This window comes from Diplotaxodon limnothrissa, linkage group LG20, assembly GCF_057381915.1.
Source record: "Diplotaxodon limnothrissa isolate DT_005_m linkage group LG20, D_limnothrissa_male_GT1.1, whole genome shotgun sequence".
NCBI classification, from domain to species: Eukaryota; Metazoa; Chordata; class Actinopteri; order Cichliformes; family Cichlidae; genus Diplotaxodon; species Diplotaxodon limnothrissa.
The window spans coordinates 29,087,618-29,158,501 of NC_140615.1; the positions used below are offsets into that span (position 1 = coordinate 29,087,618).

General features: G+C 43.9%; 5 protein-coding genes across 6 annotated transcripts; 2 read left to right on the forward strand and 3 right to left on the reverse strand.

The window, feature by feature from the left end:
- The first annotated feature begins 21,060 nt into the window (after positions 1-21,060).
- Positions 21,061-27,227, forward strand: haus7 (HAUS augmin-like complex, subunit 7). Its single transcript, XM_085345190.1, has 9 exons — positions 21,061-21,117; positions 21,806-21,921; positions 21,997-22,067; positions 22,144-22,205; positions 22,320-22,510; positions 24,135-24,246; positions 24,368-24,580; positions 26,977-27,088; positions 27,166-27,227. The coding sequence occupies exons 1-9, from the start codon at positions 21,061-21,063 to the stop codon at positions 27,225-27,227; spliced, it is 996 nt and encodes a 331-aa protein (XP_085201316.1).
- A 3,126-nt stretch (positions 27,228-30,353) lies between these two features.
- Positions 30,354-32,219, forward strand: LOC146611135 (ninjurin-1). The gene is made up of 2 exons (XM_085343874.1): positions 30,354-30,560; positions 31,986-32,219. Exons 1-2 carry the CDS (start codon positions 30,354-30,356, stop codon positions 32,217-32,219), a joined length of 441 nt encoding a protein of 146 aa, XP_085200000.1.
- A 3,721-nt stretch (positions 32,220-35,940) lies between these two features.
- On the reverse strand, positions 35,941-37,941 carry LOC146611136 (ribosomal biogenesis protein LAS1L-like). Its single transcript, XM_085345041.1, has one exon. It carries the CDS (start codon positions 37,815-37,817, stop codon positions 36,084-36,086), a length of 1,734 nt encoding a protein of 577 aa, XP_085201167.1. The 5' UTR covers positions 37,818-37,941; the 3' UTR covers positions 35,941-36,083.
- A 2,320-nt stretch (positions 37,942-40,261) lies between these two features.
- Positions 40,262-44,427, reverse strand: emd (emerin). Of its 2 annotated transcripts, XM_085345282.1 has the most exons (7): positions 44,309-44,427; positions 43,940-44,018; positions 43,486-43,581; positions 43,090-43,124; positions 42,963-42,988; positions 41,158-41,211; positions 40,262-41,070 (listed from the first exon to the last, which is right to left on the reverse strand). In XM_085345282.1, exons 2-7 carry the CDS (start codon positions 44,016-44,018, stop codon positions 40,905-40,907), a joined length of 456 nt encoding a protein of 151 aa, XP_085201408.1. In that variant the 5' UTR covers positions 44,309-44,427; the 3' UTR covers positions 40,262-40,904. The 2 variants fall into 2 exon arrangements, with proteins under 2 accessions (XP_085201408.1, XP_085201407.1); XM_085345281.1 differs by lacking the exon at positions 44,309-44,427 and having other exon boundaries at positions 43,940-44,042.
- Positions 44,428-45,003: 576 nt separating this feature from the next.
- On the reverse strand, positions 45,004-55,592 carry nlrc3l (NLR family, CARD domain containing 3-like). Its single transcript, XM_085344422.1, has 12 exons — positions 55,443-55,592; positions 54,205-54,381; positions 53,577-53,672; positions 53,115-53,280; positions 52,287-52,434; positions 51,799-51,891; positions 50,591-50,940; positions 49,715-49,927; positions 48,684-48,859; positions 48,319-48,595; positions 47,599-47,814; positions 45,004-45,592 (listed from the first exon to the last, which is right to left on the reverse strand). The coding sequence occupies exons 1-12, from the start codon at positions 55,466-55,468 to the stop codon at positions 45,206-45,208; spliced, it is 2,325 nt and encodes a 774-aa protein (XP_085200548.1). The 5' UTR covers positions 55,469-55,592; the 3' UTR covers positions 45,004-45,205.
- Between the last annotated feature and the right edge of the window lie 15,292 nt (positions 55,593-70,884).

Consider the following 70,884-nt stretch of genomic DNA (forward strand, 5'->3'; position numbering starts at 1 on the left):
TGGTGGCTTGTGGGTAGAAACTGTCTCTGTGTCTGCTAGCGCTGGTCTGAATGCTCCTGAACCGCCTGCCGGACGGCAGGAGTGAGTAAAGTCTGTGGCTGGGATCGGAGAGGATGCGCATAGTCTTCCTCATGCAGCGCTGTCTGTAGAGATCCTGCATGGCTGTGCTGTCCTCACCACCCTCTGCAGAGCTTTGTGGTCCAGAGCATTACAGCTGCCGTACCAGGTGGTGATGCAGCCAGTCAAAATAGTATGAAGCATGAACTATGAAGCAAAGTTACAAACAATTTTTAGGAAAATGTGTCTTCTTTCTTAAACAAAAGTTTAATAAGACAGGGAAGGACTTGGAGATTTAGCCACTGAGATTAATACGTTATTGAGCAAAATTGTGATGGAGTAAATCATTTGTTACACTACTCGGTACATTACTTTTGCTCCATAAATTGACCTGAAACACATTCACATAATTACCAGTTCTGCTGTTCTACACACCAACATATATCCCTATCAAAGTCAGAACACACATGTGATCTTTCATATGTATGAACACAAATCCAACAACACAAAGCAAAGATGCTTTGGAGTGCATTACACACAACATTGAATATGATAGAGTTTAATTTGGGGCTTCATACTAAGTGATGCTGTTGAGCTGACCTCCTCTCCTTCTCTGCTGCTGCAGTGGGTATGTGGACATGTCCCACATGCGATAAGAAATATCTGACAGAGTACATGCTGCAGAAGCACGTCCACCTGACCCACGAAAAGGTAGAGGCCCAGTCGTGTCACCTCTGCGGGACAAAGGTGTCCACTCGCACTTCTATGAACCGACACCTGCGACGCAAACATCCCGAGGTGAGTGGGGTCAGACCTGAGAGGAAACAACCCATATTACAGCACCCTAAAGGCAGACTCGACCTGAAATGCTGTCCTTCTCTTATATGCCTACAGGTGGTGTCTGTGAGAATCGACGAGTTTGATGATCTTCAGGAAAATTTGTCAATGAATGATTCATCTATCAGCATTGTGCAGGTTAGAATAAAATTCTGGATTTCTGACACCACAGACCAAAAACGATTCATTGTATTTGGTCTAGACCAGGCCTCCATCCATTGTCTTCAGATGGTCCAAAATGCAGCTGCTCGCCTGCTAACTGGTATCAAACGGAGAGCGTATAACCCTAGTTTTAGCTTCTTTACACTGGCTTCCTGTCTCCTACAGGATCCAATTTAAACTTTTACTTTTTGTTTTTAAGTCGCTTAATGCCCGAGCGCCTTCTTACCTGCCTGAGCTCCTCTCTGTTTATGCTCCAGGAAAAACCATGAGGACTAGCTCAAAATGAATGCTGTCCATCCCACGGACTTGTCTCCAATCTCGTGGTGATAGATCCTTCTCTGTGACAGGTCCCAGACTCTGGAATAGTCTCCCCCTAAATATTAGATCTGCACAAACACTTGAGCAATTTAAATCACTACTTTTATGCCCTGGCTTTTAACACATATGACCCAAGCATTCTGGTCTTATTTTAAATAGTTTTAGTTATTGTCCTATTATTGTTTTATATTGTTATTATTGTATTACATTCATGCTTTTTAATGCCATTTTTATATTGTTAAGCACTTTGTGCAGCATCGGCTGTTTGAAATGTGCTGTATAAATAGATTTGACCTTGACCTTTGACCTTATTGACAAGCAAGGTGGTTTTAGGGAGGTGTAGCTATGGAAACACTGACAAACAACAAGAAACCATATTGGATTAAGTATGTCTGTGGTGTCAGCTGCCTTAAAATCTGCATTTTTCTGTACACTAAAGATGTTTCACTTCCTTCTGCAGCCCTCTCTGACCATGGAAAAAGACGGGATGTGTCAGGAGCAGCCCAGTCGACCTTCCCGACACCCCAAGAAGAAGCAGAGAAGCTCAGCTGAGCCGGAGCTCTCTGAGTCCGATGAATACGTTGATTTTGCTGAACCAAGGCATTGTCGGTGATGAGACTGAGATGAGCTCTGCTGTACAGAGCATCCAGCAGGTACAGTGGGGCAAAAAAGTATTTAGTCAGCCACCGATTGTGCAAGTTCCCCCACTTAAAATGATGACAGAGGTCAGTAATTTGCACCAGAGGTACACTTCAACTGTGAGAGACAGAATGTGAAAAAAAATATCCATGAATCCACATGGTAGGATTTGTAAAGAATTTATTCGTAAATCAGGGTGGAAAATAAGTATTTGGTCAATAACAAAAATACAACTCAATACTTTGTAACATAACCTTTGTTGGCAATAACAGAGGTCAAACGTTTACTATAGGTCTTTACCAGGTTTGCACACACAGTAGCTGGTATTTTGGCCCATTCCTCCATGCAGATCTTCTCGAGAGCAGTGATGTTTTGGGGCTGTCGCCGAGCAACACGGACTTTCAACTCCCGCCACAGATTTTCTATGGGGTTGAGGTCTGGAGACTGGCTAGGCCACTCCAGGACTTTCAAATGCTTCTTACGGAGCCGCTCCTTTGTTGCCCGGGCGATGTGTTTTGGATCATTGTCATGTTGGAAGACCCAGCCTCGTTTCATCTTCAAAGTTCTCACTGATGAGGAGACTTCACTCAGGCAAGTCTGCTGGACCAGACGGAGTGAGTCCCCTTGTCCTCAAGACCTGTGCCCCCCAGCTGTGTGGAGTCTTTCATAAACTGTTTATGCTGAGTCTGAGTCTGCAGAGGGTCCCGGTGATGTGGAAGACATCATGCCTCGTCCCTGTACCAAAGACGCCACGTCCCAGTGGCCCCCAGGATTACAGGCCCGTGGCACTGACCTCCCACATCATGAAGACCCTGGAAAGGCTCATCCTGGACCAGCTGCGACCCATAGTAAGACCACATCTGGATCCCCTTCAGTTCGCTTATCAGCCTCGTCTCGGAACAGAGGACGCCATCATCTACCTGCTCAATCGTGTCTACACCCATCTGGACCAGCCGGCGAGCACTGTGAGGGTCATGTTTTTTGACTTTTCCAGTGCTTTCAACACCATCAGGCCGACCCTCCTGGGTGATAAGTTAGCAGCGATGCAGGTGGATGCTTCTCTGGTGTCCTGGATTGTTGATTACCTGACAGGAAGACCACAATATGTACGTCTCCCACAGTGTGTGTCTGACAAGGTGATTAGCAACACAGGGGCACCACAGGGGACTGTCCTCTCCCCCTTCCTCTTCACCCTCTACACCACAGACTTCAGCCACTGCACAGAGACCTGCCATCTTCAGAAGTTTTCTGATGACTCTGCGGTGGTTGGATGCATCAGCAGGGATGATGAGACAGAGTACCGGGCTGTGGTCGACTCCTTTGTCACGTGGTGTGAGCAGAATCATCTGCAGCTCAACGTGGCAAAGACCAAGGAACTGATCGTGGACTTCAGGAAGACCAGGAAACACTTGACCCCTGTTTCAATCCAGGGGGTCAGTGTTGACATTGTGGAGGACTATAAATACCTTGGAGTACACATTGACAATAAACTGGACTGGGCTAAAAACACCACAGCACTTTACAGGAAGGGCCAGAGTCGTCTCTATTTTTTGAGGCGACTGAGGTCCTTCAACATCTGCCAGAAAATGCTGAGGATTTTCTATGAGTCTGTTGTGGCCAGTGCGATCCTCTATGCTGTTGCATGCTGGGGGAGCAGGCTGAGGGTCGCAGATGCCAACAGACTTAATAAACTGATCCGTAAGGCCAGCAATGTTGTGGGGATGGAGCTGGACTCCCTCAAGGTGGTGTCGGAGAGGCGGATGCTGTCCAAGATAAAGACAATGTTGGATAACACCTCCCACCCACTCCATGACATGTTGGTCAGTCACAGGAGCTCGTTCAGTGAGAGACTGAGATTACCGAAAAGCACCACTGAACGACACAGGAAATCATTCCTGCCTGTGGCCATCTCCCTGTACAACGCATCCACTTAACACACTGTTTGCTGCTACAACTACACATGTTTCTTTTCCAAATATTTATTTATAAGTGACTTACGTATGTACGTATGTATGTATGTATGTATGTATGTATGTATGTATGTATGTATGTATGTATGTACGTATGTATTGTACGTATGTATTGTACGTATGTATTGTACGTATTGTACGTATTGTACTATTCTTAGTTAGCGTATTGTCTGTCTTGTCTTAATGTTGGTTTAAAATGGAGCACTGTAACAAAAAATAATTTCCCCCAGGGATCAATAAAGTATTCTGATTCTGATGGAAGGAGGTTTTGGCTCAAAATCTCACGATACATGGCCCCATTCATTCTGTCCTTAACACGGATCAGTCATCCTGTCCCCTTGGCAGAAAAACAGCCCCATAGCATGATGTTTCCACCCCCATGCTTCACAGTAGGTATGGTGTTCTTGGGATGCAACTCAGTATTCTTCTTCCTCCAAACACGACGAGTTGAGTTTATACCAAAAAGTTCTACTTTGGTTTCATCTGACCACATGACATTCTCCCAATCCTCTGCTGTATCATCCATGTGCTCTCTGACAAACTTCAGACGGGCCTGGACATGCACTGGCTTCAGCAGCGGAACACGTCTGGCACTGCGGGATTTGATTCCCTGCCGTTGTAGTGTGTTACTGATGGTGACCTTTGTTACTTTGGTCCCAGCTCTCTGCAGGTCATTCACCAGGTCCCCCCGTGTGGTTCTGGGATCTTTGCTCACCGTTCTCATGATCATTTTGACCCCACAGGATGAGATCTTGCGTGGAGCCCCAGATCGAGGGAGATTATCAGTGGTCTTGTATGTCTTCCATTTTCTGATGATTGCTCCCACAGTTGATCTTTTCACACCAAGCTGCTTGCCTATTGTAGATTCACTCTTCCCAGTCTGGTGCAGGTCTACAATACTTTTCCTGGTGTCCTTCGAAAGCTCTTTGGTCTTGGCCATGGCGGAGTTTGGAGTCTGACTGTTTGAGGCTGTGGACAGGTGTCTTTTATACAGATGATGAGTTCAAACAGGTGCCATTCATACAGGTAACGAGTGGGGGACAGAAAAGCTTCTTACAGACGACGTTACAGGTCTGTGAGAGCCAGAGATTTTCCTTGTTTGAGGTGACCAAATACTTATTTTCCACCCTAATTTACGAATAAATTCTTTACAAATCCTACCATGTGAATTCATGGATATTTTTTTCACATTCTGTCTCTCACAGTTGAAGTGTACCTCTGGTGCAAATTACTGACCTCTGTCATCATTTTAAGTGGGGGAACTTGCACAATCGGTGGCTGACTCAATACTTTTTTGCCCCACTGTACATGTGCACATTTCCCCCAGAAGATTCTGCTTTGTTGCTACAATAACGTGTCCAACTTCTTTCCCCCCGAACACCACGATAAGTGGATAAAGGCAGGCGGCCTGATTAAAAAGGAAAACACAGACTGAAGTTTTTCTCCCCGAAGAGCCCTTAAGTCACCCACAGCGGCTGGCTCGACATTGCCGATGAAAGGCTGAATAAATCTGGATTTGCACTTGTTTTGTTGATTATTTGATATGAAGTCATCATTTAATAACTGTGGCAGTTGTCTAATAAAGTTTTTTTGAATGGGCTATAATGTTACATAACCTAATAAATTGCTGACTTTGGTAATTGTTGACCTAGTAGTTATGACTTCATTGGGAATTGTAGGATAAAATGTGGATCTGTTGAGTAAAGCAGGTGTAAAATACGGACCGTTTATTAAAGGAAAGTATCCTAAATTGACTTCAAATTCGGCGGACAGGCGAATTGACTTCAAATTCGGCGGACAGGCGGCGGTTTTTCGCTTCTTCACTTGTATTTCGAAATAATCGAAGGCGGGTATTTCGAAGTCGCAAAGGAATGACGTCACAAGAAGGTGATTGGTCACTTGCAATGTTGAACCTGGAACAACATTAATTATGATGATGTGGGAACAATGCTGACACGAGGAAATCAGATCGTCCGTAAAATACACACAGTCAAACCACAAAATGATTACATTTATAATATCAAATTGTTTTCCTACTGTTAAGACAGTGTTATGAAATTACACAAATGCAGTGCAACGCTTGAAGCCACAATTGACAGCTAAGGCTTTGTGATTACAGATGTGCTCAAACACATTAGACCTTTAACAATTTTAATAATATAACTATACAAAGTGGCATGATGCTTAAATAGTTTGATTTAAAAATGTGAAATAAGACATATTTTCTAATTGTATTTATTTTTCAGATGTGTTTACTACATTATTTCTGTCTGGGCCACTTGAGTCAATATAAGACTGTTTTTCCAGCTGCAGTAATTTATATTTGGCCTCTGTTCTGGAACTTTTCTAACATGTGCAGTATGGAAAGCCAAGAGGGCGGGAGAGCGGCAGCATCATTAACAACACTTTCCTTCCTGTTAAAAGGGAGTTTTTCCTTCCCGCTGTCACAGAGTGCTTGATCACTGGCTGGTGTCTAATTGTTGGGGTTTTCTCTGCATTATTGTAAAGTCTTTACAATATAAATCACCTTGAAGTGACCGTTGTCATTTGGTGCTATGTGAATGCAATAAAATTCAGTTCAGTTCAGTCAGCTGGTCTGCCAGGATCGCTGGCTGAGCTTGACTCACGGCCTCAGCCAGCTACTGTTCCTTACAAACTTAGATTATAACAACAGTGTTGTGCTTTGGCACCAGATGAGCTGCTTTCATCATCGAGTTGCAATTGATTTCATTGTTGCCGTTTCAGGTGGTGGTTCTGACCGACCCCAGTGCTCCATCAGCCTCCTCCCCCAATAGCTCAGTGGGACTGGCCAACATCACAGTCACGCCCATCACCAGCCACGCCCCTGCCCAGTTTACCAGCCTGCAGCCTGTCGCCGTGGGCCACCTGACAGCCAGCGACCGGCCCCTCACACTGGACAACTCCATCTTCACGGTCACCTTTGACACAGTCAGTGGCTCCGCTATGCTGCACAACCGGTCTGCAGAACTCATCCCAGAGACTGTAGGTTCTGCTGGAAGCAGGACACCCCAGTCCGTCGCCCATTTCATCAACTTCGCCACTCTGGTCAACCCCATGGGCCACCAGCTAGAGGCCCCGACTCTGGCATGGAGGCCTGTACCTGCAGCTGAGGGCAGCCAGGTCACTCCAGTGGTGGAGGGTGCACATGGGGAGAGTCAGGAGGCCCAGATCCAGGCCGGCCCAGCCAGAGCCAGCCAGCCACCCCTCAGCAGCAAAGCAGTTCTGCGCAACAGATACTCAGCTACTGAGCAGACACTAGGGGTGCAGGTCACCTCACACAGATACTGTTACATAGTAGAGTAGATTTTTAACAAACTGTACAAAGTTGTGATCACTGTCACCCAGATGCCTCTCCAGCCCAATGGAAGCAAATGGTATTGTAATATTTTTTAATAGTAAAACGGAAAACAAATTGACAGTTAGTGAATCTGTTTTTGAGAAAATAAAGAAAAAAAATGTGCATTTAGCCACAATCACTGACGTCTGAAACCAAAGCAACGGTTGAATATTCTAACGCCTTACCAGCCTTGGGGGGGAAAAATGCATGTTTTCAAGATAAGCCTGCTGCTTGAACAATGAGATGTGGAAATGCACCAACATGAAAAGCAGATGAACTTTGTGACAAATAAAGTGAAAATACGTTGACCACATTATAATAACACGTGGTATTTGGTGTATTCCCTAAAACAGCTGAGTGGTGAACATGATTTTTGAATGCTGTAAACTGTAATTATTGTCAAACTGTCTGAAATAAATATTGGCAGCCATTTTTAAAAATGATATTTTTAAAGAAAATTCATCAGGTCGTCGTCCTTTTTGTATGTTGTCAGTTGTGACTGCAGCTGCAGACAGCCTGATGGCTGGGCCTTTGCCCATGTGGCCTGGCCAAGTGCAGCCTAAAAAAAGCTATATGGGCACACCCTCCTGCAGGCCCATTTATTGTGGGCAGTCTAAGGCACACCTGTGCAATAGTCATGCTGTCTAATCAGCACCTTAATATGCCACACTTGTGAGGTGGGATGCAAAGGAGAAGTGCTCACTGACAGAGATTTAGACTGATTTGAGAGTAATGGGTGTTTTGTGCATGTAGAAAATGTTTCATATCTTTGAGTTCAGCTCATGAAAAATGGGAGCAAAAACCAAAGTGTTGCATTTATATTTTTGTTCAGTGTTTCTACACTTACACAACACATTTTGACACTCTGTTGAATGCTTTTATTTTCAAACTTGGCAATCCAGGAAGCCAAATGAAAAAGTTTAGATTTTATTTGAAGAACAGAGTCAGCGTCTAACGAATCAGAAGGTTTTTAGCCCATGAAGCAGTTCAGCAAACATGTAAAGCACCAAAAATGCACTTTAGGTAAATAACTAATTAATGATGAAAGACTCGCTCTAGTTTCCTTAATTTAATTTAATTTAATGTAATATAATTCAGCCAGAGAGGAAGCAGAAATCATGAGCCTGAATACTTTATGCAAAACACTCGTGGAGGGGTGTGAACAGAAACCAAACAGCCAACGGTATCAACTACGTGAAAATGGCGCCATCTCGTGGCCCCTTTTGTCACTATAATACCTTCAAAACTGTAAAAAAAAAAAATGCTTCACCTGTAAAAGTTTCAAAGTGACGTTTTTTCACCAGCAGAACTTGAGCAGCTTCAATCGATGACGTCACCGAAGAGTCAGAACGCAAAACTACAAAGTTAACGTGTGACGTCATTATATTTGAATAGTTGGTAGAGAAATATCAGTTAACAGTTGGCAGCGTTCCTCGCAGCATTCAGTGGCGATTAGTCTACATTTACTCCGCGTTTTTAAAGAGCTAAAAGATTTCACAGCATTTTAAGGACTGTGTCATAACTCTGGATAAGTTTGAATCCGTAAAGTTTGAGAGCTGTACTGCTTTAGTTTCCTCCAGATTGTGTATCATCCCAGAAGAATGGACAGAGGAGACGGACTAAACATCCCGATTCAAAGTAAGTGCGTGATAGGTTGGAAGACTTCTGTTATTCCCCATAGGCAGTATCAAAAAGCTATATAGCTGTTATTCATAGGGTTCACAACAAAGCAAAGGTGTACAGTTAATAATTAATTCATATTAGGTGCCATAAGCATAAAAACGATGTAAATACGATAAGAAAATTGTTATTATTTTTTTCATGTTGCATTAATGGTTGTCATTTTATTAGTCCATTACTAATCGCCTTTCTGGGATCAAGACCATCACAGACTACAGGACCACCAAACCCTCCCCCGCATCCTCTGATGTCTCCTTCCTCAACGAGCTCAACAACTTTTATGCTCGTTTTGAGCGAGGGAACCCCACAACCACAACCAAAGCAGACATGACGCCAGACCACCAACCTATGACTCTCTCCCCCACCGATGTAGGAGCGGTGCTGAGCAGGATCAATGTCCACAAGGCTGCAGGCCCTGATGGCATCCCCGGGCGTGTTCTCAGAGCATGTTCTGGGGAGCTTGCAGGAGTGCTCACAGACATATTCAATCTGTCCTTGGCCCACGCTGTGGTACCGGCCTGCTTCAAATCCACCTCCATCGTCCCGATACCCAAAAACTCCAACCCATCTTGCCTCAATGATTACCGCCCAGTAGCACTCACCCCCATCATCACTAAGTGCTTAGAGCGACTGGTCCTAGCACACTTCAAATCCTGTCTCCCCCCCACCCTGGACCCCCACCAATTCGCATACCGCCGGAACAGGAGCACAGAGGATGCAGTCTCCATCGCAATGCACTCTGTCCTCTCACACCTGGACAACAACAACACCTACGCCAGAATGCTGTTTATAGACTTCAGTTCAGCATTCAATACAATCCACCCCTCACAACTCTTCAGGAAACTGACAGACCTGGGTATCAGTTCCCTCATCTGCAAATGGTTACTGGACTTCCTGACCAACCGCCCCCAACATGTCCGGCTGGATAACCGCTGCTCATCTACAATCACAATGAACACCAGTGTACCACAAGGCTGTGTGATGAGCCCTTTCCTCTACTCCCTCTTCACCCACGACTGCAGACCTGCTGATGGTTCCAACACCATCATTAAGTTTGCAGATGACACCACGGTGATTGGCCTCATCAGGAATGCTGACCCACATCCACCCATCCACATTAAGGGGACGGCTGTGGAGCGTGTGAGCAGCTTCAAGTTCCTGGGAGTCCACATCTCCGAGGATCTCACCTGGACGACCAACTGCTCCAAGCTGGTCAAGAAGGCTCACCAGCGCCTCTTCTTCTTGAGGACTCTGAGGAAGAACCACCTGTCCTCAGACATCCTGGTGAACTTCTATCGCTGCACCATCGAGAGCATCCTGACCAACTGTATAACAGTCTGGTACGGGAACTGCTCTGCCTCGGACCGGAAGGCGTTGCAGAGGGTCGTGAAAACTGCCCAGCGCATCGCCGGAGCACCACTTCCTGCCATAAAAGACATCTACAGGAAGCGGTGTCTGAAAAGGGCTGGGAAAATCATCAAAGACCCCAGTCACCCATCACATGGACTCTTCACCCTCCTGCCCTCTGGGAGGCGCCACAGGAGCCTCCGGACTAAGACCACCAGGTACCGGAACAGCTTCTTCCCCACAGCTGTCAGACTCCTGAACTCTGCCTCCTGACATCTGACCCACGTTAAACTCATGGACTGAACATACACACACACACAATGGACAACTGTACCCTCAAACACACAATAATAACATGGACTGAACCACCACTCACAACCACTAGCACTTTATATAGCCTCTGTAGGAATTATATCTCACTTATCTTAACTGCACTACTGTATAGCTCTGTGTAAATAATCATTCTGTACATTCGATAATCTTTAATCCTACAACTGTTTACAACTTGCATAGTTCCCATTTCTGTATAGCTGTATATCCCAGATTCTGTAAAGTTATTTATTTCATATTCTGTATAGTTTTTCATATTTATATCCTGTTCATATCCTGTACATAGCTTGTACTCACTACAGCCTGTACATACTTATAGTTATAGAATATTCACAACATACTTCATACCGTGTACATTATAACATACCATAATAGACCCATTTCTGTAATATACTCACATATCTATATTATTGCTAATATATATTGTAATATATCTATATCACTAAAGCACTTCTGGATGGATGCAAACTGCATTTCGTTGCCCTGTACCTGTGCATGTGCAATGACAATAAAGTTGAATTCTATTCTATTCTATTCTAATTGTTAGTGACTCCATCCTCCACCGCGCGCTCTCATCCGGTCCGTGAGTCGTTTGGTACCGGGCCACGAGAGTTGAGGCTGTGAAATTTATGGTTTTCAGGGTTTTTATCGGTTTTCCTGGGTCTTTTCCCCTGGTGTAGTTGTTTTATTTTGAAATAACTATTTACGCGTTACCATAGCGACCAGAGAGCATTAAGGCGCAGAGAGGATCGGACGTTACTCTCAATGTTGTTGGTGCATTTCAGGAGGACGCTGCTAATAAAGTTATATATTATTATATATTATATTTACAAAATACCACAGTTTTTGTCTTGGTCGTATCATTTTTATTTTGTTGTATTTATCCGCCACACCTTAAAGGTGACAAACTGGTTTTAGGATGGGGACCGCTGCTGTACAGTACAGAATGCGTTTAGCTTGTCGAATTTACACACATCTTCAATCGCTAGCAGTGTGACTCTGTGCTGTACTGTATGTTGTAAGTTTTCTCCCCATCAAACACAACAATGCCGACGAAACGTTTTGCACGGTCAGAGGCTCCTGCGGCTGCCTTTGGTTTCATTCTATAATAGGGGAGACCGGGGATAGTTGTAACATTTTTCACATTTCTGTCTGTAAATTGGAGCTCTTTTAAGGTAGTGGATTCAAAATGTAATGCAAAGTATTTACATGTCTCGGCTATTAAATAGTGCAGCTATTTTCTCTGCAGCACAATTACCCATTGCATGGTATGGTCTCAAACACAAAGAGTGAAATGTTACAATTAACCCCATAGTCTGGGTTAGTTGTAACATATCCCGGGGTGAAATGTAACACAATGAAATAAGGGTACTAACAAAACATTAACATGTAATCTCTGTTTATTCAACACATGAATGCACTTAGAGCCATTTATGTAGCTGTGTGTGTGTGTGTGTGTGTGTGTGTGTGTGTGTGTGTGTGTGTGTGTGTGTGTGTGTGTGAGAGAGACAGAATGCAGAAATCTAGCTTTTGAACATATTCCAACCCCCCAAAAAAGACAAATTATAGAATTTTCTGCAACTGAATATTTCATTAATTTTGGTTGGTCTTCCTTGAGTTTGGCCTCATTGGCTCAGTGGGCATTATAACCTACAACTCTTGCACCAATTTTGAACATAACAATGAAGCTGAAAAAATGTAGTTGTTCACCAGCATCGCAATTCCATTACTTTTTTTCATGGCTTACCTTGGTGTGGTTTGCAAAGTGCTTCAGAAAGATGAGGAAATCTGTTTCTTGCACCCATCCTGATTTATTTCCACTACCAGTACTTCCTACTGGTCCATCTCTGACACAGTGGTCTGCATAATGTGTGTGTGGGAACACAAACAGTGGAGGAATTGTGTTGCCAATGGCATTAACCGCATATACAAATGTGACCAGTGAACCTCTCTCTGCTGATGTCGTTGCCCCAACTTGTTTAATATAAGTTAAAGTAATAGTGTGGTAAGTTGTAACATCTGCGTTATTGTTACAAATAACCCAGACTCCTATAGCCATGAACTAGCTAACATTACAGCCAACGGCTAAAACATTAGCACTAAAGACCTACACAGAATATATCCCCATAGACATACAAATAACATAATTTAAGTTTGATGAGTTTAACTGCAAAGCAGATAATGCTATTAGAAATTGAAATAAAGTAGAAAAACTTACTTTTTGGCATACAAATTACTTTTTTTCGTGTTAAATTGTCTGTGTTTGACAAAATGTGCTGATTTTTCACATGTGATAGCAGAACTGAATTGGGCATGCACAGGATGAATCACATCATTTGAAACTTAGCCCTGATTGGAGAAATTGGAAGTGTTACAACTGACCCACGTTATAACTATCCCCGGTCTCCCCTACTGGACTTATGTTTCTACAAAGGTTTGAAAATGTTCGTGCCTGTCTGAGAAAAGTGTATAAAGTGTGTAGTGAGAGGTTTTCCAGCCTTAAAACATCTATAATAATTGTAAAAAACTAAAGCTGGCTACTTCTGATTTCACCTGTCGCGGGTTATTTTTAGAACATAACTCCCGCGATAAACGAGGGACCGCTGTAAACTACTGCATGAGAGACAACGAAATATCACTTTCGTGATTCTTTCCCCCGTGTTTTCAGGGGTGTGACAAGAGTGTGGTCTCTCTTTGCAGTTTTTCTCGTGGATTATCTGACAGTTTGTTACTACACATGAAAGTTTCTGAAGTTTTAAGGCCTCAGTCACACAAAGCCCAGAGGCTGCTCTGAGCCCTGAAAACATCTGTGTGGTACTGTGTATTTCCTGGTGCACTGGGAATACACATGTCTCTTTATAAAAATGATTTAGACTTTGCACTTAATTATAACAAAATCCTAATTGAATTTAATAGTGCATTACAACTGTGAGTGAGGGCTGAGGAAAACTGACATGAGGACATTTACACGTTGCTGCTCATCGACTGAAGCCTTTTTTACTTGAAGGAACAATCACACTGTAATAAGTTTAGTGGGCGTATATTTGTATGTTCCCTAAGTAGTTATTTTGCATAAATTGGAATTTGTGGACAGTTTTCTCATCATATGAATGATAACAATAATATATTTCCCTGTTTGTTGTTGTAGGGGTACCCGTCGATGAACTGATTTTGGAACTGCAACAGCGTCCGGATTTTGAAGCGATTCGGCCGATGGTCCGCTGGCTTGAGTACGGTGTGTTGAGCGGCCTCTTAACTGAGCAAAACCTCCGTGTTCTGGGCCAAGTTATTCATCAAGTGCAACGAAATGATGAGGAGGAGGACAGAGTTCAGGACAATGATCAAGAGGCTGATAACGAAGAGGAGGAACAGGCTGATGTTCCAGTAGCGGGGATAGAAATAAATCCACCTCAAGTAGAAGGACCCTGGGTCCATAACAGAGAAGAAATCCCAGCAGGAGAAATTGAAATACACCCGGCCCAGCAAGCAGAAGATCCCATTGCTGAAGAAATGGAGAACTGGTTCTGGGATGATGAGGAGGATGAGAGCGACAACGAAAGTGACCCTGAGAGTGGTCCTGACAGTGACAGCGACCACAGTGACACTGATAGCAACAACAATGATGGGAATGACGATGATGATGGCGGAGACAATGTTCAGGATGCCCCTGTGCCACTGCCCCCCAGCCCAGTACCGGGAGGTTCAAGGAGGAGACCAAGGGAGGAGGATGATGATGAAGAAGAAGATGGGGCACCTAGAAAACAACTAAAACTCTGAATTTTGCTCCTGGACATCTAGCAAACCCTTCAGAGGATTCAAAGATGTACATTTCAGTGGCAGCTAAATCTGTGAGTCGTCTGCATAACAATGAAATGAGATGCCATATTTTTTTAAAAAAAAACTGAACCCATAGGGAGCATATAAATTGAAAAGAGAACTGGGCCAAGAATGGACCCCTAGGGGACCCCACAAGCGAGTGAGGTTTTTGAGGATTATACAGGGAGTGCAGAATTATTAGGCAAGTTGTATTTTTGAGGAATAATGTTATTATTGAACAACAACCATGTTCTCAATGAACCCAAAAAACTCATTAATATCAAAGCTGAATGTTTTTGGAAGTAGTTTTTAGTTTTAGCTATTTTAGGGGGATATCTGTGTGTGCAGGTGACTATTACTGTGCATAATTATTAGGCAACTTAACAAAAAACAAATATATACCCATTTCAATTATTTATTTTTACCAGTGAAACCAATATAACATCTCCACATTCACAAATATACATTTCTGACATTCAAAAACAAAACAAAAACAAATCAGCGACCAATATAGCCACCTTTCTTTGCAAGGACACTCAAAAGCCTGCCATCCATGGATTCTGTCAGTGTTTTGATCTGTTCACCATCAACATTGCGTGCAGCAGCAACCACAGCCTCCCAGACACTGTTCAGAGAGGTGTACTGTTTTCCCTCCTTGTAAATCTCACATTTGATGATGGACCACAGGTTCTCAATGGGGTTCAGATCAGGTGAACAAGGAGGCCATGTCATTAGTTTTTCTTCTTTTATACCCTTTCTTGCCAGCCACGCTGTGGAGTACTTGGACGCGTGTGATGGAGCATTGTCCTGCATGAAAATCATGTTTTTCTTGAAGGATGCAGACTTCTTCCTGTACCACTGCTTGAAGAAGGTGTCTTCCAGAAACTGGCAGTAGGACTGGGAGTTGAGCTTGACTCCATCCTCAACCCGAAAAGGCCCCACAAGCTCATCTTTGATGATACCAGCCCAAACCAGTACTCCACCTCCACCTTGCTGGCGTCTGAGTCAGACTGGAGCTCTCTGCCATTTACCAATCCAGCCACGGGCCCATCCATCTGGCCCATCAAGACTCACTCTCATTTCATCAGTCCATAAAACCTTAGAAAAATCAGTCTTGAGATATTTCTTGGCCCAGTCTTGACGTTTCAGCTTGTGTGTCTTGTTCAGTGGTGGTCGTCTTTCAGCCTTTCTTACCTTGGCCATGTCTCTGAGTATTGCACACCTTGTGCTTTTGGGCACTCCAGTGATGTTGCAGCTCTGAAATATGGCCAAACTGGTGGCAAGTGGCATCTTGGCAGCTGCACGCTTGACTTTTCTCAGTTCATGGGCAGTTATTTTGCGCCTTGGTTTTTCCACACGCTTCTTGCGACCCTGTTGACTATTTTGAATGAAACGCTTGATTGTTCGATGATCACGTTTCAGAAGCTTTGCAGTTTTGAGACTGCTGCATCCCTCTGCAAGATATCTCACTATTTTTGACTTTTCTGAGCCTGTCAAGTCCTTCTTTTGACCCATTTTGCCAAAGGAAAGGACGTTGCCTAATAATTATGCACACCTGATATAGGGTGTTGATGTCATTAGACCACACCCCTTCTCATTACAGAGATGCACATCACCTAAAATGCTAAATTGGTAGTAGGCTTTCGAGCCTAATAATTCTGCACTCCCTGTATATCGCCCAGTCTAACAGAAAAGCTTTGGTTGGACAGATAAGATTTAAACCACTCCAATGCAGTCGCTTTGACTCCGACAGTGTTCAAGCCGAGAGATAAGAATCCTATGATCTACGGTATCAAAGGCAGCACTGAGGTCTAATAGTATTAAAATGGCAGAATCTCCCAAGTCAGCAAAAGTGAAAAGGTCATTAAAACCTTTTAAAAAAGCAGTTTCAGTGCTGTGGTGGGCTTTAAAACATGACTGAAATACTTCACTAATGCCATTTTTATCTAGAAAGGTCTGGAGCTGTAGAATAGGTTCCACCACAGCATGTTTAAAGTCAGCAGGGACACACCCAGACTGAAGACTGCTATGGACAATAGACAGCAAACTCATACCCACAGTGTCATAACATCTTTTAGTAAATGACATGGAGCAATATCCAGAGTACAAGTACAGTGAAAATTTTGAAGCAATTCACCCGATGGTCCACTGGCTTCAAATTGGTCTGCTGCGCGGCCTCTTGACTTAAGAAATTCTCCGTGTTCTCCACCTCAAGTAGAACGACCCTGGGTCAATAACAGAGCAGAGATCCCAGCAGGAGAAATGGAAATAAACCCGGCCCAGCAAGCAGAAGATCCCATAGCTGAAGAAATGAGGTGGTTCTGGGATGATGAGGAGGCTGCGGGGAAGAGCGCTCTATGACCGTCCTCGCGAGTAAAAGACAACTGCAGTGTTGCGCCAGAGGGAGTGTTAATAGGCCTCTCTGCATTGAATCGTACTTGTTATGAATCTCTGTCTCTCTTCCACAGCATGTCTTTATCCTGTCTTCCTTCTCTCACCCCAACCAGTCGCAGCAGATGGCCGCCCCTCCCTGAGCCTGGTTCTGCCGGAGGTTTCTTCCTGTTAAAAGGGAGTTTTTCCTTCCCACTGTCGCCAAAGTGCTTGCTCATAGGGGGTCATATGACTGTTGGGTTTTTCTCTGTATCTATTATTGTACGATCTACTGTACAATATAAAGCACCTTGAGGTGACTGTTTTTGTGATTTGGAGCTATATAAATAAAGATTTTTTTTTAGTTGCCACTTTCTGTGTGTGCTTACCAACGGTGTATTATTCCTGACCTTGTATTGCTTACAATACAAAGGTCACTGTGAGAGCAAAAAGGTAATGTTTCCATTTGTCCCAAATCACAACAAATGTGTCATATTGAAATCTGTTAGAGAATGTAATTTTTTCCATTTTAAACAACCATAGACAACCTCATACCAGTCATTTAGTGACAGAATTTTTACACTTAGCCATTTCTTAGTGATAGTCTTTCGGGCAGCCACACTCAAAATGCCATATAATAGCTTGATCACTTTATCCACAATACTGAGTATAAACATCCAAACAAGAGTTCATCCCAGTTAAAGGGAAGCTGCATACTAAGAATAGTCTGTAACTCAGAATGAATCGAAACCCAAAAAGTGTTTATCAATGGACAGGACCAAAACAAGTGGAGGTGCTTTACTCCTTGGGCCCCACAGTTTCTCCAGCTGCTGGAGGAGTTGGAATAATGTTTACTTTGTGCAGGTTTAATAAAAAATTGGCAAAGACTCTTCCAGCCAAAACATCTCCATATATTAGAGCTAGAGATTCTTTCCCATTTTTGTTTGATGTAAATTGTATTCAAATTCCTAACCTCCTGTAAACCCTTGTACAGTCTAGAAATCACTTTGAGACCAGGATCCACATGGTATGCCTCAACAAATCTATTCAGAACAGGAAGAAAGAAAAGATTTGTTCTCTTGGGTATAAAGTTATGTAAATGATGCGGGATTTGGAGAAACCTGAAAAAAAAAAATCAGTCTTGCTTAACTGACTGGAAGTCCCTAAGATTTCCCTTATCATAAAACATACAGTATGCCGTTAAGCCTTGTCCTGCCCAGTTTTTCTATCTCACATCTAACTTATTGGGTAAAAAATCAAGATCATAAGCGCATCATCTTAAGATCCTGGCCTCTTCATTCCAATCATTCTTGTTAAGAAACTGTAACCAGAGTTTTAAAACCAGCTTAATCCATTGGTTTCCTTGCAGAAGTCCACTCTGCAGGTGGGGGAGAGACATATGAGAGGTGGAGAATAAAATCAACCTGGGTGTCTATAGTCTTGTGTAGTCTGGGAGATGATTGAATGTTGGAGTGGGTACAGTTTCCTCTGCGGTGGGGTCAGGTGGGCTGCCCTGGGTCCTGTGGGGCTTGGCGGTGCTGCTGCCGTAGGCCCCAGTCTGGATGGGCCTGGGCCCCGTTGCCTTGGTGGGTGTTGGGGGTGCCTACTAAGGTCAGTGGTCTATTCCCCCCCCCATCCCCCAGCCCACACAAGTAGGGCCTTGGGGTGCAGGGGTGTCACCAGTGTGCAGGGGAGGCTTATCTCCCCTCACCATACTCCCTGCCAGTGGCTGATGCCCTCAGGGGTCGGTGCGTTGGTTCTTGGTGTCCGGGGCCTTTAAGGCTGCAGACCCTGAATTGGGATACAGCCTGTATGTCTTTGGACTGTGGGTGAGAACCCATGCAAACTCCACACAGAAAGACCCTGGTGGTGGTATTGAACTCAGGACCTTCTTGCTGTGAGGCAACAGTGCTAACCACCATTTATTACTGCCAGTAATGTACAAATACTTATTTATACTTTATTTTGTATTTTCTAATGTAATTTTATTTTGACAAATTTATCAAAAGATTTCCATTATGCTCAGTTTTCTACACTGAAGTATTAAATTGGTGAATTTAATTTAATTTAATTTAATTTAATTTAATTTAATTTAATTTAATTTAATTTAATAGATTCAGAGTTTGCTGACATTCCTCATCATACAGAGGTCCGTTGGCTGAGTTGGGGAAAAGTTCTCAATAGAGTTTTTGAGCTCATCGAGGAAATCTGTCAGTTCATGGACATGTATGATGCGGTGAAGGCATTTCAAGTGAAGCTGTCACAAATGTACCAGTGCAACCTGCCTCACTTTCCCTGTTGCCAAGTAATGTTGAACCAAGTCAGCGGACTTTGCTGAACTGCACCTGTGCAGATTCAGATGGAGCTGCAGTGTAATGATACACTCAAGGCAAAGTACGACACTGAATGGCCCGCACAGTTTATTAGTTCCTGAAGCAATGCCTCAGCTCCATCTACATGCGGCTCCAACCTTGTATATGCTTTCATTTATTTTTTCTGGGGGGTTTTGGCAGCATGTTCATATTTCTAACTTGCATAATTTTGACAGGATATATTTTTATGAAGAGCAAAATATTTAAAGTTAAAGTTTTTTTTTTTTTTAAAGTTTATTTAATCTGGAATAATATTCCTGTCTGTTTTTATTCATATTTTGTGGAGTTTATATACTGCTGGGCGGGTGCTCTGATGTTATTGATGTTGAACTTGTTTTATCTTATTTTATTTATAAGGTTAGTTATTAGAGTTTCCAACCGTCCCGTAAAAAACGGAATGGTCTCGTATTCAGAGAAAATATTGCGCGTTTTTCGTATTAAGGTGAAAAGGAACACAGTTTGTCCCGGACTTCAGCTACAATGAAAAAGACACAAAGCTGGAGTTATTCTGTCTTTGCTGCACAACTGCCTCTTCTTCTCTCATTCTCTCCCCTCCCTCTCCTGTTTCTACTTCAATCATGAAACTGATCAGTGATCAGCTGATTTTGCCAGTATTTTCCCACATTTTCTAGATTCTGTACCAGTACTGTGTGTAAAATGCCAACAAAAAGTCAATTAAGTTTTATTCTTTCTCACCTGTCTTTCTGTCTCCTTTCACTTTTTAAAGGTTGCCATCTTAGAAAAAATATTTTGCCCTGCCATGCTGTTTATTGATGTGGCAAATGAATGGTTTATGAAAATATATCTAAATCTGTCATCAGTAATCAGTAATGATCATGTCTCTCCTCTAGTCTTCTCTGTCTTAATTTCAGGTTTTCACCATGTGTTCTAGATAGTTTAGGAGGTTAACTCGACCAAGCAGTCTACTTTCGGGTACTGTTTAGAATACCAGAATAGTTTAGTTTATTAGACTGATACATATATACCAACAAGACAGTGTACATCACTGTGACAACAGCGTTTGTTTTCATTCAAAGGATTTATGGTTTTTCCTATAATACCATGGTGGGCCATTCATTTGGACATTTCAGGCTATTGTTGCTTTCATGATATGACTTGACTAAAAGAAATGTTATTAAGGAACCGGACCACGGCAGGTTTTAGAAAACCCATCCAGAATAATTTTGTAGGCCCATACAGGGACCCCAAAGGTCAAAGCTTCTGTTGCCCTGCTCACGCAGTCCTACCAACAACTACCCACTGTGAAAACAGGCAGGTAATAACGTTTTGGCACATTATTTATGATAAGAACCCACCGTGAGGGGAAATGCAGTTGTGGAGAAGATGAAACCACAGAACATGTTTGATGACGCTGTCAGAAATATGAAGTTGGGAAAAAGTGACTGATGCAAAGTCCCAGTAAAGTGAAAGTTAAAGTGGATCTTATTGATATAAAAGAACTGAAGAAATGAACGATATCAGGCTATATTGCATTTTCTCAGACAGACTAATTTATCTGATAGCCTTTGATTTTTGTTTTCTTTCTCCGAGGGCAGCTGGATTAACAGCGTATTGATTTATAGGATAAAATATCAAAGAAAAGATGTCTAGTTTGACTTTGGTAAGAGACATAAATCCCTTGAGGACTGTCAGGAACAGCACCCCGTGTAAACATCAGCCGACATTCCTGAGTGGCTTTCCTCTGGTCCTCACGTCACGCCGAAGGATGGCGGTAATGCACACGGTCGCTGTTTGACAACCGCCAATAAAACCCACGAAGAAGAACCCGAGGTCGGTTTGGATAATGGCGGGTGTTCTGATAGAGAAACAACTTGCTCGTCATGTATATTCTTCATTGGAGGTAAACATTAAATACAATATTAACTAAATAAAGTCATAGTTGTGCTCACATAGCATTAAACGCTGCTCTGTGATTTGTTTGAACGTGAGCGGCTCATTAATGCACTGAAATGATTAGTGATGTTTTCTAAGGCGGCGGTCCCCAACCCCCGGGTCTCGGACCGGTATCGGTCCGTGAGTCGTTTGGTACCGGGCCGCGAGAGTTGAGGCTCAGGTGTGAAATGTATAGTTTTTATCGGTTTTCAGCATTATTTTGTCATCGTTTTTATCGTTTACTCGGTTTTCCTTGGTCTTTTCATGTGTGTTATGAATACATTTTCATTTTTTCGGTACCGGTACTAGTTTTATTTTGTTGTATTTATCCGCGACACTTTAAAGGCCGGTCCATGAAAATATTGTCGGGCATAAATAAACCGGTCTGTGGCGCGAAAAAGGTTGGGAACCGCTGTTCTAAGGGACTGTGTAGCTGATTTGGCTTCGGTACAATGTTGGACTTGTTCTACATGAATATTTTTACAGTGGTTTTCCTGCTGCGTCCTTTCTTCTTGGTCTTTTGACTGCTGCCTCATGCGGTCGAATAGAAACAGTACTGCTGGAGCCACAGATCCGCTGTGCCTTTGGTCATGACTCTTTTCCTTTGCCTTGATGTGACTCTGTTGTCGTGTGTGTGCGTGTGTGTGCGTGTTGAGGCTGCGTCCTGCCCCTTGGTTGAAGGTCTGTACCTGCAGGAAGCAGACAGTATGCTGCAGCTGCTGTGCGCCCCCTCACAGCACCGCACGGACATACTAGCGTGGATCTGCAGCAGGTAGGAGAAGCTCTGCTCCTGTACCACAAATAATCTGTTCATCATTATGAACTCGGCCGTGTGTTCACTTCACAGTATCAGCCCAAGCTTCACCAGTTCAAAGCCGATGTCAGTGAGATCCAAGGAGCCTGATGTTCTGACTAAAGGTAACGTAGCTGTGCACAGAGTCCACCAGATGTTTTTGCTGCTTGACACTAACTGTGGTGGTTTATGTCCAAGCAGATATGGCTGTTCTTGGGCAGGAACTTTTGCTATGCCGAGCATCTGATGTGGACCTGATTAGGGTGAGAGTTTGTATTCAATTAGTGATGTTATTGATTCACACATACAGACATGCAGTATCACAATAAACACAAACAGTAATCACACATCCATGGTTCTGTGTTTAATCTCTGAAGGGTGATGCAAGTCCGCGGCGGCAACTTCAGTTTCTGGAGCAGCTTTTAGCTTTCGTCCCAGGCTGCGTGAAGTCTGCTGGGCACACAGCTGATGGAGAGCTGCTGCTGAAGGAGTTCTTTGGTGCTGAGAATCTGCCGCACCTCACACAGACGCTAAGTCCTGCATTTGACCCTTGGCCTACACACATCAAGTATGTTTGCTGTCTGATGATCTCTTCTTACACACATTGCTGAAAGACTCGTTCATGGATGCTTGGTGAATCCTAATCGAATTCATTGTGTGCTGTTGTACAACCACAAATCAGAAGAAGTTGGGATGTGTGTTAAAGTAAAATCAAACTGAAACAGTGCTTCGTTAAATGATCTTTGACCTGTATTATATTGAAAACAGTACAACAGCACATTATTTAATGTGTTCTTCATGAATTTTATTGTTGTTTTCAAAATAAACACATATTCCAGTTTTGGTTCTTCCGACACATTTTAAAAGCAGTTGGAACAGTAAAGCATGTACTGCTTTGTAATGTTGTCACTTAAAAGACGTTTAGAGACTGAGGACACCGAGCGATGAAGTGATTCAGGTGTCATTTTGTCCCATTTCTTCCTGCAAACAAATCTTAAGCTGGGCAACAGTACGGGGTCTTTGTTGTCACCACACATTCTGGACTGGAGACCTGTCAGGACTGTAGGCAGGACTTTGTAACTTTGTTCTTTGGTCCGGAGCACACAGCATCCATTTCTCCCAAAAAACAGTGATTGATGGTGAACGGACTGGTTCTTTTCTACTCTTCTGAGCAATCAAAGTGCTGCAAACAACTTGTGTATTCACACAAGCACATTTTCTGAGTGCTTTCTAACTAACATTCACACGCTGATGGATGCATCGGAGAGCAATTTGGGGTTAGTATCTTGCCCAAGGATATTTGGCACGCAGACTAGGGGAAGCCAGGAATTGAACCATCAACCTTCCGATCAGTAGATGACCTGCTCTACCGCCTGAGCTACTGCCACCCAATTGATATGAAATAATTGATGTGATCACAGTGTACGTTTCCACTGTGACGTGGTTCATCCCAGATGCCTGTGAGCCCAGAGAAGTCCACGGCACTTCTGTTAACACACGGCTTCCCTTTGGCTCAGTACAGTTTTAACTGCCATTTGTGGATGTAACTACATACTGTGGTACTTGACAAAGGTTTTCCAAAGCGGTCCTGAGCCCATGCGGTGATATCGCTTATGGATGAATGACGGTTCTTGATGCAGTGCCGCCTGAGGGATCGGAGCGGTTGTTCAGCTTGCGCTTGCGCCCTTGTCCTTTATGCACTGAAATTCCTCCAGATTCCTTGAATCCTTTAATTCTATTATGCACTGTTGAAGGTGAAATATCCAAATCTCTTCCTATCTTTCTTTGAGGAACATTGTCTTTAAACATTTTGTCTCGTATTTGTTGCAAACTGCTTCTCCTCGGCCCATCTTTGCCCCTAGAGACTCCAAGAAAGGACTAGACCTTTCTCAGATGCTGCTTAGACGTCACCTGTTTCCAATCAGATCAATATTTAACCAATTTACGTGATTACGAGTCCTAAATTGCTCCTGTCCCAACCTTTTTTGGAATGTGTTGCAGGTCTGAATGACAGAAAAGGACAAAACATGAAATATTTTGTGTTCATATTCTCTGCAATGAAACACGAGTCAAAGGAAATTTAGAAATCACTACTTTCCTTTTTTTTAAATTTGTTTTCCAAACTGTCCCAACTCTTTCTGATTTGGTTTGTAGGTGAGAAGCCTCTCTGACTTCTTTTCTGTACCTCATAGGGCTCTGTGGAAGAACACAAAGTCATCTTATAAGCCAAACAGAGAAGAAAATGGAGATATTGTTGCCCTTCTACAGGCGACGCAATCAGCACTGGAGCAGCTGCAGTCAAAGGTCTGACAAGGGAAAAAAAGGGAAACTGTTTTATTAAAGCACCAACAGAAAGCTCAAACATCTTGTTTGACATGTGCGACTGTCATGGTGGTAAAGCATGCCGTTTGCTTCGTCCCCTCAGTGTGTATTCCTGAACAGCGAGGCCCAGAGTCCTCCCGCCTTCTCTCCAAGCTCACTGCGTGTAGCAGCGTCTGACCTCCAGCAACTGATGGCCACCTTCAGCCATGTTTATGAGACAGACCTGAGAGTTTACTGCAGCAGAGACCCCCCCAGCTTCAGCTCAGAGACAGAAGTCTTCCAGAGGGTCCAACAGCTGCTGCTGGCCTGCAACACGGTACTCACAAATAAGCCCACTCTGTTAAAGTCACACCTGTGTCATTTGGACACCCACAGTTCCAGAGACTTCCACATTAAATCATTCTAGGGCTGCCCTTAAATCATTGACTAAATATTAGCAAATGAGGAAAGTCTCAGTTGACCAAGTTTGGAGTTTGGTGGAGGGAAAGCAAAGCAAATCATTTACCTTCTTATTTACAGACGTGGCCAAATGTTTTGAGAAACCCACAAATATTAGTTTTCACAAAGTTTGCTGCTTCAGTTTTTACGATAGCAATTTGCACACACTCAAACTTCTTTACCATGAACTTGACCGAGCAACCCAACAATCATATGACCCCCTATGACAGGAGTAGGGAACGTTAGTCCTCGAGGGCCGGCGTCCTGCAGGCTTTAGATCTCACCCTGGGTCACCACACCTGAATCACATGATTAGTTCATCAGGCCTCTGGAGGACTTTAGGACATGTTGAGGAGGTCATTTAGCCATTTCAATCAGCTGTGTTGGATCAAGGACACATCTAGAACATGCAGGACACCGGCCCTCGAGGCCTGGAGTTGCCCACCCCGGCCCTATGAGCAAGGACTTTGGCAACAGTGGGAAGGGAAATGGAGTTGTGTCTTAATTCTGGGAGTGTGACTGCACCTCATACACTCCCCTTTTAGTTTTGTTACTGTTTGAATTCCTGCATTTCACAGCGTCTGTTCTCGTTTTTCATGCCCACACTCTGCTCTTTTGTTTCGTCTCAGTAGTACCTGGGATCTACCTGCTGTCAGTCAGAGGGCTGCCGTGAAGCTTTTCCCAAACTCCGGTCACAGACTCAGATATTAGCTTCCAGCTGTTCTCTTTCTATAGACACTGATGATCTAAGTGAAGACACGGTTAAAAATAATACATTTACAGCCAGAAACAAAAACCTGTTTCTGTAGCTAAATTATTTTCCTCCTCCTTAAACTGAATGGTGTTTTGATCGTTCTGTTTTTATAACCCAGCAGTTGGTGCCACGTTGATGGGAAGGTGTGCAGACACAGGCGGCTGTACAGCCTGGTCTGACCTGAAACCTCTTCAGGTCCTACACAGCAAAATCTCCAGTGTTAAATTAACACTGGAGAGTGTCTATATGGGTCCACACCTCTGAGTGTTAAATACAACACTGTTGAGTGTTAAATTAACACTTTTGACAGTGTTATATGTTTAAAAGTGTAACCGGAAGGTCGCCGGTTCGATCCCTGGGCTCTCTGTCCTGGTCGTTGTGTCCTTGGGCAAGACACTTTACCCTACCGCCTACTGGTGTTGGCCAGAGGGGCGATATGGCAGCCTCGCTTCTGTCAGTCTGCCCCAGGGCAGCTGTGGCTACAACCGTAGCTTGCGTCCACCAGTGTGTGAATGAATAGGGGCATTGTAAAGCGCTTTGGGTGCCTTGTAAAGCGCTATATAAATCCAATCCATTATTATTATTAAAAGTAACCTAGTCAGTTTTGAAGATTAACAATGGCTAACACTTTTGACAGTGTTATATGCTGATTTTCTAACACTGGAAAATAACTCGGTGTTAGAAATATTCCAGTGTTAGAAAATCAGCACTGCTCAGTGTTAGCCATTGTTAATCTTCAAAACTGACTAGGTTACTTTTAAACATATAACACTGTCCATCCATCCATCCATCCGCTTATCCTTTTCAGGGTCGCGGGGGGCGCTGGAGCCTATCCCAGCTGTCATAGGGCGAGAGGCGGGGTACACCCTGGACAGGTCGCCAGTCTGTCGCAGGGCTAACACACAGGGACAGACAACCATTCACACTCAGATTCACTCGCACATTCACACCTAGTGGCAATTTGGATTAATCAATTAACCTATCCCCACAAGCTGCATGTCTTTGGACGGTGGGAGGAAGCCGGAGTACCCGGAGGGAACCCACGCAAACACGGGGAGAACATGCAAACTCCACACAGAAAGACCCCGGCCTGATGGTGGAATTGAACTCAGGACCTTCTTGCTGTGCGGCAACAGTGCTAACCACCGTGCCACCGTGCTGCCCTATAACACTGTCAAAAGTGTTAATTTAACACTCAACAGTGTTGTATTTAACACTCAGAGGTGTGGACCCATATAGACACTCTCCAGTGTTAATTTAACACTGGAGATTTTGCTGTGTAGCTTTGCATACTAATGGCTTATTCAGGGTTGTTGTAGTGGCAGCAGATACCTTGGACGTGTTTCACAGAGGTGTTGAATCTATCCCACCAAACGTCTCTGAAACAGTTAGTCTGAACCTTCATTTAGTCCGGACTGTTTGCAGGCCTGATAGCAGGTCAGTGTAACTAATAAACTGACACTGCTCGTAGGACAGGAACATAGTGACGTGTTCTGTCCTCTGGTGTGTGTGTCTGTCAGGAGCTGGAAATGCTGAAGGAAGTGTCAGAAGCTTCTGAGTCGGTGAGCGAGGAGGTGAAGCAGCTTCAAACGCAGCCTCACTACTGGAGCCGAGGAGAGAAGCACACGTTACGTAAGTCAGTTTAACACTCATATTTAGAGTTTCTTACATATTGTTTATTATTTGTTTCCTCTTTTTTTCTCCACTAGCTGATCAACTGGAGAAGGTTATCGGGCGAATTGGAGGCTTTCTGTCTCAGCTTAGTTCATAACGTCATTCAGAGGGATGCACTCATCAGATTCACTGAGGAGGCTCTGGTGGTGTTAAGACGGAGACAACACAGCTTGGACGTGTTTCACAGAGGTGTAAGGGACAGACGTGTAAGGGACAGACGTGTGTGTGGTCACTGCAGTCAGACACCCTGTTTAATCTGAGCATGACTGACATGTTGTTGTGTGAAACAGAAAGTGTCACTGTTGGTGAGTCGAGAGTTTTTACATCGTTTTTTTGGAGAAATCAGTGATGACATTAAACATGTTGCTATGCTTCTTTGTTTCATGATGATTACTGAAACTGACCATTTTACACTCAGTGGTCACATCACATCTCACTGCAGCCGTGCTGGGAAGTACTCCAGACCAGAGTGGGAAGAGAGTATGTTCCCTACAGTTGGCGTGAAGGAAGCGCCATGCGTCGCAAAGACCAAAATCACTCATGTACTGTCTGATTATTAGGATTCAACTTCGTCATTACACATGTATAAATACAGGGTAACAAAGTACAGTATAAATACAGTATAACTTGTGGACAGTCGAGTTCCTGCTGTGTTGAGCTTGTTCACGTCTTCATTAGTCCAAAGCTGAAGTCGCCCCAGAGAATAAGGGCACAGTCTAGGTGCTCAGAGAGTAACAAACATGGAAGAATGAGGGGTCATCAGTATCTGGGTCATATATACTGCTATTCAATTAGAAATCTACTCTCCTAATCTGTAACTGAGTACTGTGAAATTCACATTTATTGTTCTATATTTTGTTAAACACTCGACTACATGTTAAAAAAACAGAAATGAAAACATTGTTTATCACGCCACAATTATTAACAGTAGTTCAAAGTAGAGCTGGGCGATATAAGATTTTTTCATATCACGATATTTTTTTTCATTTCAGGCGATAACGATATCTATCACGATATAAGCCAAATAACTATATTTGTAAGATTTAAATGTGCCGTTGCTCACAAGTAAAATGGGAAATAATCAGCAGCTTGTTTTTATTTAAATGTTTATTTCCCATAATAAGTTCAACAGGGTAGATGTACTTAAGGAACATGAGACTTTTTCAGATAAATAAAGGCAAATATTGCAAACTACACAAAAGGCAGCCGCTAAAGCATTTAAGTTTCAAAATAGAACAAACAAAACAGACTAAATTGTCAATTCCACTTAGAAACAAAATATTAATTCTAAAAATAAATCTTAGTTTGTTTTACAGAAGAACAGACAAAATTGACTAACTTTTGTCAATATCAAATAAACTGAGAACTAAAAGGAAATTCTCAAACTCTCCTTGTTGTATAGCTTAGCTTTTCAAACAGTTTTAACAGTTACTTTAGTCTGACAAAAGCCGAATGACGAATTAGCGCTTCCAGTCAGAGACTGAAGCTACGTCCACACGTACACGGGTATTTTTGAAAACGGAGATTTTCCGTTTTCGTTTTAAAAAATAATCCCGTCCACACATAAAGGGGGAAATGAAGGAAAACGCTGCTATGAACATGCCAAAGCAGCAGGTGGCGCTAGATTCCTAACCGTGCAGAAATGTTGGCCAATCAGAAGTCTAGAAGCCTCGGTGGGAAAAAGTAAACAAAGCTGGGGCATAGAAGCAGAACCGAGTCGTATGTGTGGAGGGACAGTAACTGTGTGTATATGTAAGCATTTAAACACTGCAGAGAGTAGAATTAACAGTATTGTAGAAATTCATTTCACCGAAACAATAACGTGGCGCACAGTGTGACGTCAAAAAATGCGCACACCTTTGACGCTGCGTTTTCTCCGTTTTTCTAGTCCACACGTAAATGCAAAAACGGAGTTTTCAAAAATATCCACCCTGGCCGGAGTTTTTAAAAATCTTCGTTTTCAGTGACCAAAAACGCCGTTTACGTGTGGACGAAAGGTGCAAACGCATAGAAAAATCTGCGTTTTCAAAAATACCGGTACGTGTGGACGTAGCCTGAGCATGCACCAGTTTATTGCATTTCCAGACTTGCTTTCGGCACAATTTACAGTGCACGCTACTCTGTTTTTTGTCAGACTTGAAATAGCCGAAATACCTTCACACTACGGAACTTCTTTGGCTCTTCCGTTCGACAATCTCTCCGGCATTGGAACTATCATCTGTTTTCTCTTCGGTAACCTTCGGTCACGCTCGGTTGATTTTTTTTCTAGTCGGCACACTCATTTCCTCCATTACCCGGACCGTATGGTGGCTGGCTGCTTCCCAAACAAATACACATGTGCGGCTTGGCACTTGTGCTGTACGTAACAAGTCACGTGACGTGACGCTGCGGCTGTGATTGGTTCGGCTCTGGGCTACTTAATTTGGATTGGCTGTTCTTTTTTTTCTTTTTTTTTTCTTTTTTTTTTAAGAGGACAAGAGCGGCGAGGTCTATCGCGATAGTTTAACTTTTCTATCGAGAAAAAGTTATATCACGATACATATCGTTATCGTTCTATCGCCCAGCTCTAGTTCAAAGGTTTATTACATAAACGTAAGCTCAACTTATCCTTGTTTTATATCTCATGTATATATATGGCTTCAAGCTCATGTACAGTGGTGTGATTCAAATATTCAGCCTTCAGACCAACAGCCACTCTATTTCACACAGTTCTACTCAGCCTGCTTCATGTGACAGGGAGCAGCTATCTCATCCACCCTGTTTACAAGGGGAGCCTTTCCAAAGACACTGGCTGAAACAAAAGCAGAGGGGAGCTAAACCAGTCTGTCCAGCTCGTACACCCAGTATGAGATTGGAACACAGTCTAATAAATAAAAATCTAAAATCAGGAGCAGAGAAATGTTATTATGGTTAAAGAGACCTAAAAACAGCTGAACTCTTCACTTTTGGTGAAATGTTGAAACTTTTCTAATCACAGAAATAGACAGTTTTTAGGTTTTAAACTTTAAACTGGTCTGAATCCATCATAATGGGAACAAAAGGATAAAAAAATCCCTTGTGAACCCAACAGAGCACCTCAGTAAAGGACGTATAATTCTTCTCATTGCTGCAGGCAGGCCGGCACACTGATTCGTGTTGATTTGTGTACAGTGATATTAAAAGACAAGACATTTGAGAAAGATGAGATACTTCAGTTAAAGGGCTCAAAGTTCTTGTATTATGAATGACACGAGTGTTGGAAAGTGACAGAGAGGCATGCAGTGGGAGTTGCTTAACAATCCTACAGGAGGAGCAGCCAGACTTGATCCTGTCTCCAGCCTCGAGTCTTTCTGCAGCCAGTACAGCACAGACTCCAGCAGCAGGAAGAAGAATGGCAGAGCACACGCTTAATGCAGAGGACATGGCTCTAAATAAACTGGGCGACATAGAGGTAAGCATCAAGCCTGTCTTGTCCTCTCTGCCCTCGGGGGCCACGGTGCTCGTAGCTGAAATGCCTAAAGTTTGTCCAGTTTGAGTCGGCACATCATGAAGCTGTTACTGAAGGTAACGGCAGAATTGTATATGGAATTATAGCTTGTGTGGGGAAAAACAAATTTTTTATCCTGTCTTGGGGCAAACTGACCAAACTTCTGAAGCAAAAGTAAAGCTGTGGCTCTCTCCCCACCGGTCATTTAGACATGGGGCTTTTTCATAGAACCAGGTGTAGCTTCTTTCTAGCAGGACTTTAGTCTCACCCACATGATGTTCTACATTTCTGTTTCTGAGGAGCCAAAAGAAAGGTGGATCAAAAAGGCTAAAACAGCTCATTTTTGACCTTCGATGAACACAAAGGCCCAGCATGAGATAAATAAGGATCATGTTGAACTGTGATTCAATAATAAAATTAAGGTATTTGATGTGATCTTAAGAAGTCTCTTTTAATCCTACCAATAAATTTAACAAAGGCTGGGGCTGTGTGTCGTCTTAATGTCTTTGGCTTTTGTTATTCCTGATTAATTTATGTGGTGAAGCTAGCGATGGGCATTCTGAACCTGCTTTAAAGTAGCTGAAAGTAACTATGTGTTCTCTTAATGCTCAGATCCACGTCAGGCATGTGCAGGCTATGCTATAACAAAGATAACCTGTACAGTGATGAAAACTGAGAACGTCCAGGTGAACACAACCAACCTTTTGGGATTTACTTGGATGTTTGAGCATGCAGCACTAATCCCTGACATCACATCAACCTCGAAGAACAATCAGAATGACAAAGTCACAAAAAACAAAAAGATTAATGATTCAGTTCAGTGTCACTTCATCATTATGCTATTAAAGTCCATGATAACAGGGAGAGAAAATAGGAACGACCCCTCTCCAGTGTCTGTTCCACTGATCAGCTGTACAGAGAGCTGAACGATAGCTTTGGGGCTGAGACAGGGCTGCACCCCGGTGTGACGTCTCACACCCTTGTGCTACACAGCTGGACTTAAGTAAATGTCTCAGCTGGTTGAAACTTTCTCACAGTATTTCTGAGATACATGGCGGCGGTCACCTGGATTTATCAGCTCAGACACAGGACCAGTTCAATTGTTCTCCGCACATACATGTTTTCATGTGATAAGTTGGCAGGTATGTAGAAAACCACACCTCTTTGCATGTTAGCCCATGTTAGCTCAGGTGAGTCAACATATGTTATTCTGCCACTCCTACCTTTGTCCTTAATGCCACACCCCAGGGACAGGTAACTAAACGTGTGTGGAAAAAAGCGTGGACACGTGTGCAGAGACGTCACACTGTTAAAGAGAGAAACATTGTGAAAAGTTATTTGACTTTGCATTTGTGTTCCTGCTCTCGTACCTAACCTGTCCTCTCACAGGCCCAGCCTAGAAAAGCACTCCGACCGATTGACATGAATCACTACGCCACTAAGAAGCGTGCGGCTCAGAGCATGTTGGACGTGGCCTTGCTCATGGCCAACTCGTCTCAGCTGAAGACCATCCTTTATGTGGGTCCGCAGTATCGTTTCTATGTCCCCCTCATCATGCTGCTGACCCTGTCCTCCGCGTTACAGGTCATAGTGGGGCTGCTGCTCGTCTTCATTGGCAAGTGACATCATTGACTTTGTCTGAATGAAAATGGCTTAAAGAACAGCTGTGCTTCTCTCTGTGTTATTCCAGTTTGAGTGAAAAATACTTTCAAAGTATTTTTAGAATAGAAAAGAATAGAATAAACCTTTATTATCCCACGGATGAGAAATGTGGGTGTTACAGTTCTTATAGCAGGGGCAATATAAAATATAAAAGGAAGACACAAACTGTTCCTATATACATAAGCAACTGAAGTTCGTATATACAGGTAACAATGCACAGAGCTATATATTAAATGTGCAGTAAACAAACAAGCTGGTGAGTAAGATGATCAAAGAATGTTGAGCTGCATTATAGAGTGTGACAGCCCCTCTCCAGGCTCAGACTGAGGTTAAAGATGGATGTGGTAACCTCACAGAGTTGATCTGCACAGTCCCTCAATAGTCTGGAGCTGATTCCATCCGGACCCGTGGCCTTCCTGGTTTTCCTCTTCCTCAGCTGACTTTGCACCTGGTCAGCTGTGACGGAGAGGCTGCAGTGTGGGACAAAGTAAATGATGATTGCTGCTAAAGAACTGATTGAAGTTTCTTCGTGACTTTTTAAAGAGCAGGATAAGTTTGGGGGGTCTCTCTTCTGCGTAGTGAAAAAATGACAAGAGGATGTGAATCTCAGATTGATTGTGATTTTAATGAAAGGAAGAAGTGACGCTGAAAACTAGTTCATGCATTTATTAGTTCCAGGCTGAACTACTGTAATTCATTATTATCAGGATGTCCTAAAAACTCGCTGAAAAGCCTTCAGTTAATCCAAAATGCTGCAGCAACAGTCCTGACAGGGACTAGAAAGAGAGAACAGATTTCTCCTGTTTTGGCTTCCCTTCATTGGCTCCCTGTTAAATCCAGAATTCAAACTCCTGCTCCTCACATACAAGGTCTTAAATAATCAGGCCCCATCTTATCTTAATGATCTTGTAGTACCATATCACCCTATTAGAGCACTTCGCTCTCGCACTGCAGGCCTACTTGTTGTTCCTAGAGTATTTAAAAGTAGAATGGGAGGCAGAGCCTTCAGTTTTCAGGCCCCTCTTCTGTGGAACCAGCTTCCAGTTTGGATTCAGGAGACAGACACTATCTCTACTTTTAAGATTAGGCTTAAAACTTTCCTTTTTGCCAAAGCATATAGATAGGGCTGGACCAGGTGACCCTGAATCCTCCCTTAGTTATGCTGCAATAGACGTAGGCTGCCGGGGATTCCCATGATGCATTGAGTTTTTTCTTTCCAGTCACCTTTCTCACTCACTATGTGTTAATAGACCTCTCTGCACTGAATCATGCTTGTTATTAACCTCTGTCTCTCTTCCACAGCATGTCTTTATCCTGTCTTCCTTCTCTCACCCCAACCGGTCGCAGCAGATGGCCCCGCCCTTCCCTGAGCCTGGTTCTGCCGGAGGTTTCTTCCTGTTAAAAGGGAGTTTTTCCTTCCCACTGTCGCCAAAGTGCTTGCTCATAGGGGGTCATGTGATTGTTGGTTTTTTTCTGTATCTATTATTGTAGGGTCTACTGTACAATATAAAGCACCTTGAGGCGACTGCTTTTGTGATTTGGCGCTGTATAAATAAAATTGAATTGAAGGTAAATTACAGCGCAGGAACACGAGAAAACACGGTGATGCAGGACGCTCGCAATACTTTGGTCACTTCAGTGCACGCAGTCCCACAAAACTGGATGTCACGACGCATAAATGTGACATATTTTACTCCATATTCATTCCTGCTGTCTTACTGTTTATATTTTACTGCTGCACAGTCAGCGTGCAGCACCTATCATGGAATTTTGCATGTACAAGGACAGTAAAAGGCTATTCTACTCTATTCTATTCTATTGTCATTTGCAAACACTGATGCAGCCGTGTATTTATGTGGAACATTTGTAATATTACTAGACATTTGAACCTAGGCCAATATCAACGAGTTACAGCAGCTTTGAATTCATTTCAGACTGGATGTAGCCAGTTACAATTCAAGTCTCACATAAGAAGTATTTTGTTAACTTTCAAATCAGATAAAAGCTTCGTTGAAGAGTGCACGGCATCACTAACACCTGAGGGTGTTCTATAGCAAAATCAACTATGATGTGCAAACGTTTGGAGGCCTCGAGGGCCAAAAGGTCAGATTGCTGACTCACTGACTCAGAACAGGACGTTTACATGGAACTTGCTTTTGACAAATATTGCAGTACCTCCACCTTTTTTGGGTTGAGCTGTCCTATATACATTATAGCCATCAATACTTATAAGCCTACTTGTAATACATTTGTTTAACCAGTCCAATGTGCCCATTCACGGAGCATATCCATCATGGAACATAAGCGACCAAGATGGATATGATGTGGTTTAACATTCCCAGAGATAAGAAGTAGCAGAAGAACGACACGCTTCAGCTTAAAGATTTCCTAGAATTATTTTTTAGAATCTAATTCTATTCTAAAATCATGTTTAAAGGAAAGTACAATTGTTGTGAAGAGCCATAACACAAATCATTTGGGGCAGTTCCACAAAAGAGAAGAACAAGGGCACAGGTAAAGACTTCATTCACCTCAGTGCACCGTCACTTTTATACACCACAACATATATTTGCTTGTCCTTATTTATATTCATACCTACATCTCTGTATTCATCAAGTCAGCTTAATATTTATCTAACAATGTCTCTGCTTCTACACTAATTGTTTATGAGTTTGTTGTATATTTGCTGCTCTACGACGAATAAGGTTTCTCTGATTCCAGTTAATGTCCATTAAATCTGCGTGATCAATGGCATGCAATAGAATTTAATGGCAAAAAAGCATTATTTTTTTTTAACACGTTGGGGGTTGACATGTTGTTTTAGTGAACGACCTTGGGTTAAACTAACTCTGATCAGCTGTATGGAAACAAAATCAACAGACTCTTCATATCAGAAGCTCAACCTGCACTGTGCTCACAGCACAGTCAGCGCTAAATCTGATTTGAACTGACCAAACTATACAGTACCTGTATGAATACTATGAAGGCCGGAAGTGAGAGGCTGTGGAGTGGGACGGTCTGTGAGACTGAGATTACCCAGAATGCACCAGTGAATGACACAGGAAATCATTCCTGGCTGTGGATACCTCCCTGCACAGCTCCTCCATCTAATGCACGACACACACTTTTGTTCTACGGTGAAAATAACAATTTGTTACAGTTTAGCCTAAAATGCCAATGATATATATTTCTCCTCTGCAATATTTTGGACATTTATAATGGAGCTATTTATATATATTACAGCTACACCTTATATTTTGTAACTGTGTAATGTATTGTGTTATTTAATTTTGTTCAGTGTTACTGCTCTTATTGACTCAGAGCGACTGTAACCACAGAATTTCCGCAGGGATTAATAAACTCTTTATTTCACTTTCCAGCATGCAGAGAATGTGTTAAACGTTTTTCTCTGCCACCTACTAATAATATACACAAAGAACATAAAGGCTTCCACCTGGCCCAAATGACCACAACTACGACATATTTTCAGTGTCAGTTCATCAGATGATCAGTTTTCAGGATTCGGATGTATTGTTTGGTCTATTAAATGTCACACACTTGCAAAGAGCATGGTTTATTTGAAGACACAGAGTAATCAAACACCTCGTTTTGTTAAATCAGAACATTTTGTCTTCTGAAAGTTTTATTTCTGCTTCTGCCAACATGTTTAGTTAACGAGCTCAACTGGACAGAAACAATCACAACTGCTGAACCTGCACTGTGCTCATGGTTAAAGCTCCCACAACATTTTGTCTTCTGAACATTGTATTTTTGCTTCAAAACTGCTTCTAGCACAACAAGAGTCAGCGGAGGCTGGAATGAGACTTAAAAAAGCTTCAGTCCACATTTCAGTTTGTTGAGCTCGCTGTTGCTCCAGAGGAGGCCCTCAGCTGGCCGGGCTGGAGCCGAGGCCCCGGGGATGCTGCTACGTGTCGCGCTGCTCTCCAGCTCCACTGGCTGGTCAAACACAGTCATTATCGAATAATTGTCCACCATGAGGCACGACGGGTCGTCCGACTGTCCAGGAACTTTACCAAGGGCGTAGTTCTTCCATGTGACATTATCAGTGCACACCTGCCACGGCGAACCTCTGAGGGCAAGTGCTCTTTCAGCCTGCACGTCTGCCCATTTGCGCTCCTCACTTCTCTCCGAGTCCATTGGTGAGGAATGCAAGGGACGGGCGTCCTGCCGGGAGTGTTGCATCTGGTCCAGCAGCATCCTCACAGTATATATGGGCTGCTGCTGCTGCTGCTTCTGCTGCAGAGGTGTGCTGGCCTCTGAGCGCTCTGTCTGTGTGTAGATGGAGCAGAGCTGGAACAGCTTCTCTCTGGTTTCCTGAGGGGGGGGATGCTCCATGTCATCCAGGACTAGCTGGATCAGGTGAGGTGTGCTGATGCAGGGGGCATCCAGACATGCAGAGAGAAGCTGCTGCCACCTCAGCTGGATGCGGTTGATGAAAATCCTGTCCTTCGTTCTGGCTTTCTTCTGCAACTTTGTCTCAAAATGATATTCAAATTTGTTGTTGTTGCAGAGGAGGACTTCTGAAATCCATGCAGAAATATAGAAACACCTGTGACTGTTGGGCTCTTTGCTGAGCAGCTTCAGTTCCACAAAGAGCTTCTCCAGGAAGAGGTGAATGAAAGACGGAGAGTTAAGCATCTTTAGCAGGGGCAGCCAAAAGCGCAGGAAGGTTTGTGGGACTCTGGGCTCAGTGGGACTGGCACTGTCAGAGGTTGCACAGCCTAATGTTTCCAGCTGCTCCATGGTAGGAACAAGAAAACCGTCTTCCAGCAGCACATCAATCAACAGCTCACTGGACTCCAGTGCAAACTGCTTGATCTCACCCAGCAACCAACTCATGTCTGCTAAGGGGGCCTGCCACAAGCTCTTCTTGTCTTCAGGAGACCCAGCATCAAAAGCTTGGTACTGGTCCTTCTCATAAGAGATCAGCAGCTCCCGAGCGTTTCTGTAGGCATCCACTTCTTTCTGCCTGGCAACGAGCTCATCTTCCTGGCGCTTGACGTCCGCTTCCTCATCCTCGCCATCCGACTGCAAGTCCCAGCGCTCATCGGGGGCTCCTCCCAGCTGTCTGGACCAAAACTCCTGCTGGAGCCACTCCAGGACCACCTTACACCCCTTTCGGCACCATTTCAAAGAAGGAAGCGTCCGATGCGTGATTTCGTGCCTCAGATTCACCACCCACTCGGGGATGTTCAAGTTTCCAGCCAGTCGCCTCAGCGGCCGGGCTGTTCTTCCCTGCTGGCGCTCCGTGATAAGATTAACAAATCTTACCAGGGCCGTCCCGTACATCAGGGTCAAGTCCTCTCCGGTAAGCTGTCCGGACCGGTCCCGCACCTGGCAGCGCACGAGGTCCGCTGTGCAGTCCACGGCCACAGGAAAACTATTAGCGCACCTGGCCTTCCAAGCCGATATCCTCTCTAACGCAAACCTCTGCAGAGAGGAGTCCATCGAGTAAAGGTAGTCCCGAACCTGATCCCACTCCGCTTTGTTAAGCCAGGCTACCACATGGCGTTTTTTCTCAGAGCCCTTTTTCTTCATTGTGCGCGCTCCGGACCTCACGCTCAATCTCTCACTCACCGGGAAAAAGCCGCTCGCCTCACGCAGAGACCACTCGCAGATTTATATGACACAGGACCGCGTTCAGAGCTTCGAGTTTTACCGTCGCTTCTCGCACAGTATCCAGGAAATGACGCTAACGTTTTCTTCGGCTTCGTTTGCGGCTGACGTTCACCCTGCGGGCACGCTGACGCCTCCTGCTGGATTGGAGGATGGAGCGATGGTTCTACAGAGCGCTTATTTACATGATGCTGGTCATAAACGAGCTTTCTTTGGCTATGGTGATGATCACAGTTTATTTACATACTCTATAAATTCACGCTGTTTAGTTTTAGACACTGCACTTTTTTCTTGCATCGCATTCATTTGGACATTTCAGGCTATTGTTGCTTTCATGATATGACTTGACTAAAAGAAATGTTATTAAGGAACCGGACCACGGCAGGTTTTAGAAAACCCATCCAGAATAATTTTGTAGGCCCATACAGGGACCCCAAAGGTCAAAGCTTCTGTTGCCCTGCTCACGCAGTCCTACCAACAACTACCCACTGTGAAAACAGGCAGGTAATAACGTTTTGGCACATTATTTATGATAAGAACCCACCGTGAGGGGAAATGCAGTTGTGGAGAAGATGAAACCACAGAACATGTTTGATGACGCTGTCAGAAATATGAAGTTGGGAAAAAGTGACTGATGAAAAGCCCCAGTAAAGTGAAAGTTAAAGTGGATCTTATTGATATACTGTAAAAGAACTGAAGAAATGAACGATATCAGGCTATATTGCATTTTCTCAGACAGACTAATTTATCTGATAGCCTTTGATTTTTGTTTTCTTTCTCCGAGGGCAGCTGGATTAACAGCGTATTGATTTATAGGATAAAATATCAAAGAAAAGATGTCTAGTTTGACTTTGGTAAGAGACATAAATCCCTTGAGGACTGTCAGGAACAGCACCCCGTGTAAACATCAGCCGACATTCCTGAGGGCTTTCCCCTGGTCCTCACGTCACGCCGAAGGATGGCGGTAATGCACACGGTCGCTGTTTGACAACCGCCAATAAAACCCACGAAGAAGAACCCGAGGTCGGTTTGGATAATGGCGGGTGTTCTGATATAGAAAACAACTTGCTCGTCATGTGTATTCTTCATTGGAGGTAAACATTAAATACAATATTAACTAAATAAAGTCATAGTTGTGCTCACATAGCATTAAACGCTGCTCTGTGATTTGTTTGAACGTGAGCGGCTCATTAATGCACTGAAATGATGCAATGTATTTATTATTCATGTATCTGTAGAAGTTTACTGGCTCAATGGCGCCATCTTTCAGAGGCAGTAGACAAAAGGCTGAGGTGGCTTGTAGAGCAGAACGCTGTGGTGGGGAACTCCAGGCCTCGAGGACCGGTGTCCTGCAGGTTTTAGATGTGTCCTTGATCCAACACAGCTGATTTAAAGGCTAAATGACCTCCTCAACTTGTCCTGAAGTTCTCCGGAGGCCTGGGAATGAAACAATCATTGGATTCAGGTGTGGTGACCAAGGGTGAGATCTAAAACCTGCAGGACACCGGCCCTCGAGGACTGGAGTAGGAGACCCCTGGACTAATACCATGAGTGTTGGTGAGCTTTTTACTCCCCAGTGGTCTGTACCATACAGCAGACCATAGTTTTATGGGTACAGTTCAGTAAAAATAGTCCACCAGGCCCCAGCAGTGTGCACACAGTGAGAAGGCTGGGACACCTATCACAGCAGCCGTACCCTAATTCAATTAATCAGGTGGAGGAAAGATTAAAAGAAATGACCCTACTCTCTCTTTTTAAATAAAGATCAAAACTATTAACACAGGCCAAAATGGTTTGCAAACATGCTTTTTATGCTATACAGCTGGACGTTAAAACGTGTTTGCATGTTTGCAGACCTCTAAGCAGCACTTAGAGGTCCTGCAGTTTTTTGGCATTTCTTAATTTGGCTTCATTTTTCAGATCCAGAAGGGCCCAAGCAGGGTGTGCTGGTACACAGTACTTTAAACCACATCGTGGTCAGTGTGTTAGCGCAGCATCCCATCTGCTGAGACATTCCAGTAACAGTCCAGCTCATTGACCATAACACAGAATCCACGTTACTGTCATTCTTAGCCTGCTGCTGTTTCTAGCCAGAAGAACATGGAAACATTAGATCACTAAGGTCTTTCAACATGGCAACAAAAATGATGTCAGATATGCGGACATACGGTTTCTCGTAAAATGTCTTCATTACATTTTCTTTTTTTTTATTTTTACAAAAAATACCTTTAATAATTTGCCTCGTTACATTTCTTGTCAGTGACATTTTATTAAGAGTGTAATTCTTTCTGCTTTACAGTGACTTAAGAAACTGTATTATTGTTATTACACACTGTTACACTGACGCACACTGTTTAGGAGTGATACTTTACAGAACAGCAGGAAGACAGCATTTCATTCTTGAGTCATTATAGGACAAAGTAACATTTTAAATCCTATGGAGCAGGTTTGGATAAGCTGGACAGAGGCAGGTGTAAACTTGTTACACAGCGCTGTAATCAACTCGTGTACTTTCACTGTGGACACAACGAGTCAGTGTGAGTCCGGTGTTTTGAATCTTCTTCGGTTTTCTTTCTCTGATGCTACATGATTAAGTACATCTCAAAACTCGGGTAAATAGAAAATAATAAAAAAGGACACTGCTTAAAACTGTAATAAAACAATTACATTTGACCCTGAATTAGATAAGAAAAAGGACAAATGGATGGCTTTAATGTTAGAGGAGCTAAAACAGATGTTTCAGACAGAAGATGAACTGGGGAGCTGCACCAAAGGCCAGTAACAGATAAATAAGTATTATTTTCAACAGTATTACAGGTGTACAAAATCAATACTGGCTGGTCACTAGAAGCTTTGGCTTTAAAGTTGGACAGCAGAATCTGAAGCTACTGTAGCAGAGTCCAAGTAAAAAGTGGTGAAGCTCAAAAATAGAGTCTCGATGTGACATCGATGGAACAATCCTTCCATCCAAAGGAAGATGATTCCCGAATGAACAACTTCCACTGTTCATCACACGATGTAGGCGTAGGCGTAGTAGCACACAGCCGATAACACAGCTAAAGGCAGCAGCACCAGAATCATCTTCCACAGGCTTCCTGTGGACTTGTCTCCAGTGGGCTCCCCTGATCGTACAGAGGTGTGATTGGTGGAGCTGTAGGTGACCTGCACGGCAGCCCTGAGACACAAAGGAGAAGAGGTGGGTTAGATCCGGCTATAAACTCACGAGCTCAAACATGTGACTGCTTCATACTGCAGGATTCACTCTGTGTCAGCGTCTGGTCCCTCCACTCCATGTTGCTCAGTGCTTCGCTTCACCCTGTGTGCAGGAAACACACAGTTCAATACTTAATGTTCAAGCCAGCACTGGGTTTGTTTCACTGCACTACATTTATGATACATTTTAGGTAAAGTTACCCCAGGGTTTACCATCAACGTGTCATCACCATTATGACTGAGCTGACAAGAACAGTGGATTTTATTAACACACATAACAGATTTGCACTGGTAGTTAGCTGCATGCACTTTTTGGTTTAAGGATGGCTGGGTATTAAAATGTTATCAAGTCCAATTAAATAAAATATCCTCAAACAAAGGTCAAGAACGTGATAAAGTCCCTCACGTGGAACAAATGGCAGTAAGTACCGTGGCAGCTGCATCAGCATCAGCAAGTTAAAATAATGAAATGCTGCAGTTTGAGTTTCACATGTAAACCATCTCTCTGCTTCCCTCGTCACCTCCTGGAGTTCTCCCATTTTCACATGTCAATGATTTGATTGGCTGAATAGCATGTGTGTAGTGAGTTACAAAGCACACGATTGGTTGGTGTACACACAACAAGAGATAAAGGAAAACGTTGCACAGATTAATATAACGTTAGTGTAAATACTAGAAAATCCAACCTATCATCTTACAGTGTAAATCACAACACTGTACTAAGAAATGTGACTCTGCAGAGTTCTGACTGACATCTGGGTAAACAACAACAATCTGCCCTTTCAGTTTTACTTCCATGGTAGTGTGGACCATAACACAGATGAGGTGTGATAACACCAGTGCAGTTTGGGAGAATTTCATAGAGGAAATAAAAGCACAGTGTTGTATGTGGGCGGTGCAATATAATCAGCTTTAAGACTATCCAACCGGAGCGGTGTGCTGTCAGTTAAGTAAACAACATTTAACTTCTTTTTGCAGTTAACACTGAATGGAACGATGTTTGCTAACTGGGTATTAGTTGTTTGTAAACCAGTCTGGTGGTTGTTGGCAGGTTTCAACTGGTGTTTCTAAATGGTTAGTAGAGAGAGTGGTGCATCGAGAACCACCAGTATCTCGCCAGTCAAGGTGAATGTTGTTTACCCATGAATGCCACAAACCCACACTATCATTTTTATGAGATTCATGTTCTGTTTAATCTGCTTCACTATAGTTTCATGTCCACATTTGTGCATGCACACACATGCACCATGTTTGAAATGCACGTGTCAGCGGAGCGGCTTCATCGATCCATCATTGTCTCAGAGGACGAGAGGATCTTAAATTAGAGCCTCATCCAGATGCTCTAACCCAGGGATGTCCAACTCCAGGCCTGGAGGGCCGGTGTCCTGCAGGTTTTAGATCTCACCCTGGGTCAGCACACCTGATTAGTTTATTACCAGGCCTCTGGAGAACCTCGAGACATGTTGAGGAGGTCATTTAGCCATTTCAATCAGCAGTGATGGATCAAGGACACATCTGAAACCTGCAGGACCCTGACCCTCGAGGCCTGGTGCTGGACACCGTGGCTCTAACCTCTCCTCAGCCGTGCGTTTGCTGCTGAAATAGTGTCACTAGTGTTGTTTGTGGGGACAATGAAGACAGGCCTCCATGAGATCATTAAAGAGTCACATTATAATCAAGGTAAACGTACTTTGCAGGTGATGATCTAAATAAACCCTCAACACCTCAGCCTCGCAGGTCTCGACAGAACAGGTTGCTGCTCTTTTTCTGCTAACAGGTTAATCAGGATGTCGTGTTGCACGAGTGTCTTTAATGTGCCTTGTGATGTTCTGTGTGGGTTATAGCAGTACTCACATGTTGGCAGAGCGCTTACGTGTAGCCTGTCGAAATGAAAGCAGGAGTAATTGTAAGATTATTGTCTTTTTCCAGAGTAGAGGAGTTGGCACAAAAACAAAGGGGTAGGCAGACAATCAGGACTCACTGCACTCTGGTATGTGATGTAGGTAACTTCCTCCTCTGTAAAAAAACAACACGAAACACAAATCATCAACTATTACCTCAAAGTTACACCTCCAAATCTGATCAGAGGACAGAAACAGGAGGAGCAGAGTGAGCCTGAGAGCGAGCTGCTGGGGCTGACCTCTTCATACAGACCAGTTATCATCACTGCTGCTGTTTCCATAACACTAACGGATTTAAACTTCAAATTCACAACTATGAAGGGAAGAGAGTTACAGTTCACCACCAAACACCACAGTCTCCTGACTTTACCCAATCACCGTTTGTGTGTTTAAGATTGGAGCTAAATGAGCCCGATCCTTAGTATTCTTCACTCTGACTGAAACACTGACGGCTTCTACCTCAGGCTGCTTCCTACCTTCCTCTCTGTAGTAGGTCTTATCAGAGGACGTCTTCACTGAAGCCTGCTTCATCGCCTTTTCAAGCTTCCTCTCATACAGATGCCGAGTGGAGTCTGTGTTCACACAAAAACACTTCTTCAGTATGTGAACAAAGGACAGACACTTATTTAAATAAATGCTGGAATGAATTAAAAGCAGTTTTTGGGTTCACATGACCTTTTGTAATGAATGATTTTAATGTCACGTGGATCCATTTTTATGATGCAGTGTAAGCAGTTTCCACATACTGTCCACATATACCAAGCCAGACCTGACGTAGCGGTAGCCTCGCGTTATAAACTTCCAGTGTGAAGGAAGTTTCCCGCAACATTTTCCTCATGTTTCAGATGCAGAACAGCGCTCACGTGGATAATCTGCGTGTGTGGAAAACACTTCACGGCGCAAAACTGCGATCCCTGTGTGTGTACTTACCCACGATGGGTCCGTGTTTGATGCCATACTGAAAGAGCAAGCTGCCGAGCTCCTCGTCGCTTTTCTCACTCAGAGACATCTGCAGACAGACAGATTCAGACATGCGCCACCCTGCGCTCCAGCAGGGAAACCAACAGGCTACATTTCAAAACCAAACTTTATTAGTCAACGTTTAAGACAGTCGTACATGTTGTAAAGCGTTTACTTCTTTGGGCCCCGTTAAAATGAGTTTCCCCGCAGAAACATAGTTCCGAGAACTGACCTGGCGGCTTTTTGCGTCCCTCTCGAGAGAGTAAATCACGCTGCCACAAACAAATGAAAGCGGCGCATGAACAAAGCTGACGGTAAAGTGGGCTGAATGTCACTCACCTTTGGAATAAGACGACGGCTGTGCTGCGTGAACTGAGACGAAGGAAAGTCGGGCACAGCAGTAAAGCTCACATGTGGGCGTAACTTCTCCAGAATTTGGAGACGTTAGGTTGGCACACCCGCAGAGCACCGCTGATCCTGCTAACCTGACCTAGCCTTGTTCTGTAGCACGGTTACCAGTGCTTTGCTTTTAAACGAGTAATCAGCGCTCAGAGCGGGTCCAACAGGACCTTTGTTATCGGCAATCTGTGTAACATAATAGATATCCCCCTCCCGCCGATCCATCCTTCCAGCCCGGGTCCTCTACCAGAGGCCTTGAGGGTCCTGCGCAACACCTTGGCTGTTCCTAGGACTGCGCTCTTCAGAGACTGGGAGGACTCCGATTATCACTGGGACCACCGGGAGCTTCATCCTCCACATCTTCTTGAGCCCTTCTAAGCAATTTCATGTCATAAACTTTTGTCTTCTCTCTCATAGCTTGTGTGTTTTTTGTTGTTGTGAACTGGTGCTCTATTAATAAAACTGAAACAATCTTTCATTCTTTTCGTGGAAGTTTGTTCAGTGCATGACACGCATTTAGTTTCTATTTCACTCGTCTGTAAATTAATATCGGCTCCCTTACATTAAGCTGGAGGGAAATAAAGACAACAGATGCTGAAAAATGGCGACTAAATGAAGTAAAGACATTGTGTGAATACATTTTTATTAGTGCTCTGTGTAAGACTTTATAAATATAAAGCAGTACTGCAAGTCTCCTCTGCTGGAATGCATAAAAACGTGATTTTGTCTGGTACAACGGTAAAAGGATCATCATCTTTGATGTTGTACTCCAAACAACAAAAACTTTAATGTTCATTACATTTATGTCAAGTTTTCATGAAACCACGCAGAGTTGAATCACTCATCGCTCTGTGTCATCTCTCTAAGGCACTCCCTCACGTTATCCACCCTTTCAGGTGGAGCCTTCTGTATGGTCTGCTCCAGCAGCCGCCGTGCTTGATCCAGCCCTCCTACCTTAGGGGCGTTCTGGCGGAAGAGGTAGCCGCAGAGCTGATTGTCATGGCAGTCTGGAGAAAGCAGGCCACACAGAAAGCGCAGGAACATGTCAAAGTGACCCAGTGGGTGGTTAAAGGTTCGCACCAACGCACACTGGATCAGGCCTGCGATGGACTTGGTTTGTTCTTTGGATGCAAAGATCTTGGGCATGTGCAAGATCCCAGAGTCCAGGACGTTCTTCTCCTCTGTGCGAAACATTGTGAAGACATACAAAGCAGCCATGAACTCCTGCAAGAAGGAAGATAGAGCTTCTTAAAGCGTGATCTCTACAACATACAAGTTTTTCACATTTTTGTGTATGTCACAAGAAACAGTTGATTACAGTGGCTCCTCGTTTATCGCGGGAGTTACGTTCTAAGAGTAACCCGCGATAGGAGAAATCCACGAAGTAGCCAGTTTTATTTTTTTACAATTATTATAGATGTTTGAAGGCTGTAAAACCCCTCACTACACACTTTACACACTCAGACAGACACGAACATTTTCACACTTTTCTCTCTTGTTTAAACGCTTACAGTTCAAACCTTGGTAGGAAAATAAGTCCAGTATTATAGAATGAAACCAAACACACCCGCGGCTGCCTTTCAGGGCGCAAAACGTTTCGTCGACAGTGTTTGTTGGAGCAAACCTACAAACATACAGTGCAGCACTTCAGAGTCACACTGCTAGCGATCAAAGATTTATATAAATTTGACAAGCTGACCACATTCTGTACTGTACAGGAGACACGGCACGAGATTGATTAACAGTGGCCTGCAGCCAATCAGGACGCAGAACACAATGCGCTGTAAAAAATAAAAAATGCAAAATTGCACAAAAAAAATCAGTGAAACAGCGGGGCTGTGAAAGCTGAACCAAACACTGTTTCTGTGGTGGGTGGGTTGATCCCTGGCTGCTCCAGGCTGCATCCCAAATGCCTCGGGAAAGATGCTAACCCCCAAGTTCAGATCTAATGCTCTGCTAACCACTCCCTGCAAATATGATATAAATTAAACAGAAACAAACAGAAAATAAAAAATCTACACAAGGATGCTAGGGTAGCTGAAACAGAGGGAGAGATGGGAAAGTCTGCAGCTTCAACAGATCCCTACATGTGAAGTGTATGTTTGATATACTAGAAGGCGTGTTAGTGTGTAAGATGCAATGCAGCTTGAGTTGTGCTAGCTTCACTACCTTTATGGAGTCAAAGGCTACGTTCACACTGCAGGTCTTAATGCTCAATTTTTTTTGATCAAATCTGATTTTTTTTTCTGTCTGGTTGTTCACATTACAAATAAAATGTGACAGCAAACATGCTCTACTGTGAACAGTTCACGGCCCTCAAAGCAGCCCGCATGTGCAAAAGAAGACGTCACACACAATATGTCTGTGAAGGTTCTCAGTCATCCAGGTCATCGTAGTCTAAGGAGCTTGGAAAGAAAAGCGTCTGGACTTCTTTGAGTTGCTTGAAGACGTTTCACCTCTCATCCGACAAGCTTCTTCAGTTCTAAGGGTCAATGGTGGGGAGTCCCAGAGAGTCCCACACCAGCGAGGGAGGATAAGAAAGACAGACGCAACAGGCCTGTCTTTAAATCTGGGACTCCCCACCATTGACCCTTAGAACTGAAGAAGCTTCTCGGATGAGAGGTGAAACGTCTTCAAGCAACTCAAAGAAGTCCAGACGCTTTTCTTTCCAAGTTCCTTAGACGTCACACACAACGTGCTCCGTTTATGGAAGTAAAAATGGCGGCTACAGAGCAAGTAGGTGTTGTTGCAGCAGTCTATCAATTTCTGCACAGTCGTAACTGACATAATTTTGACGAATTAATTAGAGAAAGAAGGACACTGAGAAAACAGAGAGGGCCTGTGCTTTAACAATGGCCGCCATGCTTTCTCGTTTGTCTTCTCCGGCGCTGATAATTGGCGTCTGTCTTGTGTCAGTGACGTAAAAGACGGATTTAATGCAACATGACCATTCAAACAACAGTCGCTTTCTAAAACATCAGATATGTATTGGATTCAGTACCACATACGAAAGTGACCCAGATCGGATTTGTGCCGTTCACACTGTCATACCATGATGGGATATGGGTCGCATAGGGTCAGAAAAGTCAGATTTGATGCGCTTTCGCCTGCAGTGTGAACGTAACCTTAGACAGTAAAGTTTATGGGAAGGTTGATGTCCGAGCAACAGGAACCTGTGAAGAGAGCTTATGTCAGGTCTGTTTGAAAAGAATAAGCACGAACATGTTTACCTGGAAGGTGAAGTGGATAAAGGAGTACACTGTCCTCCCATTGGCAGCTGGGGCGGGGAGCGCAGTGCACATGCCGCAAAACACGGCCACCTCGTTCAAATTCAGGCTGTACTCCTTCAGATCGTCTTCATAGAACACGCTGGTATCCTTCTCCAGCATTTTCAAGGCCATCCTTCCCAACTGTACCACCAGGTTTTTATCATCAGTGGACCATTTCTGAGTGCAAAGAACACAAGAAGATAAAAACAAAGCTCTGACACCGAACATAAGCTTTGCAGTTCCAGGGCAAATGCCTGTTCATCGGTCTTAATGGAAATAAACTGGGATTTGACTGTGTTTGATTTATTGCTCCTTTAAAGCTGGGCCACATCTGGACTTTTCTGTTTCAACAGCTCTTCTTTTCACAGCAGCTGCGATGTCATCCACTCTGCTGCTTTGGGACTGCAGCGTACACCCGACAGTCATACATTAACACTCAGTTACCGACAGTATAGACAGTATATGACCCATCAAAGTCATACTAAGGCTGTAACTTGGCCAGTTTAAAAACAAAGACAGTATATAAAAGATGGATGCATCCTCTGTGACATCACTTCAGAAACTCGTGTAATACACACTGTGGACAAAGCCGCTCTTTCTCTCCTAAAGCTAGCAAACTAGAGCAGCAGTAGTTTGCAGCAGGACTGGAAGCTGTTTGGAAATGAAACACAGACACGTTACCAGCTCATTTTCCCTCCTGTCATAGTAAAACTGCAGCCTGCGATTCATCTGGACCATCAAAATGTTGACGTAGAACGGCGTCAGTCTGGGAGGATCCTTCCCGTAGCCCCGGTAACGGTAGCAACGCTCGAACACCGTGGCCACCATCCAGCACACAAACGGGTGGCGAGCGGCCATGACAAGTGTGGGGAGGCGCTTAAAATGAGACAAGATCTTTGCTCCCAGATCCGTATCGCTCTGCCAGCGATTCTTCAGGTAGGACTCTTTCATGTCATCGCTGCGGACAAAGGGGGCAAACGGATTAACTCACAGCACTGAAACTAAATCACGTGCACACAGACGTCAGAAAGAATCAGCCGCCATACTTGAAGCCCTGGATTTCTGTGACCGCATCGATGAACTTGGAAGGTATCTGTGAGACAGCCCCCCGTCTGCCCAGGATCCAGAGGCGGGCGCCGCGGAGCACAGTGCCTCTGATGATGTTTACTACCAGGACGTCAGGATGTGCCGGAGTGTCGTTGTCATGTATGACTGGAGCATTCTGGAGACAGAAAAAGGAAACAGACAGAAATGCGTCTGATTGAGTCAGCCACTTATCTTAGCAGCCAGGTTTATTCCTGCTGGCTAAACCTGCTCAGTTACAAACAAGATCGTCACAAGTACTTTACTCCATCTTCATTTAACCTCCTAGGACCTGACCTCCACATGTGTGGACATCACATTTCCTTTAGAAATGTGTGGTTTCTTGCACATTGAATTTTGGTTTGTCCAGACCACAACACTGAATGTTGGGCCTGATATCCACTTACAGGGACGTTATGCTGCCACTGTTCTATCCAAATGTAAAACGAATGTCCTCGTGTGTGGATCTGATTTTTCTCAGAAACAAAAATCAGGTAAGAAAGAAAAAAAAAAAAAAAAATCACAAAATTCTTAGTTTTTACATTCATCAGGTCCCAGTGACAGAGCTCAGGTCAGTAGGTTAATATAGCTGTGTCATGTCAGGATATCATTGCAAAAACAACGCCATGTGCTCCTAGCACACACAATGCCACTGCTCAAGCATCGTCCTCTGTGGGGAACATGATGCTGTTTTAGAAGCAGAACAGCTCTGCTGTGAATGATGCCGGTGACGTTGTGGGAACGAGATGAAGATGTGTTACACTGACACTACATATCAAAGATGGTTTGATGAGTGTGCAGCTTGTTGTGTGGTTGGAAGGAGGTGCTGCTGCTGTTCTGTTTAGTTAGTCTGAGAACAGGAAGTTAGTCTCACAGAATAAAAAGGGTTTTCACTCAAATCTTTAAATATCCAAGTGTGTTTGTTTCCTTTATGTGACTTGAGCCAATGATGTTAATAAGTCAGACATCAAAGTATGTGAATGGATGGGTTTACCTCCCAGTCCAAAGAACTCTGGTAACGATCAAATGAGTCCATTATGATGAGAAATTTACATTCGTCCTCCTCCAGGAAAGGCTTTACGTCTTTGCAGTCAGAATAAAAATATTCAATGATTTCCATGATGGACATCGTCTGAGAAGGAGGGAGGTGTTTGTTTCGCAGGACCCACAAAGATCTGAATGAAAGTTTGATGACAAACTGGATATCCTGGATAGAAAGAACAACAGAAAAGCTTTTGGTAATGAGCGAAACACAGGAACAGTAGCACAGCTCGTCTCTGCTGCAGCTGGAAAACCAAATACTGGCGAATCAAACCAACTACGCTGTGTGCTACTGCAGTGCTCAGGCTTCACACAGTATATAAGATGATAAAAAGGGAAATGTAGACAAAATATTGTGTAATTCCAAATATCAAACACATCTAGAACTCACACTGGCTTTCATTTATGGAACGAGCTAATTACAGCCCCTAACCCAGCATTCAGGAGGATGAATGGATGGATGACATATACAAAAAGTTCATTCCCCTTACAGCTGTTATCAGAGTGAAACAGACCGAGTGAAGCTGCTGGGATTTCTGTGTTCTTTCAAAGTAACTGCTAACGCTCTTCATGTATCAAGTGCACGAGACTGGAAAATAGTTCAAACAGTGAGCTCCTGCTGGAGTGACGGTATAACCACGTGTTTATCCACAGCAGGGTCCAACCCGAACGCTTTTTCTTGTCAGGACTGGCCTGAGGCGCTCATTGGGTCAGGATACGCAGAATGTAAAGCATAAAGGCTCAGAGAACTCAGACCTCCCCACTCAGGACCAGCCCAGAACACACCCTGCTGTGGCTTTACTGAAGCTGTGATTTGTAAACATCTCACCTTATTGGCCCGTTGTTCGGCCCAATCCAGGCAGAATTTTCCCACACACACACTCATGCCAACTCCTGGAAGCCCTGTGGTCACCAGCGTCCTCACCGGAGTGCCGTCATCTTTCTTTAGTCGGATCAAATTGTTCAGTCCAACAAAGGTGTCAGGGCTGGGGACCGGGACAGGGGACGCAGGTGGTCGTAAATCATGGGTGGGATAAATTCCTCCACAACCAGAGGTGGAAATCTCCGGCTCCACAAAGACCTTGTCTAGAAAGTTCTGCTTCCCAGCTTGAATGACTCCCTCCCGGATGACTTGATGGTCTCTGAATAAAGCCTGCTGCAAGCGGAAACGCATCAACGCTGTGTCGGAAAAGATATGGAGCAAAGTGAGAAAATGACATGTAGGAAAGAAAGAAACATTCAGTCCTTCAGGTACGTGTTGTCTAAATTCTGAGAGCTAAAATGAGATCATTCATCATCATTCAACAACACATCGCCTACAGGGGAAGTAAGAGGTTAAATCCAGGACGTCACACAATCTATTTACAAGTCAAGAAGCTTGCAGACAGAGCAGGGGTGTCCCACCCCAGGCCTCGAGGGCCGGCGTCCTGCAGGTTTTAGATCTGACCCTGGGTCAGCACACCTGAATCACATGATTAGTTCATTCCCAGGCCTCTGGAGAACTTCAAGACATGTTGAGGTCGTCATTTAGCCTTTAAATCAGCTGTGTTGGATCAAGGACGCATCTAAAACCTGCAGGACACCGGCCCTCGAGGCCTGGGGTTGGACACCCCTGAGACAGAGGTCAGAGAATAGATGTTCGAGTGTCGGCAGACAGCAGGAGCATCAGAGTTGCACATCGAGCTACAGCAACTTTCTTATTTGTGATGATTGGAGCAGCAGATGCTTTGTAATGGCATGAAAATATAAAATGTCGTTTCATTTTACACATGAGTAACCCTGCTAGTATATGAATTGTTGAGCCATGGCCAAAAACAATTATATTGTCACTCTGACTTAAACAGTCTCATCTCTGACACAGCGACCACAGCGATTCTGAAGTAATCCCATTGAGGCTTCCCAGAGCTGTTCCCGCAGATATTGGATGTCATTTGCCGTGAGGCATAAAAGCACTTTGACCCTTCTTGAAACAGAGACATGAACATACTCTGCTGATGGTGCTGAAACCTCCTGAAAGCCCACGCACTGTCCGCTCACCTCTCTTACACATGTTTGACAGCTCCTCTGCTTCTGGCTTCTTGTTGATATGTTCCAGATTTGTTATTGTGCGAGTCAGAGCTCGATCTTGTCCTGCAGAGCACAGTTTGCATCCAAAATAAAAGCAATAAGAATGTGTGACACAAGTGTCCATCACAGCAACGACTGTTTCAGCTGTGAAATAAACTTTTACACCAAAATCCCCCCACAGCTGTAAAAGACTGGTTGGCAGCTGTTGCTCCTAAGCGTGGCCCAGCCAGTGATTAGGCTCCGGGAAACACCTTTCCACACGCAGGTTTGGATTTTTCCCCATAAACTCCTTCATTTAGAAACTGCTGCTTTAGTTTACTTGTGTTGTCTGTTTGACATTTCAACTTGTTTGATGAGTTGAAACATTTAAGTGTGACAAACACACCAAATAATAGGAACTCAGGAAGAAGGCAAAGACTTTTCACATCACTGTAGGTGCCACAGCTGTGCTTCCTTACCGAGGACCTCCAACAGCCGGTCTACAAAGTCCAGTATGTCTCCATCGTACATCTGGTTCAGCTTCAGGTCAGCCTCCCACTGATAAAACCACGACTTGAATTTCATCATTTCTTCCCAGGACAGCTTGGTCAGGGTGCTCTGAATATTCTACAAATAAAGAGCACCTTATGAAAACACAACTTAAGACGATGTCTTGTCTTGCTGAATGCTCACGTACTCAAACCCATGGACATGATTTATCAATAAAACTTGTAACAAAACGGCAAAGTTGCTCTGAAATTTGTCCCTCGACTGCCAAATGGACTATCGGGATTTGTTCCACCCTGAATGTTTCATGTGTGCGCCCACTGCAGGAGCCTGCTCTGCAGGACTTCACTCTCAGGCGTGTTTTGGGCAGAAAGATGAAGTAACAGCAGAACAAGTGGAAAAGTCTCAAATGGACTGATTGGGTGTTTCAGGGTTTTCTGGCCCCGCAGACCTCTGACTAATCCAGAGAAGCTTCATCTGTAGCTTTCTCTGACTCTGTGTCAGCCCCAGTGTGTATGGGACAGCTGTCACACACACCTGCAGCTGTGACCAATCACAGCCAAGATGTAAAACGTCTTTATAACCTGAGGAAACATGACGGCTGCTGTTTGTCATTGTGGCACTGATCTTCATCACACTGAAAATGCAGACAGACGTCTGAAGGAAAAGCCTCCTGACAGCAACAAGTTCCAAACACTTTGGACAGAAAATGGTGATTACACTGTGTTATTCAATGAAAACGTCTTTAGCGTGGACACCAAGCGATAGCTTCAGTAAAGACAGACAGGCTTTGTACCAACCCTAAAGACATGAGGCAGATCCTGTTCTGGGTGCAGCCTGCCGGGCTGGCTGTTCTCGTCAGGCATTGGATCATCTGGTTCAATGGGCTCAGGCGGTTCTGGAGAATTAGTTATTAAATACTCATCTTCTTCCTCATCATCTTCATAAAAGTCCAGATCAACAGAGCTGGGAGACAACCAGAAGCACAGGGTAGAGTCAGAGACTGCTGCAAACACGGTTACACAGCACGCATCCTGCCTGACCCAACACTGGTGAACAAAGTGTGGTGGATTTCTATAAATATCACTCTTTGGCTCTTCTAATAATAACGTTTGTCAACAACATTTGTTTTTTTTAAGTTTAATGTGTTTGAAAAACAGAAGACAAACCAGCCCGGGTCCATCGTCATGTTAAACTGAAACAGTGTGTGTGTGTGTGTGTGCGTGCATACGTGCGTGCGTGTGTGTGCGCGCGCGTGCCACCTGGTATCAATGACCACAGCTCCGGGCGCTCTGGTCTGCTGCGTGGTCATGGTGTACAGGGTTTCTGGAGAGTCGGAGCGATCCTTGATCTGTATCCTGGTCAGTATGAAGAACAACAAGCTGTAACAGGCTGCAGCAGCTCATATCATCCACACCTGCCATCCTCTGTAACTCTAACAGGATATTCAAATGTACCAGATGAGCTGCTGTAAAATGACTGCCCTGCTTTCAAAAGCAGAAAAAGAATTATTGTCACTTCTGTGTTGCTGAGCATTGAAGAACAAATCCAGAATGGCTTGTGGCAGCGCCCCCTGCATAGAAACAGCGCAGGTCCAATCCACGACATTTTTTAAAAACTCTGTACTTCGTTAGCCTGTATTTAAACATGACAGTGAAGTTGAAGCCTAATCCTAACAGCAGGATCAGCTGTGTTTAGCTGCACTGTCTTGTGCATCGTGCTGACTGTGCAAACTTTCTTGCAGCTCAGACAGTGGACAGGCTTCATTTTTAATACGGGCAATTAACTGGAACTAAGGGTGGCAGGCTAACTGTCCCAAAAACACACAGCAAAGAGCAGAAGTCTACAGACTGAAACTTCAAATCAGATAAAACACTCAGGACCAAGTACCCTGTCCCTGTGGGAGCTCTCGGTTCAGGTAGTTTTGCTACCACGTCTGCAGCTTCCTGCTTCTCCTCCACGTTGTCCTCCATGTCGTCACTCTCGCTCTTCATTGAACCGTAGCTGGACGGTGGCCTTTTCCACTTCTCCTTCTCCTCGTCCTCCTCATCCTCTCTCTGGAAAATGCTGGGTGAAGGAAAAGAAAGTTTTAGTGTGCACCTGACTGTTTCTTAAACATCATTCTTCTCACATATATTCACTCATATTAAGTTTTGGTTGTCTGGCTGTGACAGAGAGGTGTAAAGGTAAACATTTTTTTCTGAATTGCCACGTTGCTTTCTGAAAGACGCGCCTGCACTTACTCGTTATTGTTTCGTTACTACATTATTGGCTCCCTCGTCAGCCACTTTATGTTTTCCTCCTCTGTGTTTCAGATTTCTGTGACCGAAGCTAAACTCGCTCCATCACATCCCAACTGGCTCCAACTTAAACAAATTAATTCCTGATGGTGCTAAAGGCTGTAATACTAAAGCCAACAGGATGGTAAAGAACAGCAGACAGTATGAGAGCAGAGGGATGTTCAGAGTAGCTTTAACAGCTTTTTCAAATTCTAAATGTATGTGTAGCTTATGGCATTGAAACATGAAACATGATGTGCACTACTTTGTTAGTTCGGTGCTGCACAGCATACAGTTGTGTTCCTTTGCAAAGGACGGCCCAGTGCATCCAGGTGCAACAAAGGGAGCAGTGAACATGTTTCTGGAGCACTCACAGCTCTCCTGGATCCATGACTGGATCCATGACACAGTGACACATGCAGGAAAAAGAAGTCTGACTGGAAATTCATAGACTAGTTTTCAGCAAAGATGGCGGTTGGCCCACAACTGCCTCCCTGAAGTTAACAGCAGAAACGTGAAACATCAGCCAGTCACAGTGACGTGACGTTTACTTTCCTCGCTCGCTGTAAACGCGGATTTCACTCGCTTTCTTGAACTCTTGCCCCCTGTGTCCACACAGCTGGGCTCTTTCTTTTCACTTGTCTCTGCTGTGACAGGGAAAAGGTCACGCAGGAAGAGGCGTGACGGGGGGGCTCGCTGCATACCTGATAGTAATAAATGCGTGTTAACACTTGAGTCAGAGCTGAGTGGTCTGTAGCGCACAAGGAGAGTAAACTACGAGGTCCCGTCGGAAACACTGCTTCTCTCCTGAAGTCGCACACAAGCTGGGAAGATAATGACAACACCCACCTTTCGACCTCCGTGTCCGGGTCCATGTTTGTGGTTGGAGCAGACTGGCACGGCACGGAGCTTAGGCGGCTAAATGTTGCAGCACACAGTTACTTTAACACGAAAACAAGCCGACCGGCCTGCCGCGCTGATTAAGCTAAACTATACCACTTCCAACTTTCGTTTTCGACTCGTTTCCTTCCGCGAGCAAAGTGCAACGCAAACCCTAAGACTTCCGGGACAGCTTTTCGAAATAAAACCATGATCGTCGTTAGATACGAGTATATTTTAGAAAGCTACGTGTGTATGAAAACAGACACCACGGGCAGTGCTCGGGGCTGCAACACCACTGCTGTAGACCGCAGAGCTGCGCATGATCTTAATCACGGTCATAGAGCAGCTCAGATGTTAGTTTGAGACATATTCGGGCTTCATAAGTTAGTCCATCCATTTTTATTGTATTAATTATTAGTAGGATTTTTGAATAAGGTTAAAATAATCCCAAATAGTAGAAAAATCAGATTAATACAAAAAAATAATAAATAATAAATAATAAGCATAATATTTATTTGTAACATTTAAAGCTATTGTTAGTGTTCGACATGACAAACGTGGACCTGAATGAGCTCCTCATCTAAGAGAGATGCAGTGTTATGTTGTGAGAAAAGCACAGGGCAGCTTAAATCACCATCTTTTCAGTGTTCCAGGGTCTCCTCTAAAGAATTGTCTTTACAAGTTCAAGTGTACCACTTCCTACTTTATTAGGCAGATCTGTAAAATCCAGTGTTGTCTGTACATTAGTAATTCATATCAGTTCTTAGCAGGTCAATTCAAACATTATTTTCTGTTTATTTTCTATTGTTCTAATGTCCTCATAAACACAGGACGGGCAAACTGTTAATGCATGAAAACACTGCAACACAAAAGTCCAAAGATGACTTTTTGCGGGGACTTTTCCAAGCCCTAGCAGGAAAACAAACTAAACAAAGGTGCAGCACAATGTCAAGGAATTGGCACATCTGAAGCCGTTAGACTTGTTTGGGAGAAATGTTTGTGCAACCACATTTTTAGCTGGTTTGTGGTACCACAGAGGATCCAGTTTTACCACCACAGTGTAAGACTGTGAAGTGAGCTTACAGCAGTCAACTACAGTGCAGGCCCTCTTTTCTTTAGGTCTGGTTTTCAGTGAGCCAGACTTACTTGTTATCTTTGAAAGTTTTCCAGGCTTTCTTTCAAAGCTTTGCCTTTGGAAATTGACTTTTTTTTTCTAACTGATTGCAGTCTAGTCTTTATAACATTTCGTTTGTGCAGAGGCGGAGGCAGACATTTGAAACACCAAAAGGTAGTATGCATGTGGGATTGGGGGGGGGGGGTAGAAATGACTGAAAGATTCATTGGCTCTGTTTTGAGTTTTGTTCAAAAAAGAATGACTTCATATAGGGAAAAATATATAACACATATGCAGGACACCTTAAACTAGTTTTTTAATAAGCAGCAAGGCAGAACAAAATCAGGGCTGCATCAAGACACAGGGACTAAACCCCAATTCAACCAGACCCAGAACTGATCCGGAATTAAAACAGGACTACAACAGTTCAAAATCAGGACTACTGAGGATTTAACCAAGACAGAACTAGAATCAGAACTAGATGATAGTAGCACTAAAAATCATCATAGACCTGCACTACACTTATTTTTTAATTCTACCAAAGTCCACTATTTAGATTGAGAAAAATGTATATAATTATTTAGCCTTGTTGTGCAAACAAGCTTGCAGAACTTAATAAATATAGAATTTGAAAAAGAACAAACCCAAAAAGAAACACTAGGTACAAGATACATGAGGACCTATGATACGGTGATACTTTTGGTAAACAACCATGTGACTAACATGTGGGTCTCACCTGCTCTTGTTCCATCTCTGTTCTGTCCTCATTCTCCTCTCTCTCCCTCTTTGTGCTGACAATCATCAAATATACAGTTGAAGCCAGATATTTACAAACTCTTCAGATAAAAACACAAACACTTTTTTAATTGTAACATCAAATCAGACTAAATGTTTTTTTTTATATTGATAAATATAAAAACTTATTTGTTAACTTTAAGAGTAAAGAGAGAAACTATCTGTATTTCTTAATTGCAAATGGCACCAAATTGTATTCAAAATTGAGCCACACTTATGGAGCTCCACAGTTCTTTTCCTGGTGTTTTGTTTGACATCTCTTGATTTTCCCATGTCACAGAAACAGGCTCTGTGTTTTGCCTTATATGCATCCACAGGTGTGCCACCAATTTACTCACATGGACTCTACTAACCTATCAGAAGCTTCTTCAGCTCAGAATGGAATCATCTGGAGTTTTCTTATTAATTAACAATAAACTTAGTGTATATGTACTCCTAAATTTGATGAAAGTAATAAAAAATAGACAGCTCTGTCTCTCTTTATTCTGACATTTAACTAATTCAAAAGATATTTCAATATTTATCCAAAACAAAACAAGTTTACTCTAAATTGATGGATAGTCCGGAATAACATCTGTGGGCGCAAATTGGATGACATCTCGGGGAGGCACACTGCCGTGAGTTCTCAGAAATCGGCTCCTTGAGCACAAGAAATGACAAATCACAGAACGCAAGTACGGCGAAGCTCGCAGCTCTCCAACGGGAGATTGAGAGACCAGTGTTGGACTGTAGAACTGCTTTGAAATTCATATGAGTTGTTCGCACTAAAGTAAAAACCACCATCACTTATGCGGATACCCCTTTGGCGCCAGCTGCAAGGCTGGAGCTGAACAACACCCTGATAACGACTGTGTTTAGTCTGTTCCTTCCCATTCCATGCAAGGCCACCTGGGTTGGCTGGAAGACTGTTTACTTAGCCTAGCAGGGCGAAGGACACTGTCTCAGCTGAACTCTGGACACGCACACGTATACACTGATATGCACACTCTCATCCCCCCTCCCTTTCCAAACGCCTTCGATGCTTATTCCCTTCCGATGCTGACGGGGATCAAGGAGACCAGCGCACGCAGGCCCGGATGTACTGTCAAATTCAGCTGTCTCTCATCCTTTACCCACCCCTGTTGCTTGTCATGTGTTTCTTTGGTGTATTAAGAGTTTTTTTTCATGTGCTATGTGCAGAGGTGTTTTTTTCTGTTCTCATACTGATCTCCCTGTCGGAGCTCAGTCTGGGGGGAGTTATTTTTTTCTCTTTATCTTTCCTCATGTGGTGCATTTTCCATTGTTATACTTCTCTGACCTGTCTTCCCCATGTGATGTTTTGTGTAATGTATGTATGGTCGGAGGGTAAGATGGCGCCGCCATTGAGTGCAATAGGTCGGCAGCCTTATGAAATTTCCCCTTGTGGGACTAATAAAGGTATAAAGGTATATCATATCATATCATGTTGTACAGTAAAAAAATGTTCTTGTGTTTTCCATAAAGTGTATGTAAATATCTGGTTTCAGCTGTGAATATACTGCTGTGTATTGAAATTCCTCTTGTTTTGCATAGAAATATACTGAACAACATACAAAGCATATTAAATAAAATAACATCTACCTGAGTTTTTTCTTTGAAAGAACCCTCTAATGTGCATTCTTGTATATCAGTACGTTACTGAAACCTATTTATTTAGCTGTGGAGGGTAACAACTGAGAATATGAAATAAACACACATGTAAACTAAGACTCACTAAAGCAGACCTTCCCAAAGTGTGGGGCCCGCTCCCTAGGGGGGGTGCAGAGCCATTGCGGGGGGGGGGGGGGGGACAATGCTTGGACACTGCTAGCACGGCGCCCACACAAACGCAAAGCAGGAGATGAAGCATCGCTGAATATGTTTCCAAACCAACTTCATTCTAAGCCAAAGACTAGAAAATATGGTGAAGCATATCTGCCCTTTGGTTTCACCTGCACAAGTGCCAAGGTAGGTCTCCCTGCAGAATTGGTTTTCCCTGCATTGGGAGCACTCACCTGGCTCTACAAATCACAGACAAACAGTGTTAGTTCACAAACACTTGTTGTAATGACTAACTACTCCTGACATTTTGGAGATGTTAGCTCTTTATACAGTAAAGTTACAGTAGAATACAAATACCATCGGGCTGATCCTGCCACAATTTGTTGCCCCTGTCTATCACGGACAAACAGGATCCCACAGCTGTTTATGTTTTTAAACCCATTTTGCACAGAGAGACATTTTTTGAAAAATGTATTGATAGCAATGTTGAATATTATTACACAGGAAAAAACCCAACTACACGTAAAATAATTACACCATGATGCTTCTGCCTTTGTAAATAGAGAGACAGTAACTGCGTGTGTATATGTAAGCGTGTAAAACCTGCAGATAGAGACAAAAATGTTAATCTGACTATCTGCCTTTCTGCAATTCATCTCATGTAAACAAAGTGGCGCACAGCGTGACATGAAAAAAGGCGCATACCTTTGACGTTGCGTGACGAACTCTGTATTCCTCTCCACACTTAAACGGCAGAAAAGGAGTTTTAAAAATCTCAGTTTTCGGTGATTTGAAACGCTGTTTACGTGTGGACACAACAGCTGCGTTTTCAAAAATACCCGTGTAGGTGTGGATGTAGAGTAAAAGAGTTAGTAGTTTATTTTATTACTGCCTGTAATATATTGCAGATTACTTGTATTTGTGTAACCGGTGTGATTCTGCGTTGTGTCTGATAAAAAAGGTAAAAGAAAGAAAGACCTCCAAGTAAATAATTTGCCCACTCCAGCTCCTCTCCCACAGGGGAATTGTAGAAAAAGGGGCGGCATTTATTTTTACATTAAACATAAAATATGCATTTACACGTAACATATTTGACATAAGATAAAACAAAAACAACATGAAATCTGACATACCTGATAAAAAAGGTAAAAGAAAGAAAGACCTCCAAGTAAATAATTTGCCCACTCCAGCTCCTACGACCAAATACAGACAGTGGGGAAGAGGATTAGCTCAACCCACCACAGCTCCCAAGCTAGCAAGGAATACATATTCATGCTATCATTTATGGCGCCTAAAACACATTTATGACACACACATACTACACACTTATAACATCTTACAAAAACAGGCTCAATAATGACAATAACTGAATTAAAATCGCAATCATAAACATCAGGGTGGTTAAATATGAATTATGTGTGCTTTAAGGTGCTGGAAAGAAATGACACCCACCTCTCCCACAGGGGAATTGTAGAAAAAGGGGAGAGGCAAAAGGGGTACACTGTATTTATAGTATTGCACCAAAGAAGAAGAAAAGAATGAGGAGGGGCTCTAACTGATAATGAACACAACTACAGGCTTGGAGGTCCTAAAAGTCAGGTATAAAAGGAGAAGTTTGGGGGTTTAGAACACATTTTGTGTAATTATAACAATGTTATTTATGACTCTGTTACATTCACCCCCCAAGAATTACACAAAATCCTAAAGGGTACACCAAAAAAAATATATAAACCCACAATAACAGATACAGTGGCCTCAAACAAATTCACATCGCATATACAATGAATTAGATCAGCAACATAGCTTCCTCCAAGGAGGATAAGAGACCTGAGACCTGCTCGGCGCCTAGCAAGGTCCCAGGACTTTCTATAGACAAAATGAGGTGCCATTTACACCACACAAAACAGGCCATAATATCTATGGGCGTCACTATCAGACTGCACAGACTGACAAAATACAATGAACTCTGTGCCTGTATTATTCTTTTCCAAAAACAATAGCAATGAAAAACATACAGAAATAAGCAAATTCACACATCAATAACCGCTGCTTGAACAGGTTCAACACCAAGGAGTGTTTCAAGTTGAGCCATTGATTCAATCAAGCGACGAACTGGTTTAATGATTCTACCAAAACGTGTGGTAAGTCCTTGATCCACGTCCACATTTTTGGGTTCAAGAGAATGAAAAGTGTGGGACGGGAAAGCAGCAGGGGAGCCTGGGGAGGCTCCATCACCAGCCAGCCCACCAAGATCAGAAACACCCATTATGGGAGGGGTCCCATGAACGCCATCTTCGACCGGGTCAGCGGCAGATTGCTGATGGATCCATGATAGTGTGCGGTCATCACACTCGCCAATGCTGGAGACGGAATCCACAGTCCAGGTGGCAGGAGGTACAGCTCCTGTGCCCCCAAAAGATGTCACAGACCCATCCAGGTCAGACTCAGCGGGGCCACTGACAACGCTCACAGCAGGATGTGCAGCATCGTCATTCAGTGTTGTGTCCAAGGGCAAAAAGTTAACTTGAAGGAGCAGGTTGCGATGCACCACACGCTCATGACCTTCTTTGTCTCTGATACGGCAGATGTGAAGAGCAGGATCCAAGTCAACTACCGTGTACACAACAGGTTCCCATTTGTCAGAGAGCTTCCTTTTTCCTCTGACTCCCTTGTTTGCCAACAACACCTGGTCCCCTAGTGAAAGAGGCAGACCCTTCACTTTTCTGTTGTACTGGTCAGACTGGTGTCTCTGCTCCATTGTGCTGTGTTCCTGGGCTCGGAGCATGGCAGAGCGCAGGTCATCCATCAGTGACTTGACATAGGTATCATAGTCACAAATGGTGTCATCATGAAGGACATCCCGAAACATGAGGTCAACTGGCAACCTTGGCACCCTCCCAAACATCAGGTAGAATGGCGCAAAGCCGGTGGTCTCGTGTGCCGTACAGTTATACACAAACGTCATGGACTGTATCATCTGCGGCCATTTCTGCTTACATCTGGGGGGGAGGGACCGTAACATGTTTCCAAGGGTGCGATTAAATCTCTCTGTGGTACCATTACCCATGGGGTGGTATGGTGAAGTGTGGGATTTGGCAACGCCACCCAAAACCAGAAGCTCTGCAAGCAGCTCACTCTCAAAACTAGCTCCCTGGTCAGAGTGAATGCGCTGAGGGAAGCCATACACACAGAAGAATCCATCCCAGAGCTTTTTAGCGACTCTCTTAGCTGTCTGATCCTGGCATTGGAATGCATGTGCTAATTTTGTGAAGTGGTCAGTAATCACAAGGACATCCACAGACTTGTTGCTGTCCTCAGCTGACCAGAAGTCAATGCACACAAGTTCCAGTGGAGCACAGGTCTTAATGCTTTCCAACGGGGCCCTAGCTGCTGGCTCTGGGGTCTTGCTGAGAACACACCTGCGGCAATTTCTCACATGACCGCGCACATCCTTCTCCATATCATACCAGAAAAAACGCTGACGAGCCAAGGAGAGTGTGCGAGGTTGACCTTGATGACCAGCATTGTCGTGTATGCCAGACAGCACCACTTGTTTTAGGGAGTCAGGTACCACAAACTGGAATCTCTTGTGTTTGGTCAGTGGGTCCCTCACGACTCTGTAGAGGACACCATTGAGGAATGTGAGCTTATCCCATTGTTTCAGGAGCCGCAACGTATGTTGGTTCTCATGACAGCGCTCACGTCTGGAGGGTCTGCGCTTACGCTCAACATAGCGGGCTACTCTGGAGATCACAGGATCCCCTGTTTGATGAGACAGGAGATCAGCACGGGACAGCGCATGAGTAACATCACAGTCAGGTGGACTGATGGAGGTTAGGTGACCAGCGAGGGATGTTGCACGCTGGCGAGAAGCAGACTCCCACTCACAGAGCGAAGACATGAGAGAAGACACGTCATCAGTTGACAGAGACACATCAAGCACAGCAGAGGGTGGAGCACTGCGTATCGATTGAGGTTGACAGGTCAAACGGAAGGCATCTTGGACACTGGCATCTTTCACACCACTGACTTGCTCTAGCAGCTCAAAGTAGGGCTCCGACAGGAGCCGCTGGGCCAACGGCCTCACAAACGGTTCCCTGCTCAGGGTGTCTGCCACAATGTTCAGCTTTCCAGGAACATATTTGATCTCAAAGCAGTATGGTGCAAGCTTAGAGACCCAACGCTGTTCACAGGCATCCAGCTTTGGCTTAGTCAGAATGTATGTGAGAGGATTGTTATCAGTCCAGACAGTGAACCGATGACCCTTGAGCCAGTGGCTGAACTTATCGGACACAGCCCACTTCAGAGCCAAAAATTCGAGCCGGTGTGCTGGGTATTTGGCCTGACTGCGGCTGAGAGACTTACTAGCAAAGGCTATAGGTCTTGCTCTCTCCTCACCAGCTGGCACCTGGGATAAGACAGCACCCAGCCCATCCATGGAAGCGTCAGTTGAAAGGATGAATGGCCTCTCAAAATCAGGATGTGCCAGCACCGCACAGCTGAGGAGTGCACCTTTGAGTCCCTCAAATGCTTTCTCACAAGCAGGAGTCCAATCTTGAGGGGTGAGCTTGCGAAAAGTTCCAGGTTTCCGACTCCCATGGCAGCCTTTAGTCCTCTTCTGACCGGCAGTTAGAGCAAAGAGTGGCTTCGCAATACGAGAGCACCCTGGAATAAAATGCTGGTAAAACATCACCATGCCAAGGAAGGATCTCACTTTCCTCTGAGAAGGGGTGCAACCGTCACCATCCATAAGGTCAGTCTTCTGAAAATTGGCGATAACCCTCACTTTATCCTGATCAACCGAGACACCACCAGCATCCACGACATGACCCAAAAACCTCACAGAGCGTCTGAGAAAGTGACATTTTTTCTGCGCCAGCTTCAGATTGCTGGTCCTCAGGCGAGAGAAAACAATCTCAAGACGTCTTAGGGCCTCCTCTTCTGAAGGCGCAAACACCAGCAGGTCATCAAGATAACACAGGAGGCTGGAAAAGTTCAAATCACCAAAGATGCTGAGCATCATCCGCATGAAAGATGCTGGGCTGTTGCATAGACCCTGGGGAAGTCTGTTGTACTCATACAGGCCAAGAGGTGTAGTGAAAGCAGTGTACCGTCTGTCAGACTCATGGAGGGGAACGTTGTAGAACCCAGATGTGAGGTCCATGGTGCTGAAGAAAGCATTCCCACCAAGGGCAGCAAGACAGTCAGCCTGATGGGGCAGTGGGTGAGCATCCTTAATGGTTTTGGCATTGAGCCAGCGGAAGTCAGTGCATATCCTCAAGTCACCTGACTTCTTCCAAACCATTACCAGTGGCGAGGCGTATTCGCTGGTGGACTTACTGATGATGCCTTTCATCTCCATGTCTGACAGCACCTCTCGCAACTTGTGATAGTGAGCCGGGGGTACTCTGCGATAGGGAAGCCTGAAAGGGCGGTCGTCAGTGAGGTGGATACGATGGACAAAGTCTTTCACCTCACCACAGTCCAGTTTGTCTCTAGAGAACACATCTTGGTAAGTCAACACAAGCTCCACCAATTTCCTCTTCCACCCATCTGACACTTCACAGCCCTCAATATCAATGTCAGCCAACCCAGCATCTTTGAGTAGCTGTGCAGAGTCAGGCACAGAGTCTGATGAGGGGGGAAAACTGGTATGCTGGTCAGTCAGAGTCTCGCAGAGACCTTGAGTGATGGGCAGGTCCTCCACAGCAATACAAGGAAAGACATCCGCAATCTTAGCATTGCGACGAAGTGTCACAGGGCTCTCTGTTGGGTTAAGGACTTTCATAGGGACCCAACGATCTCCCCACATGGGTGTTATAATGCGCCCCACCATTATGTTCTTTGGAGTGGAACGGGCTGACGTGGGTTCCACAACGACAGTACTTCCTGGAGACACGAGGGCAGAAGGTGGCAGCTTTCCCCAAACTACATATTCTTTTTGTGGCAGGAGAGTGACACTCTTCCGCAACCTGACTGTACCTACTTTATCTGGCAACACAGGAGCAGACCACCGTGAGATACAGCTCAGCAACTGCAGGAAGTCTTCACAATCAGTGCCAGTGTAATTGGAGTTAATAAGCTCCCAGTACTTTGTATCAGCCTTCATCTTCTGAATGATGGGCCGGATCACATTGCTCCCCACGATGAGCTCATCTTTTTGCCCAGGAACCACAAATGTTGGTACAAGAAACCTAGTCCCATATACTTCAATGTCCAAATCATAGATGCATTTCGGTTGTGTGAGAAGGCCACCGCAACCAACCAGCACCACATTTTCAGGGATATGCTGCGGAATCAGAGCAACACCAGCGGCTCTTAGCTTGCTATCAGCCTCTTCACTTAGTGTGCATGACATACTTCCTGAATCAAGCATGCTTGTCAGGGAACACCGGCCACTGACCGACACTGGAGTGTAAAACAACTCACTAGCCCTGCCAACTCTTTGTGAACCCATAATAACAGTCTTCTCATCAGAGAGGCTACTACAGCAGTTAACATATATGGCTTCTGGGTCTGTTGCATTTCTGAGGGTTTCATCAACACTGCCCATGCTACCCCTCTCGTTACATGGGCTGGCTAGTTTAAAGCAGCATCGGTGGGAGGAGGGACTGAAACGCTTGGTTTCTGGTGCAACTGTGGGCATTCACGCCTCATGTGTCCAGGGTCAAAGCAGCTGTGGCATAGCTTGTACAGCCTACAATGCACATGGGTTGTGTGTTCATGTGAGCCACACACTCTGCACGAAGCACGATGAGCATTGCGGTGCCCATGGGAATGACCTGTGGGTTGTGGGCACCTAGGACCAGTGGCTAGTGATGCAGTGCACATGGACAGAACCTTGTCAAACAGTGCTACCATCTGTTGAACACCTGGCTCAGCTGGAGGAGGGCCAGAAACTGGCAAAGATGGGGGCATGACATGTAGAGTCAAAGGAGGACAAGCAGAGGGCTGCTGCACACTTACCATGCCATCAGAAGAGAGAGGCTGACATGTGGCTGCAGAGGGCATAGGATACGAGGCTGGCTCATGTGTTACTGGGACTGCTTGAGCACCGCTGGAGTGGGGCTGGCTGTTAACAGCGACAGGGCTCTGATGCGGGATGGACAGACTTGCTGTATTATGAGACAAAACACTAGACTGTCTCATTTTCCTCACATAGTTGTCCAGACGGCTCTGAACCTCAGCTGCAGTCCACTCCTCAGGGGCCTTCAGTTGAAAAGACAACGTAAGACTGTGGTCAGGACAGTGATTAATGAACATCGAAACAACCTCACTACTGGGGTCCTCTACCATCTTGCCGCGCCTGCGGAGACACTCATCAGCAGCATCAATAGACTTGTTCAACCGGATCCAGTAATCCATGGCGTTCTCACCTGGACGTGGCACAGTACTGTAGAAATCTTTCATGGGCAGGCTGGAATATGTCAAGTCGCTGAAGTTAGACCTCAGTATGTCAAACACAGCAGTAATAGGATCATTCCGATTCAACTCAGGGCGGCAACGAAGTGACACCTTGACCACATCTCTGGCTTTGCCAGTTAGTCTAGACATTAATATGGCAAACATTTCTTCATCTGTGTCACAGCTGATTCTGTGCAGATAACATCTCATCATGTCCTCCCATTCACCGATGGGAAATAGATCTGTGTTGTCACCCTTGAAGTATGGTGGAGCTTTGGTGTCTGACTGAACAACAACCTTCAGCTGGGACTGGTCATTGCAGCTCGAGGGCACATTCTGGGGAGACTGTGGCTGGGTGGGGGCTGGCTGGTGCATAGAGTTAAAAGAGGATGTGATATTTTCCCCAATTTGCTTTGCTAAGTCAGTGATCAAGCTGCTCAACATGTCACTAGTGACAGCCTGGGTGTGTGTTTGGCGTTCGCAAGCAGCTGGTGTGGAGCTAGCTGCTGGCATTAATGGTGAGTGCATCACTGGCTGGTCTACAGTGTGGGCACCAATACCCGGGACTACTGGCCTACCCCTCCCAAAAAACTTTGGAGCAATCTGATGACCCCTCCCCAAACCAAAGGTCATATTACTCCCCGCAGAGAACAGATCAGGCAAAGCGCTATCCACAGTTTCCTCACTTAACATGTTGGCCCAAGTGAGATATCACTGTTCAACAGCAAAAAAAAAACAAGCCTAACCCCCACACACAATTATGCAAAACTTCACAAAACAATGAAATGTGGGGAGAAGAAAAAAAAACATCAAAGAATCAAAACACCATAGAAAATAAAATGTTGTTTTCTCCTCTCAATTAAAACAGGCTGTAAAAGCCAATATCAATAGAGAAAAAAAATTACAATCCGTGCCTGTATAATTTGAGGCAACAATATGAAACAGTGACAGAAATGATCACCTACGTATTTGCCCTTTAAGTTCACACGTGACAGAGATGCCTGCAAGCCAAATTACGGGGCATCGATCACACACGCGATATAAAAACCTGTGAGTCAAAGCGCAGGGCACAGGATTCTGGCACACAGCTGCAGAGAGGAGGCGGGAAAACAGCGGCAGCAGAAGGAGGAGGGGTGGATCGCGGATTGGCGATGTGACGGGTCAGCGGCACCAAGTGTTACCGGTGTGATTCTGCGTTGTGTCTGATAAAAAAGGTAAAAGAAAGAAAGACCTCCAAGTAAATAATTTGCCCACTCCAGCTCCTCTCCCACAGGGGAATTGTAGAAAAAGGGGCGGCATTTATTTTTACATTAAACATAAAATATGCATTTACACATAACATATTTGACATAAGATAAAACAAAAAACAACATGAAATCTGACATACCTGATAAAAAAAGGTAAAAGAAAGAAAGACCTCCAAGTAAATAATTTGCCCACTCCAGCTCCTACGACCAAATACAGACAGTGGGGAAGAGGATTAGCTCAACCCACCACAGCTCCCAAGCTAGCAAGGAATACATATTCATGCTATCATTTATGGCGCCTAAAACACATTTATGACACACACATACTACACACTTATAACATCTTACAAAAACAGGCTCAATAATGACAATAACTGAATTAAAATCGCAATCATAAACATCAGGGTGGTTAAATATGAATTATGTGTGCTTTAAGGTGCTGGAAAGAAATGACACCCACCTCTCCCACAGGGGAATTGTAGAAAAAGGGGAGAGGCAAAAGGGGTACACTGTATTTATAGTATTGCACCAAAGAAGAAGAAAAGAATGAGGAGGGGCTCTAACTGATAATGAACACAACTACAGGCTTGGAGGTCCTAAAAGTCAGGTATAAAAGGAGAAGTTTGGGGGTTTAGAACACATTTTGTGTAATTATAACAATGTTATTTATGACTCTGTTACATTTGCTTAATTGTTTGCTAAATGTTTGAGGTGTGAAATAAACCGCGATGGAGCAAAATATGGGTGTGTGTGGCTGGAAAATGTGTTTGTGCGTGCGTGTGTGTGTGTGTGTGGGGGGGGGGGGGGGGGGGGGGGGGGGGACATTTTTCTTGTAAAACAAAGGGGGGCCCAGCAAAAAAAGTTTGGGAACCACTGCTCTAAAGAAACAGCATTGTTGTTCGGCTTTTCATTTCGCCATTTGTTTATTCACTTGAAGAGCAAGTAACGTAATATGGGTCAAGTGACCCACTTGATATCAATCTTTCGTGATACATCGTCATATTTACATTATTTGTACAGTACAAATGATTTGCTTTGATACCTGGTCAAACTTCAGTTCTCCTCTGTCTGCCTAGCTCCGTTTCTCCAACAGCGCACTCGCAGGCAGCAGCTCCCCCCGCCCCCTCGCTCAATCGCTTAGTGCCTGAGCTCGGATCATACCAATATTAGGGGGGATTTATGCACAGTCGTAAACTTCCACAGGGTGCACTATGTGCTTCGAATACTGTGTGTAGCAGAGGTGGAGCCAGATGTTTGAAACACCCAGGGCTTAGCCCTAAAGGGTAGTATGCATGTGGGATTTTTTTTTTTTTTTTTTTTTGTGGGGGGGGGGGTTAGAAATGACTGAAAGATTAATTGGGTCTGTTTTGAGTTTTGTTCAAAAAAGAATGACTTCATATAGGGAAAAATATATATCACATGTGCAGGACACCTTAAACTAGTTTTTTTATTAAGCAGCAAGGCAGAACAAAATCAGGGCTGCATCAAGACACAGGGACTGAACCCCAATTCAACCAGACCCAGAACTGATCCGGAATTAAAACAGGACAACAACAGTTCAAAATCAGGACTACTGAGGACTTAACCAAGACAGAACCAGAATCAGAACTAGATGATAGTAGCACTAAAAAATCATCATAGACCTGCACTACACTTGTTTTTTTAATTCTACCAAAGTCCATTATTTAGATTGAGAAAAGTTAATATAATTATTATAATTTGAAAAATAACAAACCTAAAAAGAAACACTAGGTACAAGATACATGAGGACCTATGATACGGTGATACTTTTGGTAAACAACCATTTGACTAACATGTGTCTCGCCTGCTCTTGTTCCATCTCTGTTCTGTCCTCATTCTCCATCTCCCTCTCTGTCCCTCTCTCTCCCTCTTTGTGCTGACAATCATCAAATATACAGTTGAAACCAGATATTTATGTACTCTTCAGATCAAAACACAAACACTTTTTTAATTGTAACATCAAATCAGACTAAATGTTTATTTTTTTTTTATTGATAAATATAAAAAACATAGTTGTTAACTTTAAGGGTAAAGAGAGAAACTGTCTGTGTTTTTTAATTGCAAATGGCACCAAATTGTATTCAAAACTGAGCCACACTTATGGAGCTCCACGATTCTTTTCCTGGTGTTTTGGTTGACATCTCTTGATTTTCCCATGTCAAAGAAACAGGCTCTGTGTTTTGCCTTATATGCATCCATAGCTGTGCCACCAGTTTACTCACATGGACTCTACTAACCAATCAGAAGCTTCTTCAGCTCAGAATGGAATCGTCTGGAGTTTCTTATTAATTAACAATAAACTTAGTGTATATGTACTCCTAAATTTGATGAAAGTGATAAAAAATAGACAGCTGTCTCTCTTTATTCTGACATTTAACTAATTCAAAATATATTTCAATATTTATCTAAAACAAAAGTTTACTCTAAATTGATGTTGTACAATAAAAATGTTTTATGTTTTCTCCCTAAAGTGTATGTAAATATCTGGTTACAAATGTGAATATCCTGCTGTGTACTGAAATCCCTCTTGTTTTGCATAGAAATATACTGAACAACATACAAAGCATAATATATAAAATAACATTTACCTGAGTTTTTTCTTTGAAAGAACCCTCGAATGTCCATTCTTATATTTCAGTACATAACTGAAACCGATTTAGTCGGGGAGGGTAAGAACTGAAAATATGAAATAAACACACGTGAGCTAAGACTCTCTAAAAAAAATAGCATTTGTTCGGCTTTTCATTTCGCCATTTGTTGATTCACTTGAAGAGCAAGTAACGTAATATTGGTCAAGTGATCAGTTTGATATCAATCTTTCGTGATGCACCGTCATATTTACATTATTTGTACGGTACAAATGATTTGCTTTGGTGCCTGGTCAAAATTAAGCTCTCCTTAGTATGGCTGGCTCCGTTTCTCCAACAGTGCACACAGGCAGCAGCTGCCCCGCCCCCTCGCTCAGTCGCTTAGTGACTGAGCTTGGATCATACCAATATCAGGGGGGATTCACGCACAGTCGTAAATTCCCACAGTGTGCACTATGTGC

Excerpts from the sequence above, each read along its gene's own strand:
- nlrc3l (XM_085344422.1), bottom strand. The coding sequence starts at position 55,468 with ATGGACCCGGACACGGAGGTCGAAAG. Across the intron at positions 50,941-51,798 it reads GTCAAACATGTGTAAGAGAG|CGTTGATGCGTTTCCGCTTG; the intron begins GTGAGCGGACAG and ends TTTCCGACACAG. Across the intron at positions 47,815-48,318 it reads ACAGGAGGGAAAATGAGCTG|AAATGGTCCACTGATGATAA; the intron begins GTAACGTGTCTG and ends CTTTGCACTCAG.
- emd (XM_085345281.1), bottom strand. The coding sequence starts at position 44,042 with ATGTCTGAATCTGTCTGTCTGCAGATGTCTCTGAGTGAGAAAAGCGAC. Across the intron at positions 42,989-43,089 it reads ACATCACATACCAGAGTGCA|GCTACACGTAAGCGCTCTGC; the intron begins GTGAGTCCTGAT and ends TCATTTCGACAG. Across the intron at positions 41,071-41,157 it reads GGACCAGACGCTGACACAGA|GGCTGCCGTGCAGGTCACCT; the intron begins GTGAATCCTGCA and ends TTTGTGTCTCAG.
- LOC146611135 (XM_085343874.1), top strand. The coding sequence starts at position 30,354 with ATGACACGAGTGTTGGAAAGTGACAGAGAGGCATGCAGTGGGAGTTGC. Across the intron at positions 30,561-31,985 it reads ATAAACTGGGCGACATAGAG|GCCCAGCCTAGAAAAGCACT; the intron begins GTAAGCATCAAG and ends GTCCTCTCACAG.
- haus7 (XM_085345190.1), top strand. The coding sequence starts at position 21,061 with ATGGCGGGTGTTCTGATAGAGAAACAACTTGCTCGTCATGTATATTCT. Across the intron at positions 22,068-22,143 it reads GCCTGATGTTCTGACTAAAG|ATATGGCTGTTCTTGGGCAG; the intron begins GTAACGTAGCTG and ends ATGTCCAAGCAG. Across the intron at positions 22,511-24,134 it reads CCTTGGCCTACACACATCAA|GGCTCTGTGGAAGAACACAA; the intron begins GTATGTTTGCTG and ends TGTACCTCATAG.
- LOC146611136 (XM_085345041.1), bottom strand. The coding sequence starts at position 37,817 with ATGAAGAAAAAGGGCTCTGAGAAAAAACGCCATGTGGTAGCCTGGCTT.